At 41.8% G+C, this 71,867-nt stretch overlaps 2 protein-coding genes across 2 annotated transcripts in view; both read left to right on the forward strand.

The window, feature by feature from the left end:
* Positions 1–2,145: 2,145 nt before the first annotated feature.
* On the forward strand, positions 2,146–59,659 carry BACE2 (beta-secretase 2). Its single transcript, XM_042810264.1, has 9 exons — positions 2,146–2,457; positions 27,753–27,841; positions 35,443–35,659; positions 37,251–37,379; positions 38,570–38,704; positions 42,941–43,042; positions 46,203–46,352; positions 47,538–47,706; positions 53,555–59,659. The coding sequence occupies exons 1-9, from the start codon at positions 2,146–2,148 to the stop codon at positions 53,806–53,808; spliced, it is 1,557 nt and encodes a 518-aa protein (XP_042666198.1). The 3' UTR covers positions 53,809–59,659.
* An 8,082-nt stretch (positions 59,660–67,741) lies between these two features.
* The window catches only part of FAM3B (FAM3 metabolism regulating signaling molecule B), a 10,321-nt gene continuing 6,195 nt past the window's right edge, over positions 67,742–71,867 (forward strand). Inside the window, exons 1-2 of the mRNA XM_042810386.1 lie at positions 67,742–67,772; positions 70,667–70,810. Of these exons, the coding sequence (XP_042666320.1) occupies positions 67,754–67,772; positions 70,667–70,810 (163 nt within the window). The 5' untranslated portion in view covers positions 67,742–67,753. The remainder of the gene's footprint in view (positions 67,773–70,666; positions 70,811–71,867) is intronic.

Genomic DNA, 71,867 nt, shown 5'->3' on the forward strand with positions numbered 1-71,867 from the left:
AGGGGCACGGGCACTTCTCCAGCTCTCAGCTCACCCACAAAGAGCCTTAACCATCCTTCAGCTGCAGCACTGACGACACAGGTTGTGCAGCACTGCCTGCCCCTGCTCAGTTCCACCTACCCCCCCCAAAAGCCAATACAGAGCACCCAGGAGATAACCACTGTTGTGAGCCAAACTACCGCTCCCGCAGGTGTTTGGTTGCCAGCCTCCAAAGCCGCACTTCCCAGCTCCTCTGCCCCAGGCAGCCCAGGCTGCTCAAAGTAGGGCTGCAATCTTTCACCATTCTCTTGTCAGGAAAAGAGAAAGCTTCCTGCCACCTGGCAGGTGCAGGGTTTGCACAGTTACACCTATGCGTTTCCTACAAGTAAAATAATGTGAATGCAACCTTTATCCTTGTCTTCTACCCAAGTTCTCCATCAGGACAATCCTGCTGCTCAATTCCCACCTCCAGAAAATCATGGCTGAAAGCACAGCAAAGCGTTCCTCCTCCCCATGGATGCCAGGGACTGCACCCACTCTGTGCTGTGATGTGCGAGAAACACTGAAATGATCTAAGGGAGTGGTTACAAAGTGAGGGGAAGGGCTCGAGGATTTGAATGACAAGCCAAAGTGCTGAATACATCAATGAAAAAAAGTGAAAGCACCTCTTTTCCTTCAGCGAGAGCAGGTGGGCTTCAATTTTCTTTCAGAGTATTGTCCCCAAGCAACTCTGGCAATACCTATGATCAACAGCCTCACCTAAGCAACCTTCCAGCAAAGAGTTTGCTCAGGCTTCCTGGGAGCAAGAACAGACATTGCCTGCCTCGAAGGAAACTTTACTCAATAGCTGTGAAACACTTGGAAATCCTTTGGAGGATTCTTGCCCCTCAGGAACTCCTGCTGCTTGCTATAGCAGATCTTCATGCATGCAATATGGAGTGGGTATATATTCAAGGATAAAACAGGTGGCTGCTGAGGGTTTGCTAAGGACAGCATGTCAGAGAATCAGAGAAAATCCCATATTGGAAAGGACCCACAAAGATCACCAAATCCAAATCCTGAAATCCAAACCCTATGTCTGTGAGTTCTGTCCAAACACTTCCTGAACTCTGGCACTGAGGGCCCATGCCCACAGCCCCGTGCAGTCCATTCCATGCCCACCGCCCCCTGGTGCAGACCCTTTCCCTAGTCCCTCCACCTGTCTCCTCCATGCTCCATGCCGTTCCCTCGGGCCCTGTCGCTGTCACACAGAGCAGAGCTCAGCGCTGCCCCTCCGCTCCCTGGGAGGAGCTGCAGCCGCCATCAGGCCTCCCCTCAGCTCCTCTGCTCTGCGCTGAGCACAGCGAGGGGCCTCAGCTGTTCCTCGCACACCTTGCCTCTTCACCAACTTCATAGCCCTTCTTTGGACACTATCTAATAGCTTTATGTCCTTTTTGCACTGCGGCACTCCGAGGTACACCTGGCTGAGGCTGGGCAGGCATCACTTATTTCCTGCAGAGAAAGTGGGGCAGCTGAGGGGTGCAGAGACCAAAAAAGCAAGTCGGCTTAGATTGGCTTAATGCCACATCTAAAGGCTTCTGCAGCACCCAGCCTCACAGTGCCATTACTCCAGAGACGCAGAGGCTAATTTCATCCTAAGTGTTCTCATCCTCTGAAAGGCCACACTCGACTGCTGTTATTAATTCCGTGCATGATGAAGACATTTAGAGCCTCGCAGCCTTTTTAATAAGCGGACGCCAGTCATGCCCCGCTCTTATGACAACACGCCGTTAATGCAGCAGATGAATTTCCACACACACACGGACAGGACACGCGGTCACAGAGAGATGGCGACGGCGCGGCCCGGCGGGGCGGCGATGCCGATCCCACCGCCCCCGCTGCCGCCCCTTCGGGGCTCTCGGAAAGTTTCCTCTCCGCCGGACACACCGCGCCGACACAACTTTCTCCGCCGCCGCGGGGAGGAGCGCAACTCGTCCGGCCGAGCGCGGGCATCGGGGCCGTGCGGAGGGAACGAGGAGGAGCTCGGCGCGGGGGGAGGGGGGAGATGGAGCCGGGGCGTGGGGAAGCCGCTCCCGCCTTCCTCCTCCTCCTCCTCCTCCGCCAGCCCGGCAGCCAGGCGGCCGCTGCCTCCCGCCCGAGCCGCCGCAGCCGGGACGTGCCGCCGGGATGGCCGCTCCGGCGGCTCCCAGCCTCCTCCTGCTGCTGGCCGGCGCAGCGGGGCTCAGCCGGGCCTTCTTCTCGCTGCCGCTCCGCGTGTCCCAGCCCGCCGCTCCCCGCGCCTCGTCGGCCGCCCCGCTGCCGCTGAGACCGGGGAGCGCCGGAGGAGGGCAGCGGGACGCCCAGGACGAGGTGGGCGGCCTGGCCTTGGCCTCCGACCCCGCGGGCAGCCTCAACTTTTTGGCCATGGTGGAGAATCTGCAGGGGGACTCCGGCAGAGGATACTACCTGGAGATGCTGATCGGGACCCCGCCGCAGGCGGTAGGAGAGAGGCGGGGGGCAGCGGGGAGCGATATGGGGGAGAGCAAGCATCTCGGCAGCCGGGCTCCGCCGTGCTCGCTCCAACGCAACTTTGTCTCGATGCCGGGCACGGCGCAACTTTGCAGCCGAGCCCGGAGGGTCCGCTCAGAATCCCCCGCTGAACTGCGCCCCACCACCGCTTCAGGAGAGCCGCCGCGGCGTGCGGGGATCGGAGGGAGCCCGAAGTTTCCTCGCGCCCTCCTTCCCCTCCCCGCCCCGCAGCGCCCGAAGTTTTCTCGCGGCCGCGTCACGAGACGGCCGGGCTGCGGAGGGGCTGGAGGATGACTGTCAGCTGAGAGGGGCCGTTTCCTGGCAGCCCGCGGGGCTTCCACCCTTCCCCCCCTTCACCGACCCGGAGCTTGCTCTCTGAGGCCGAGCCCTGGCGTTCCCCGTGTACACAAAAATCTCTGTTCTTCTTTGGCTGTTCTCTGTAGCCAGGAGGCAGGGAATGCCAGAACGCCCAGCCTGCAGAGAATGTGTAGATAGCACGTTTTTGGGGGCTTCTGTGGGATTTTTGTTACACCTGGATGTAACTGTAATTGAAGTGTTTGATAGCGAGCTCGATATTTAGGAATGAGTCTCTTGTTTTACAGTCAATAAATGGGGTTAAGAAGGAGCTAACCAGGTCTGAGGTACCCAGGGGTGGCCTGTTAGCCACAGAGGACAGAAATAATCCCTCCTCCACAGTGTATGCTGTGTTTTTTATGAGCTCTGAGAGTGTGGCATTGCATGGTCTTCATTCCTCGGAGGGATGTTCAATATTGTTTTCTGCCAGCATCAAGATACCAGGTTGAATTGGACTAATAATCCAATTCTGTGTGTCTTAAATTAAAAAATAATTTCAGGCAGAAAGGGTGAATGCAAAAGATGTCATCTTGCATATCTAGGGGGATCTTGAAAGGGAAAGAAATTGGAAAAGGAAAAATGTGACAGGTTCTTGATAATGTAACTAGAGGTCTGCCCTCAGTATGCCTGGAGACTTCACTTACACTAACAGCCAAGTATTACTTGCACTGCATGCCATGCAAACGTGCCTTGCTGATTTTTCCACCTGGAAAAAAACTCCAGTTGCAAAGCTTTCATCATTTTGAACCAAGTTCTGAGTTCTTTCAAGGTTAATTATTTAAAGGATCTCTCCTGGTTTGGCTAACACATAATAAGTTGTAATCATGTGAGCAGGCCCACCATGGTTGCCATAACGTTATAGATGCACTTCTAGAATGTCAGACCCCAGGATGTAGTGATGGAGCAGAGTGCAGTTAAAATGTATTTGCTACTTTGGGTAAGAATTTGTTATCTTGTTCCCTACTTGAAAGTGGAAGACTTAAAGACCATGAATGTGCTTGTTGCTTTTCTGCTCTACAATGAGCAATAGATCTGCTGCAGTACACTTCCACTTGCGTCTCTCACAGTGCTGGCACTGAAAGCAAGTGTCTTGGTACTGCCAAATGCTGGGATCACGTCAAACTCCATGGGCAGGCAGTTGCTGGAGTCACAGGGGACCGTGATTGGGTAGGAAAGAAGAGATGTCTTAGGCTAATTTAAAGGTTCCTCCCAGCCTGACTTTGCCACACATGGCAAGCTAGAGTGTATACCTTGAACACCTCCCTTCTATGACCCCCTGACGTGGGACTTTCCCAAAGCTAATTCCCTTCCTCATTCAGTCCCCTTCTGAGCCAAGACACACACGGCATCGCTGCTCCAATGCTTTGCCATCGATGAAGAGGAATCCTGCCAGTGAGGAAGAGCTGTGTAGAAATGAGCAGAATGACCAGGGAGCAAGGCTACTCTCTGCACAGCATCTTAGTGAGGGGGGGGAATGCAAACAAGGCAGGAGCATATCAAGACCAGATAGCAGGCTGTGAAAAAAGGCACAAGATTTAATGTTGCAGTTATAAGGCTGTTGCTAGCTTTGTGTTTAGTGTTGAAAGCCTGCTGTGCCAGTATGGGGGTAAACATTAGTTTCACAGGAGACTTTAGCATTCTTGAACTTGTATTACTACTTAACTGCATTTGTAGAAATTTTTCTTTTCTAATTTCTGTTCTTGGAAGGAAGCTGCTATGAAAGAACTTATATTTTCAGGTCATTTAAGGCACACAATTTGGCTTTCGTTCCAAGTCTGATTTGTCATACAGCAGATAAACAGAACAGAACTGAGCTTCACAATGGCAGTTCTGAAATACTTGTTCTGCCAATATAAAAATAGAGCAGTTGTGTGAAGTCAATTTTTTTTTTCCAAGAGAGAAAATTTGAGTGTAGTCAGTCCAATTTTGTAAAGTATTTGCAGTGAAAGTATTTCTGACCATTTCCAATTTTACTATACATGGCAGATCTCCAGATTAGCTAGCAGATCACCAATGGTTCTCATTGCCTGCATTAATTTTCATTAGTACACACACATCTCTTCTACATCCTAATCTCTAGGATTATGTGAAAGCTGAAAAAGAAAAAAAGGTTTTATATTGTTTTGCATTGAAGAGTGTGATGTATTTGTCTCTTGCATCATGAGTGTATAGCCTCTTATTTCTGATGGCTTATGTGCTTTACACCTGTATAGGTGCACTTTTTCCAATGCTAGATTTAAATATGAAGAGGCAAGAGTCCAATATGAACTGTGTACACTGCTCTCACTTTTTATTTCTTTAAATAATCTGATGGAATTCCTCTGCTCTGCCTTTTATTATTTTGCCCGCCTTGAGATTATAAGCACTGTGCAGAACTGAATCAAAGATCATTCAGGCATTTGTTCACTATCTTCTTTGTAGTTCTGTTGATATTAATTTTGCTACTCTTAGAAGCCTTTGACCAGTGAAACAGTCAAACTCTGAAAGCACCCCATGTTCTTCACAGCTTTTTTGAAGTCCATCTGGACCATATTAAATCTTAGCAAATAGAGTACTGTTGTCTCATTCCACCTGTTATGTTAGTCTTTATTATATGAAGTAGTGGCAGTCCTGTCAGTCTTGCTGTGTTTCCAAATTGTGCTTTTGTTGAGATCATACAAATATTATACCTTCAAATTCGTTGCAAAGGGAGGCTTGACATGCACCACTTGAAAGCTCAGAGTCCTGTAGCTATGGTTTGATTAGTGGGTATTGAAACCATGGTAGGATCTGATTTGTGCTCTGAATACGCAAACCCTTTCTCAACCCTGAAATTTAGACTTCTCATTCTATGTACAAAGAGATTTTGTTTATTGTTCCTACTAATAGCAGTTTGTTCTGTGCAGGGGGTGAGCAAAAACCTCTCCTCTGAACTTTGCTGGTGAACATGTTGGGTCCAGTGGTCTTTGCTGCAAAATGCGGACTTCAATTTCCACATAATCAATGGGAGGTTGTCTTTCACTCAATTTATTCCAGTTATTAAAGAAAAGAAAGATATGTATTAAATATCTCAAGTGTATCACAGACTTTTATAATTTATAGCTTGAAACTTTGAAGGTGATGAACGCACACATTAGCAATTTCTGAACATGCAGCCATTCTTCCTTAATTGTTGATAGCTTTCATACTCGGGGTGAATATTGTGAGGAAAGATTCAGCTGCTCTTGTAATTTCATCACTTCAATAGTTTTGCTATGTTAAGTGATAAGTGCCTGATTTCTGCAACTGTGTCATTCCCCAAGAAGCTAAGCTTTGTTTTCTTCATTTTGTTTAAAAGGAGTTCACCTTCCTACTAGATACAAAGAGAAATTTTGAAAATATGATCCTACCAGGTTCAAATACTAGAAGGCAAGTTCCAGCTCAAGTCTCTCATTTCTTTCCCCTTCTTTTGTTTTGTAGCAGTTACGTGGATCTCAAAAATATATTTTTGAGCTTTTTATGGAAGATGAAAAATGGAATGAAGATGAGTGATGTGACGTATTGAGTATTTTAAGGTGGCAGCACAAAATTCTTTCAGATCCCTCTGCTGGAAGTACTGTGGAGATGCAGCGTACTGCTGTTACATGATGAGTTGGGTAGATTTTTTTGTTGCTGTTGAGTACCAGCAAAATAAAAAAGGCAAAGACCTGAAAGTTACAAGAGACAGGGCTGATACTCTGATATAATGTGCTGGGCTGTAAAATATTTTTGGTCAAAACAAAAGTAAACAAGAATACCAGATTTTAGGTGACAAAACTGTCCCTTCCTTTACAAATCTGCATTCCAGCACCTCCTTTATACAAAATCAACCCTTCCAGGTTGACTGCATGGAAATAGTTAGAGCCGGTATTATAAAAGCAGCCCAAATCATGAGTTAACGACAATGTAGTGGCCTTAGTAGAACATAGCACAGGGAGTACTTTGTAGCAAGGCTTTGCCTTGGTTTGTTTTGAGAGGCTCATCATGGCCTGTAATGTCTATGTGCAGTGTCACTGAATGGAAGAGGCTAGTTCCTCAGGATGTGCTTAAGGACGAATTCTTTAGCAGGGTGTGCTGTGACAGGACAAAAGGAAATGGTTTCAAACTGAAAAGCAAGGCAAGATTTAGACTGGATATAAGGAAAGTTTTGGGTTTTTTTTTTTCAATAAGAGTAATGAAGCGCTGGCACAAGTTGCCCAAAGAGGCAGTGGATGCCCCATCTCTGGAGACACTCAAGGTCAGGCTGGACAAGGCTCTGAGCAACCTGATGTAGCTGTAGGTGTCCTCGTTCATTGCAGGGGAGTTAGACCAGATGGCCTTTAAAGGATTCTTCCAGCTGAAATGATTCTATGTGCCAGCACAAATAGGTTGGATTAGAGCCCCACCTGCTTTTCGCAGGACGCTTTTCTGAAAGGTGCTTAACTTCAGAGCAATGCTAGAATATGTTATCCAGTGTCCCTGGTCATAGCAAACACAGTTGCTGTTCCTGGGCAGTTGGGGCAGAAGGGTGGCTGTGAAGATCAGTGACGTGGCAGAAGGTGGCAGGTTCATACTTTTTACTGCCCCAAGCATGTATTTCATCCCCTACCAGAGCAAAAGCATTAAGTTAAATTTAGAAAAAACAAACTAGAATGTGTACAAAGAACAGTGTTGCCTATTATGAAGCAGTGAAGCAGTACTTGGGATTTGGAGCAGGAGTGATACAAAATAAATAAATAAATAAATAAAAGAAGGAAAAAAGACAGGGTACAAAAGAAAACCCATGTGGAATTTGGGATTATTAAGGGAGGAATATATATATATATATATATATATATAAAGCTCTAACCAGAGGTTTCTGAGCTCCAGGGATATTATCTGGCAAGATCAATTTAAAGATGACTGTACTTTGCAGTGGTGTTTAATTTTTTAAAGGAAACTCATGACTTTGACTCTTTGTGAATGTTAACTGCTCTGTTTGGTGTCCGTGTTTCATTATCTTAGAAAATGTCTCAGTTATTGTAGGTGAAGTTGTGACCCAAAATGTTACCTGGTTGTTGTCAAGTGTAAGTACATTTGAAAAAGGAAACTGAGATAGTTACATAGCCCGGCATATATGCTTCCCCAGTCTGAATCAAACGTTCTTCTCTCCCTTTTCTAACTTGTTGTAAAATATAGAATTGATCAGAATTTATGTTAATAAGTGAAGGAACTTGTTGCTTTAATTTATGTTCAGATTAGGACTTGAAATCAGGTTTTCAAAGTAAAAGAGGTAGTACTGAGCTGCCTGAGAAAAAGGAATTTTTTTTTTCCCTACCACTGATGGAACTGTCGTACATCCTACTACTTTTTAGCCTCATTTTGCTATGTAAATGTGAGCTTGTGAAGCAAATGGTATGCATATTGTACAGATACCAGACTGCTGTAGAAATAAAGAGTTTTAAATCTGAATCTGTATCTGTTAGCTCAGCATCCTTCAAAGCACTTAAATAGCCCAGGACTAAAATCTATTTTATCTGTGGCATTTTGCACATGAAACTTCTAGTTTTAAAATTATACGTTAGCCGAATATGTCTCCTTTTTTTTTTTTCTGTGCATGTCTACATCATAGACACTCATGAGAGGAAACTTTGGCCAGTTGGACCTCTCACTGCTACTGTATGAGGAGTATTGTGGGACTGATTCATTACTTTTTTTATAAGAGACATCCTCGAATAGGTAAAGCCTGTGGAATACAGTGGAGAGGGAATCTGAGGAAAATAAGTGAGCTGGAAAAAATCTTAAACAAGTGAAAATTAGAATTCATGGAATGCAATTAATGTGTCATAATTAAGAGGCTCTTGAAGAGAATCTGTGAGGACAGTAATTGCACTCTACAATCCTGTTACTGCTTACTAGTAATTTTAAATCATGAAAAGTAAATTACTTGTAGATTTTTGTCATCTTTGCACAGCTTGTGTGTACTAAAATTAGTTGGCTTTATTTGGCTTTATGTTTGGTGTATTTTTGCACCTAGTTACTAGCAAAAACTGCTGTTAAGTTATGCTACATGCATTCAGAGAAAGTGTCTCAAAGTCATTGATAGTCCAGTTTTAATTTAAAGAGGAAGGTTATTAATGCTGCAGTAACACTTGGGAAGCTCCTATTTAAAGACACCCATTGGTTCCTAGGGATCTATTTTCTTTTTGGAAGAAAAAGCCAACTCAGGAGCCAAGAGTAACCTTTGCACTTGAGGGCCAGAACATAAACCTTTTCTCAGGAAAGGCCAACTCCTGCCATTTGACAGGGAGAAAGTAATCAGGCTGTTTTGGCAGCTCTCTCTTAGGTAATTCCTTCTGATATTTGTTTGTGGATCTGCCTTGTGAGCGGGCTGCAGGCAGTGCCTCAGGGCCTGCTGTGCAGTGAAGCCTACCTTCAGCACTGCAGCAAGGCCAAGTGAGAAGGTTTTCTTCCCACCTAGGCTCTTCTTTCTCATTCTGCTGCCACACCATACCTCACTTTGCCTCTTGCTTCATGCCAGGTCAGCCTATGGGCTATATGGGGCTTTTAAGGAAACAAAAGGGTTACCTAGAAGGCAGTCATATGGAAGGGTGGTCCCAGTCTCCCTCTGTTCCCTGAAGTCATTTTATGTGGTATTAGAAAAGAAAATGAACAGTTCAACTGCAGATTTGTTTTTCTAGATTGCAACTTCGACTGTGAAATCTTGAGGGGGAGGTTTTTATTCCTCTCTCTCTTTTTTTTTCCTACTCCATTAGAATCATAACTTTGAAAATTATCAGCCTGCTCATGCAGAATGTCTGTCAGCCTTTGCAACATAAAATATTGGTAGTTGTAACATCTTTTCAAGACAGAGCACGCTGTACCCTTTTGGAAGTTATTTAGTGCAGTGTTATCAGGCTGCTTGAGCACAGTATGGAAAGCCCCGTGTTTTCCTTCATGGAAGGTGCTAGGTGTCTGCCGCAAGTGAGAGGGAGTTGGGACATGTCAGAAACTGATTTATCAGTCCTGCTGATGTTTTCCTGTGACTAAAGAGATTTTTATTTATTCATTCATTCATTTTTCTTCTCCCACACTCTAAGGTTGCAGATATGACAGAGTAGTCCAAAAGTGGTCACACTTTGAAAAAGTCTGAGAAATGCTGTAGCAAGGTAACATCTAATGAAGTCACACTGCTTCAGTTTATCTGTCACAGAATAATCTTCTCATTACTTCACAGATGCATAGTCCTTCAGGGAATAACGCAGAACATTTCACACGATCCAGAGTGCCAGTTTTTTGCATTTAGACTGCTGAAATAAATAATGTATGGAAAACAAAATCGGAAAGTTTCTCAGCAGCCTTAGTTATAAATGCTGGAGTGTGTTACAAATTTCAGCTAAAGTTAACTTTCATTAGTACTGTTTATTGTTTAAGCTAGGCTTGTCTTGGCAAATGATCAAATACCAATAATACCATCTGCATTTTTATTCGGATTTAGGAACTTTGTTCACTTCAGGTATGCCCTACAGTGTTTTCCATTTATTAGTCATACTTTCAGTGCTCTACTGGTCTGAGCACCCCAAGCTTCAGCACGAGCAGCAGAGTGACTGCATGCTGCAAAGCTTTGAGAGAGCCATTCCAGGCAGGACATGGGCGACTGTGGTTCCTGAGGTACCATCATCACACAGTGGATATTAGCCTCTGGCTGAAGCAGAGCATAGTTTACTCCTTCATACAGGTTGATATTTGGAAGGGTAGCAGGAACCTCTCTATGTGAAGCAGCCTTTGTAAGCCTGAGAGAATAAAAAGTATTTTAACTTCCTGCCCTAAAAACTCAGCCTGGTATCTGAAAATAAAGCTGTGTTCTTGCATGCCTCTGTGTTCTCCTGTGTAATAAAGATTTTTATAGTAGAACTTAGTTAACAATTGTAACGATGTATGAGCCACAGGCAAAGCTAGTTCATTTCCCAGAGCTGCTGCCTCCACAGAATTAGCCAGAGTAAAGAGAGTAAAGTGTGCATGTTTGAGAAGGAAAGAGAGAAATAAATGAGACCAGGAGCAAGGGGAGTAATACTGCTGTTTTATTATTATTTTTTTTCAAAATAAAAAATCATATCTTATTTCACTTGAAAATCACGTCTGCTTTTCAAATTGCCCTTCTGAATTTTTAAGTTATAGTGTTAGAATAAATACGAATAAAAATATCGTAATCATTTTTAATAAATCAAACTTTGTTGTGACATGACTTATAAGCTTTTTCTTTTATTTTATTTTCAATCAAACAGTCCTTCCCAGTCTTATGACTTGGAAAGCTGCTTTTTGTGTATGCCTTTGAAGTCCACTGTATGATTCCAGTAAATACCCGTGATAACAATCAAATTCTGCTCATGATAATACCCTAAATAGGTCAGGTGGAATGGGGAGCAGAAGGCTACCATTACTTGCATTCCCTGTAATAATTACCAGGGTAGTAAAAACAATAGAGTTGAGTCACCTTGTTTGTGCTCAGAGACCTGAAGCTGCATGTGTACATTCCCCGGGCTACTTGCATACATTCCCATGGCTGATCAAGGCAGCACAGAGCAATGGTCAGCAGTTTGACCCAATAGCTTTCTCCAGAGATGTGGCACAGCTTTTGTAGCAGTGAATGCAGTCTGAATAGCCAAATTGCAGTCCTTCTGTTTGTCGCAGCTGGACCTGGTGTGATGTCTTCCCTCTTTTCTTCTTGACCGCAGCAGATGATCCAGTCCTGTCCCTTGTCATTGATATAGCAACAACCCAGTGGCTGTGTAAAATTAAGTGATGGTGGTTATCTCTCTAGGCGGAAACATCCCTATCTGGCCATACTGTAGAAGTTTTCCTAGGCTGAACAAAATGGAGCAGTGTTGGAAGTCCCATCCTGAGGAACAAGTTGTGACATTTTTATAGCATAGGTTATGACTTGAAATATAGGGAGCTGCATAGTGAGTGTTTCCAGGAGGGTGTTCATGTATGGATCTCCCTGTGTCCCATGATCCTGGCTAATTCAGGAATGCCAGTGCATGACCACCGGCTAGCCTAGTTTTCTGGCCTTCAGAAGGCAGAGGCTGCTTTCACAACCGTAAATTCCACAAGAGCAGTGAGGTGGGCATTCTCGTGTAGTCGTGTCCATTGGTTTTAGTGTTTTGGAAAGATATATTTCACTGTTGTGGTGTGAAGATGAAGATTGCTTTAAGAAAAATGATGCTTCTCTGCTATGATTTTGTTACAGTGTTTTAGGGGAATGGGTGGAATATACTGTATAGGCATTCAATGTCCTGCACTATGAAAAGCATAGAAAAGATGTGAGTGAGACCTTTCTGTAGGAGTCCTTAGGTACAGCTGGAAGAAAGTTACAGTGAGCAGCTATACTGTGTGGGTACAGCACCTGGGTGAGGGCAGCCTGCTCGGGGAGAACAACTCAGCCTGATGTGTCTGGCTTGTCCTTCCTTCACCTTTCCTTGTGCAGCTCTTCAGGCTTTGGAAAACCTTTGCTAACAAACACCCGTCTCTGAAACTAACATCTTGACAGGGAGAAAAAAAACCTGAAGAGAGTCGTGTAGCTACAGGAGTGAACTGACAGGGGGAGGAGAGGGAAAAGGGCTTTTGAGATCAGGTCGAGCATGCAGCATTCTTAAAAGATGGATTTTTCTCACTACCATCCTGCAAATGTAGAAGTATGAAAGTGAGACAGAGGCTCTCCTCTTAGGCTGCTGCTGGCTCTGCCTGCTACTGAAAGATCTTGTCTTTGACAAAAGGAAGACTTAAAGCAATATTTTTGAGTCGAGAGATACCTCCTAGTCTATACTCAGGAGTGTTAGGAATGGATTTCATAAGGTGTGTTGAAGTTTGAAATGTGACCTTTGATTAGTTATAATACTTCCAACTGTCACAGTAAACATGGGCAGTGACTCATGGTGTAGAAGCTTGTATGTGCGGCATGAGGAAGGTCAGATTAGCTGGGGAAGGCTTTCAGTTTATTTGGTGTAGCTTGGCTCTGCGTAAATGTGTAAAACTTTCAATCTTACAGATGCTGCAATGGGAGGTGGGTTTCTTTAGAGTATAGGACTTCTGAAGGTAGGCAGAAAAAAGAAATACGAATGCAATTTCTTTTTTCAGACAGCAGTTTCTCTGATTCTAATGAACAATAGAAGTAAAGAAAAGGATGGACTGACAAAATAAATTGGAAGCTAATTTTGTAGAGCAGAAAGCCTAGGAAAATTGAAATTCTAAACTGTATGCAGCTTTTGACTATAATAATTCACTGCATATAATACATTAACGTAGGCCTACTGATTTCATTTCTTTAAAAAAAAAAAAGCAAAGCAAAAACCCCTTCTTCATATTCTGAAAAGTAATATATTAGCATGATGAGTTCTTTTCTCCTTCTTCTTTTTTTTCTAAAACAAAACAAAATAACCCTCTGAAATGTTTGACATAAAACTGTGTTTTTTTGAAGTATCATGCTCTAAGAAATACTGGTAGACAGAACAGACATAGCAGATGTCTAAAGTAAGACACGTGAGGTGGATGGTTTTTTGTTGGTTTTGTTTTTTGTTTTTTTTTCAGTGAGGTATTTGTTTTACAGGGAAAGTTTAGCTTCAGGTCAACTGAAACAATTTGATAGTGTTTTTCTTTACTTCAGGAATGAATTGTGGTTAAGCACATGGATATTAGTGCGTAATGCTAAGGAGGAGCTGGCTGGGGACAGTGAAACCATTTATGGCTGGTGGGTGTTCCTGTATTTTGAAACAGCTGTGCAGTCCTTCCCAAATCTCTACTGCCCTCCTGTTTACTAAAGAGCTATAAGCTCTTTCCTCTTTCCTTTCCCTGGGTCTCTGTTCAGCGCATGTTCAGCACATACAGCCCCATGAACTCATAGCTAAATCATATGACTGGCCTTTGCTCCACAGAGCTCAGAATCCTGCCCAGCAGGGCCCAGCAAGCCTGCTCTGCTGTAACTACCCTTAGTGGTTTCAAAGCAGGAATGAGGTTCAGGTTCAGAAGGTGACTGAAATCTGTCATGGCATTCACAAGCTGCTGGTTGAAACAGTCTTCAGGCGTTTCTTCTGTTTCTTGTTAGCTATGGGTTACTGAATTAATAGCTGTCTCTCCAACACCTTGACTCTGTGTTCAGTGGGGAAGGAGTGAGCTATGGATGGGATGTTCACTAATTCAGATGTGGCACAAAGCTCAGATGCCCATTTCTCTAAACCAAGGCTGAATGGGCACTGGGATGCCTAGTGAGCCTTATAGTAAGACAGGAGTGTTAGTCTTGGTGGTACTCAGTCTATACTTCTCTTTTCTCTCAGTGCTGTACTGTAATTAGTGGAAAATTGATGAATTTAATTCCTGTATACCTACTAACAGGTAGAAACTTGCTTTTGGTCTAATGTGGGCTTTCTGCATACTTAACATGTAAATGCCTGATGTTTTCTGCTTTCATTTTTACATTTCGGGATATGTTTATGTTTTGTTGTGGTGTTGTTTTTTTTTTTTAATCTTACACTTATTTAAGCATGTCATAATCTTTGAATTCACAAACATCCTTAGCATGAATATAGAAAATATATGTTTTTTCCTCACTGAAATTTGTAAGGACATCAGACTGTTCTTAGTAACAACTAATTGTCAACTTCACATTACAAGTGAAAGATGATGCAGTGCTGCCTACAGTGGGAAAGGCTGGAGAAGGTGCAATAAGCTTACATTCTGTTAAAAGACAATCACAGTTTTCCACAATCTTGCACAGTTCAAGCCTTCCAGTGTTGGAAGGTATCCCTAGACCTATAGGTGATTTTTGTTAATGAAAGTCTTCTGAGTTGTCCAGATTTTCCTTAAAACGCAATATCTAGAACATGGCATGACTTCAGTTGAGGTATAGCTGTTTTGACGAATGAGGGAGTTGTTTTGCACACATTTTTGTCAGCTATTCGGTGTCCAAGTCAGTGATACAGGAGAGGATCTTGTATCTGGAAGAAAAGAGGGGAAAAAAGGTCAATCTTTTCTGAAAAGGCAGTGAGACAAAATTGCTACGATTCACACAGCACTAAGATAAACAAGTAATTGCTCATGTTCAACAGCGAAGCATGTTCATATAACATGAATAGGATGGATGTGTTGTATGATGAATCTAGACACAGCAAATAAATTCCAGCTTGAAAAATAAGATACCACATGAGACAGTGTGTGCAGGAAGAATGTTAATGTTGAGGAAACTGAAGGAAATGGTGGAAAGGAGGGCGCAGAAATGAAGAATAGATATTTTCTTTTGTTACCAGGATTGATTGGCTTTTTTTTTTTTTCTTTAAACCATAATAGCCTTCCCTTATTGTCAAAACGATAATATATATAAAGCACTTCCTGTAATATTTCTCTTCAAAATGACTATTCATCAGTCCCAGAGTCAGATGTTCATATTTCAAGTCACAATTTAGTTTAGCAAGTTTATACTTCAGAGTAATCAGTCATCTTTAACATTTGTGTTTTTAATACAAATCTCAACTACAGAAGCACACAGCTCTCTTAAACAGGGAAAGATTGGCTAATCCTGATAGTACTTTTCATCTTCTGGCAAAGAAAGAAATTATTACATTTCCAAGGAGAAAAAAAGGATTTTTCCCGACCCAGCAATTCAGATCATGAAAAGATTTGGGGCAGAAGACTCTGTCTTCTGTCAGCCCAATGCAGGTGTGATGGTAGCTAGTGATAGAAAAGTGTCTTGGAAGACAGGTGGTGGTAGAGTTAAGGTAAAGGTTATATAAATATGGGATCACATCTCAGGTCCTGACAATATTTGGGTATGTGATGGGGGGAAATGACAGCAAATGCTGAACAAGTTCTGGTGGACTTGATCTACGGCAGCTCTGAAGAGCCTCCATTTACAATTTGTTCTCCAGCTTATTTCATAACCTACAAACAGGCCACAGTTTCTCTGACAGACTTCTGCTCTCACCAGAGCAGGAATTGTCTTCAGTAATATGCTTGACTGTCTGGTTTGGCCACCTTTTCATGGTTCTATAGTTCACTTCCTCCTGTGTCCCAAAGCGTGACGTTGCAGTAAAACATGGGCACCACCTGCTTAACAAACTTGATTAGAAAATCCATAATTGCGTTGCCATTTTGATTTCTTGCACCATCTCTCTTATCTCAGCTGGGCAGTTAAACCTTTCTAGAGGAGAAGTAGCAAAGAATTTGTCTGTTGACTCCTGTGAGTTGGCTTTCCTCAAAGCAGCACTTGGAAATTCTCCTCCTGGATCCAACATAATTTGTGGGCTTCCCACTTCCTCATTCTCCACAAAGGTGAACTGTGATAAGGTCCAAGCCACAGAGTTGGGTAGGGAATTTCTCCAGTGTCACCAGTGGTATGCAACAGGCAGTCAAACAGCTGAGTAAAATTCTGTATTTCTCTGCTCAGTCCTGGTGAGGCCACACCTGGAGTGCTGGGTCCCCAGTACAAGAAAGGCATGGACGTATTGGAGAGAGCCCAACAGAGTGCCACCAAGATGAAGAAGAGACTGGAGAACCTCTCCTGTGAGGAGAAGCTGAGAGCTGGCGCTGCTCAGCCTGGAGGTGAGGAGGCTCAGGGAGGTCTCATCAATGTGTGTAAATACCTGAAGGGTAAATGCAAAGAACCCAGTGCTAGGACAATTGGGAATGGGCACAAACTAGGACATGGGAGGTTCCATCTGACTGTCAGGAAGCACTTCTTCACTGTGTGGATGATGGAGGACTGACTCAGGTTGCCCTGAAAGGATCTAGATTCTCCTTAGGTATATTCAAAACCTGTCTGGACTTGGACATGGGCAATCTGCTGTAGTTGGCCCTGCTTGAGTAGGGGGTTGGATTGGGTGATTTCCAGTGGTTTCTTCCCACCTCAGTCTTGTGATTCTGTGAAGTGGTGCAGTGCTGCTCAAGTCTAGGGACTGCTTAATGAGCCATGAAAAATTGCAGAATCCTGTCCCTGCTCCAGTGTTCAGCAGCAGTGTGCCAGTCTTTTGTACAGACTGACAGATACACACTTTTTTGTTTCAGTCCTGCCTGTCCAGTGAAATATTCATCATTCTACAAGCAGAAATTGTTCATCACAGAGGCTTTCAGGTTTATGTGCAACTTTGCAGGCCTTGTATCTAGACACACTTCCAAAGATTCCTCTGACTCATGTTTTAATTAGGTTTTATTTCTTTATCTCAAAAGGAAGAGATGAACAATCCGCATTAAAGCTTAGTCTTCTGAATTTATTAGAAAGTAGGCTGTAAGTGCTAATTCTGGATAACACCGAAAATAGTGTATGGTAACTGTGCCTAAAAAGCCACTGTATATTGTAACATTATTAATTTGTAGAAACAAATTGCTGAAATAAGCTGACTGACAATCTATGCTGATAATTACACATAATAACTGTGGGCAAACACAGCATATAGTTGCTAGAGTTTTCTGTTTTGTACGATGGCTCTAAGCAATTCTTGCCAGATGGGCTGATAATGTAATTAGGAATCGTTGTGTTAAATGAGGCAGTATTTAAATTGGCAACTAATTTTCCTATCTATTAACCAGCTTAAAAAAGAACTGTTACCCAAATGATTTCTAGCTGTTAATCCCATATCACTTTTTTGCACTTTTTTTTAAGCACTGCCTAGGAAATTATTTTCTGTAGCGCCTAGTATGTGTGGAACAAAAGAAGAAAGAGAGGGAGTTAAGACATGTTACAGTTTCAGGGGTTTTTGGACGGGATGGATTTCTACTAAGCCAGTGTATCATGGTATGTGGCAGCAGCTCAACGAGCCAGTAATGGGATGCTTCCAATTTAGAAGTCTCTAAATGTGGACAGAAAATGTTTTTACTTTGTGATAGCTTACTGTGCAGCATACTCCATCAAGCAGAGTAGGATTGTGAACCCTATTTTAAGCATATGTGTAGGAGAAATCATGAAAACACAGCAGGACAAGATTGTGAATGGTGTATGAACGTTAGTAGCGTGTAATGTTCACTCTTTACTGGGGGAGAGAGATAGAAGAATAGAAAGATGGGCCCTTGGGTCAAGTAGATATCCCAGGGAAGGTATGATCATTTATAGTTTTCATTGCAGTGTCTTACGAGTCCTTCTTCATTGGATCTACTGGCTTCATAGATTAGCTCAGGTTGGAAAAGGCCTTAAAGATTATCAAGTCCATCTGCAACCTAACCACACTACCCTAACTCTAACAACCCTCTGCTAAATCACGTCCCTGAGAACCATATCCGAATGGATTTTACACACATTCAGGTATGGTGACTCAACCACCTCCCTGGGGAGCCTATTCCAGAGCTTAGCAACCCTTTCTGTAAAGAAGTGTTTCCTGATATCCAACCTAAACATCCCCTGGCACAACATAGGGCCATTTCCCCTCATCTTGTCACCTGTCACCAGTGAGAAGAGACCAACCCCGCTCTTGCTGTAAGCACCTTTCAGGTATTGGAACAGAGTGATAAGGTCTCCCCTCAGCTTCCTCTTCCCCAGACTAAACAGCCCCAGTTCCTTCAGTCTCTCCTCATAGGACATTTTCTCCAAGCCCTTCACAAGCCTTGTTGCCCTTCTTTGGATCTGCTCCAGCACCTCAATGTCCTTTCTGTACTGAGGTGCCCAAAACTGAACACAGTACTTGAGGTGAGGCCTCACCAGTGCTGAGCTGAGTACACGGGCAGGATGACTTCCCTAGTCCTGCTCACCACACCATTCCTGATACAAGCCAGGATGCCATTGGCCTTCTTGGCCACCTGGGCACACTGCTGGCTCAAATTCAGCTGACTGTCCACCAGTACACCGAAGTCTCTTTCCTTCAGGCAGCTTTCCAGCCACTCCTCCCCAAGCCTGTAGGGTTGCCTGGGGTTGTTGTGGCCAAAATGACCTGACACTTGGCCCTATTGAAACCCATACAGTTAACCTTGTCCATCAATCCAGTCTATCCAGGTCCCTCTGTAGTGCCTTTCTCCCATCTGGCAGAGGGACACCATACTGACGTTCTGCTACAGGCCTCCTGACCAAGAAGGCTAAATGGATAAGGCCTTCTGTAAACAGCTATGAGCAACTTCAAGTTCACAAAACATGGTCCTCATGAGTGACTTCTTCCACCCCAATATCTACTGGAAGTACAACACAGCAGGGCACCAGCAATCAAAAGGTTCCTGGAATGTGTTGATAATAATTTCTTCTTCCAAGTGGTACAGGAACCCATGAGAATAGGTTCTGTGCTGCACCTTGTCCTCACCAATGAGGAGGGACTGGTGAGTAACGTGAAGCTCAAGGGCAGCCTTGACTGCAGTGACCATGAAATGGTAAATGTTAAGATCTTTAGGGTGTCAAGAGGGTACACAGCCAGCTTACAACCCTGGATTTGAGGAGAGCAGACTTGGAACTCTTTGGGGAACTTCTTGGCAGGATGACATGGGATAAAGTCCTGGAGGGAAGAGGAGCCCAAGAAAGCTGATAAGTATTCAAGGACCATCTCCTCCAAGCCTAGAAGCAGTGCATCCCAAGAAAAATGAAGGCAGGCAAGAATGTCAGGAGGCCTCTGTGGATCGACGAGGAACTCCTGGACTTACTTAAGTGCAAAAAGAAAGTTTATAAGGAGTGGAAGCAAGGAACAGGTTACATGGTAGAACTACAAAGAAGTTGTCTGAGCAGCCAGGTCAGGGAAGAGGTGGTCCGAGAGCGCCTAGGCAACACCAATGTTCACAAATCCATGGGACCCGATGGGATTCATCCACGGGTGCTGAGGGAGCTGGCAGAGGTGATTGCTGAACCGCTTTCTGTCATCTTTGAGAAGTCTTGGAGGACGGGGGAGGTGCCTGAAGACTGGAAGATAGCCAACGTCACCCCGGTCTTCAAAATAGGCAAGAAGGAAGACCCAGGCAATTATAGGCCAGTCAGCCTCACCTCTGTCCCTGGAAAGGTGATGGAACAGCTTGTATTGGATGTCATCTCCAGACAACTGGAAGAAGAGGAGGTTATCAGGAGTAGTCAGCACGGGTTCACAAGGGGGAGGTGGTGCTTGACCAACCTGGTAGCCTTCTATGATGTTGTCTCTGGCTGGGTGGATAGGGGGAAAGCAGTGGATGTAGTCTACCTTGATTTCAGCAAGGCATTTGATACCGTCCCCCACGACATCCTTATAACAAAGCTGAGGAAATGTGGGATAGATGAGTGGACAGTGAGGTGGGTTGAGAACTGGCTGACTGGCAGAGCACAGAGGGTCGTTGTTGGTGGTGCAGAGTCCGGTTGGAGACCTGTAAGCAGTGGTGTTCCTCAGGGGTCTGTACTGGGTCCGGTCTTGTTCAACATCTTCATCAATGACCTTGAGGAGGGGATAATGGCCACCCTCAGCAAGTTTGCTGATGATACGAAGTTGGGAGGATTGGCTGACACGCCTGAAGGCTGTGTTGCCATTCAGCAAGACCTGGATAGGCTGGAGAGCTGGGCAGAAAAAAACCGGATGAGGTTTAACAAAAGCAAGTGTAGAGTCTTGCATCTGGGGAGGAATAATTCCATGCACCAGTACAGGTTGGGGGATGACCTGCTGGAGGGGAGCTCTGCGGAGAGGGACCTGGGTGTCCTGGTGGACGACAGGTTGGCCATGAGCCAGCAGTGTGCCCTTGTGGCCAAAAAGGCCAATGGCTTACTAGGGTGCATTAAAAAGAGCGTGTCCAGCAGGTCGAAGGAGGTGATCCTCCCCCTCTACTCTGCCCTGGTAAGACCTCATCTGGAGTACTGTGTCCAGTTCTGGGCTCCCCAGTACAAAAAAGACAAGGATCTCTTGGAAAGAGTCCAGCGGAGGGCCACGAAGATGGTGAAGGGCCTGGAGCATCTCTCCTACGAGGAAAGGCTGAGTGAACTGGGTCTGTTCAGCCTTGAGAAAAGGAGACTGAGAGGGGACCTGATCCAGGTCTATAAATATCTAAGGTGTGGGGGGCAGAATGGCGAGGCCAGACTGTTTTCAGTGGTGAGTGGAGACAGGACAAGGGGAAACGGCTGGAAACTGCAGCATAGGAAGTTCCGCACAAATGTGCGCAAGAACTTCTTTACAGTGAGGTGACGGAGCACTGGAACAGGCTGCCCAGGGAGGTGGTGGAGTCTCCTTCTCTGGAGATGTTCAAGACCTGCCTGGATGCCTACCTGTGCGACCTGTTGTAGGGAACCTGCTTTGGCAAGGGGGTTGGACTTGATGATCTCTGGAGGTCCCTTCCAACCCCTACAATTCTGTGATTCTGTGATTCTGTGAATCGGATGAGAAAAGCTAAAACCCAGATAGAATTATATCAGCCAGGGACATAAAGGGGAAAGAGAAGAAATTCTACAGGTTTATCAGTAATAAAAGTAAGGCCAGGGAAGACATGGGTCCTCTCTGGAAGAAAACTGAAGACCTGATCATGAGAGAGAAAAAAAAAGCTGAGGTACTTATGATTTTTTTTGCCTCAGTCTTCACCAGGAAGGGCTCTGGCTACACCATCCAAGCTGCAGAAAGCAAAGGTAAGAACCTGGAGAAGGAAAATCTGCCTCCTGTAAGTGAAGATCAGGTTCAAGATTATCTAAAGAACCTGAAGGTGCACATGTCCATGGGACCCAATGAGATCCTTCCACGGGTTGCGAGGGAACTAGCAGTTGAAGTTGCCAAGCTGCTATCCATCATATTTGAAAGGTCATGGCAGTGATGTGAAGTTCCCATTGACTGGAAAAGGGGAAACATAACCCTCATTTTCAAGAAGGAAAAAAAAAAAGAAGATCCAGGAAACTACTACTAGTCTCATCTCTGTGTCTGGCAAGATCACGGAGCAGATCCTTCTGAAGGCCATGCTAAGGCACACAGAAAATAGAGTTGAGGTGATTGATGGTAACCAACATGGTTTCACCAAGGGCAAGTCATGCCTAACAAACTTGGTGGCCTTTTATAATGGAGTTATAGTGTCACTGGATAAAGAAAGAGCAACTGACATCATCTACCTGGACTTGTGCAAAGTGTTAAACACTGTTCCACATGACATCCTTGTCACCAAACTGGGGAAAAAGAGATTTGATGGACAGACCACTCACTGGATAAGGAATTGGCTGGATCTCAGAGAGGTGCGGTCACTGGTCAGTGTCCAGGTGGAGACCAGTAATGAGTGGCATCTCTTGGGGATCAGTGCCGGTACTGGTAATATTTAGCATCTTTGTAGGCGACATGGACGGTGGGGTCGAGTGCACTCTCAGCAAGTTTGCAGACAACTCCAAGCTGAGTGGTGCAGTTGACACACTGGAAGAAAGGGATGCCATCCAGAGGGATCTGGACAGGCTTGAGAGGTGAGTCCGTGCCAACCTCCTGAAGTTCAACAAGGACAAGTGCAAGGTCCTGCACCTGGGTCAGGGTAACCCCAAGCACAGATTGGACAGAGGTTGGACTGAGAATGGCTTGAGAGCAGCCCTGGGGAGAAGGATTTTTGGGTGTTGATTGATGAAAGATTCCACATGAGCTGGCGATGTGTGCTTGCAGTCCAGGAGGCCAACCATATCCTGGGTTGCATCAAGAGAAGTGTAACCAGCAGCAGGTTAAGGGAGGTGATTCTGCCCCCCTACTCTGCTCTTGTGAGACCCCACATGGAGTACTGCATCCAGTTCTGAGGCTCCCAACACAAGAAGGATATGGAGCTATTGGAGTAGGTCCAAAGGAGGGTCACAAAGGTGATCAGAGGGCTGGAGCACCTCCCTTATGAGTGCAGGCTAAGAGACCTGGGACTCTTCCATCTGGAGAAGAGAAGGCTCTTGGGTACCTCGTAGTGGCCTTCCAGTACCTGAAGGGGGCCTACAGGAAAGCTGGGGAGGGACTTTTTATAAGGGCAGGTAGTGGCAGGACAAGGGGAAATGGTTTAAACTGGAAGAGGGTAGATTTAGAGTAGATACTAGAAAGAAACTCTTTACTGTGAAGGTGATGAGACACTGGAACAGGTTGCCCTTGAGGTTGTGGATGCCACCTCCCTGGAAGCATTCAAGGCCAGGCTGGATGGGGGTTTGAGAAACCTGGTCTAGATGGAGATGTCCCTGCCTATTGTGGAGGAGGTGGAACTAGGTTACCCTAAAGGTATCTTCAAACCCAAACCATTCTATGATTCTATGAAGAATCTACATTGTTTAATCTGAAAGTATCAGGTCTGTTAACTTGAAAATCTATACTGGGCTTTTCCACAGGCCAGTCTTTTATGGGGATGAAGATGATGGCGGTGTCAGTGTGGGTTACCCAGAGAAACAACAGTGCAACAAGGTTGCATGCAAGCCCTAGGATTCCACACCTGGCAAAGACTGTGGATGCTAAACCCCCACGGAGAACGGTTTCAAAGAAATGAGTTATGCACCTTGCAGCCCGTGGGGTTGGTTTTGTGTGTTTTTCTGAACATGACCAAAAACTTCTGACCTCAAGCTAAAACAGGAAAGAAACACTTCCCTAAGTCTGAATATAGTGTAGTTCAGAACAGAGGCAAGGTTTGTCCCTACTCAGGGATAGTGAAGTCACTTTCTGAATGCACTGTGCCTTTTGCAAACTGCACTTCTCACCAGTTAAATTAGACATAGATAATGCCTAGTGCTGATGATGTTGTATTAACAGCACTTGCAGTAGCAGGCAGGGCATGAGCCTGAATCAAGACAGAGGAAGCTTTGCTGAATGAAAAAAGATACCAAAGTACAACAATATTCGGCAATGGAAAACTTAAAAACAAAAAAACCTAAAGGCATAGTGATGAGTTAAATTACTGAAGCAGTTGAGTGAGTATACAGTAAATGTTATTTGATGCTGGTACTGAATCAAGCATTGGAAAGTTTGAGAGATCCTTGAAGTATTGACAATGCAATTGACTTCCACTTGAAATGAATCATTACAACTGTGGTTTTTTTTTCAGCTTCTCCACCCGTTCAGAGTAAAAAACAATGTATGAGATATATGGCCTAAGGAGACTTCTGCCTCTCTGTTGATGCATTTCAGTGTTCTTGACTTTCAGTAAATAGGTTTTGAGTTGTTTGGGCTTTTTTAACTGGAACTCAATGGCATGTAGATAGGGTGCCAGATTTCAGCTGTAAGTTTTTCATGGCAGAAGTAGATGTTCCTGTCTTGCTCGGTCTATACCCAGGCACCTCTGTGAATCTTTTATTTATAATCATACTGGTTCTGCTTCTGTATGAAACATACTATTCACAAAATACTAATCTCCAGGTATGATATGAGGTACCGATTTCATGTCCAACAGCTGTAGTACAGGTGACCTTTGGGGCAAAAAAAAAAAAGGCTTTTAAGTTTGCTGTATAGGTCTAAAGCTGAACTTGGAAATGGAAAAAAAAAAAAAAGAAAAAAAAAACCAACCCACAATGGTAGGCTTTCCTTTTGTGCTTCAGGAAGTGAAAGGAAAAGAGTTTTACATGGTTTCTAATGCTAGGCATGTGATAACTCAGCAGCATGTGGGAGTTTTCTGCTTTGTAGCCTTATTCAACCTGAGAGAATGGCATGGAGCTGTGTCAGGGGAGAGGCAGCTGGGGCTTAGGGAAAGGGTCTGCACCACAGGGCATTGGGCACAACCCCCAGAGCCAGAGTTCAGGAAGTGTTTGGACAGTGCTGTCAGACACTGAGTGCTGTGTGAAGCCCAGAATTGGACCCAGCAATCCTTGTGGGTCTCTTCCAACTCAGGATTATTCTATGATTCAGTCATGCCTCTCTGATCTTGGCTATCACCTAACAGTTTCTGAAAAAACATGGCAATGGCTAAATAGTCAGTTGTAAGAGATAGGACATGATTCTTTCAAGGTGGCTGCCATGAATCCAGTGGATTTGCTTTGCCAGCCAAGGAGAGCTTTGATTCTTGGTGTCTGGTGCTTTGCCAGGAGGCCATTGAGGAGAATGTTTCCACCACTGTTGGATCTCCCTCAGCATCAGTGCCTTCTTTTTCTGCTGCAGATAGGTGAAGGGACAAGCTGAGGAGCTGTGGAGTTCAGGCTTCACTGGCAAGCAAGATGGTGAAATGTGACAGCTGTCACTTCCATCTGCTGTGATATGGGCCCAGATGACCTCTGCAGATGGAACAGGGCAGGCCCTGGGCCTCAAGAACTCTGTCTGCTGCCCTGTGACTCACCAGAGCTGGTCTGGAAGCTGCCCAGCATCCCTGTTACACTGGCAGAGAATTGGCACAGAATAACACAGGCTCTGGCAGCAACAACATGAAAGTGGCTCTTAATGAGATGGGGAGGCACTAAAGAAAGTTCAGAGCCAAAGGGCAGTGGGAAGAGAAGGAGTGCTCAGTCAGTTATACCCACCCCAAAATGATCTGTTAATCACTGCTGCCATTGTGAGGTTCACAATAAATCTGTGTCTGCCCTGGCCGCCCGCGTCTCATTATGCACAAACATGCAGATCAGGAATGTCAGCCTCAATAGTGATTTGTCGTGTGAGCTCGGCTGCAGCCGAGTGGGCTGGGACCTGCATGGTTAGCTGTCTTTGTGTTTTCTTTTTTGCTTTTTTTCTTCTTTTTTGTTTTTTTTTGTTTTGTTTTTCTTTCTTGTGAGGGTATCAGTTTGCTTTTGGAAATGTTGGTTCGCTCTGTCCTGTGGGCAGTAAACTTGCCCTTTTTCTCAGCGATTTGCAAATTCTGTGATGTTAACATTTTATACAAGGTGGGGAGGAAAGAAATATCTTTCATATGTGCCATTAGTTAATGATTGAGTTTTTGTTCACGTGGTTTTTTTTCCAGTCCTCCTCCATGTACAGCGTCATGCATATTACTGAGGCTAGGGCAACACCTACATGTATTTATGCAGCTGATATACAGTGCCCATTATTCAAACATTCCGGACTGCCTTGATAATGCTAATTAATTTAAGCCCTGCAGCACCCCTTTGAGGCAACTTTTGTTGGTCCTGATAGATGCATGCATTGTAACTGCTCTTTGTTATTTATTTTTGATATGATTTCTATCCCAGAGGGGGAAGGGGAAAAAAAAAAAAAAGGAATAACTCTTACTTTCATAGGTAGTTGGCAGAATGTTAGATTTTAATCTCAGCAAAACAATGTATGAAGTAAACTGTGGATTTTATTGCAAGTCATGCCTCAGAGGTTCTCATTTTCTTTCAGAGCCTCAGTTCCTGAAGCCAGGTGAACTTAAACTCCTTTTGTTTTTAACTCCTTTTGTTTTTAAAAGTCTGTCTAGCTTGTGTGTGATTACAAAATAAATTTGATGTATTGTCTCCACTTAGACTAAAATCTAAGATGCAGTGAGGTAGGTAAATAACTTGACTAAGGTTGTGGTTTTATTTATATTTATTCTTAACGTTTTTGCATGATTAGGACTGGGAATGCCAATGACAAGTGCATGTAGTTCAAAAGAGAGCCCCACACATTACTAGTTGGTTTTGAGTTTGTTTTCTTCAGATCTCTGCAGTCCTATATTGCATTAGCTAGGTCAAACAAGGGCAACCCGCTGTTTCCTTTCTCTCCATGTGCAAACCAAAAATGTTTTCAAACATCAGCTCACACTTTTTTTTGGTCTATGCTCATTGTAAAATCTATTAAAGAAGTATTCAGCGTGTCTTCTCCAAATGCTTTATCCTCCTTTCTCTTTATGCTCCTTTCTGAACTCGATCCTTTTTCTCCACCTCTTTTGTCAACACTGAGCTCATTTACTGTATCTTTCTTACCCTTCCCACATCTGCTTTTGGTGCTCAGTCTTAAGTACTGACAATGGCTACAGAAGCAGTGAGCTCAAGTTTTATTCAAAGCACAGGCAAACCAGTACTGATTTCTCCCTCCTACTGGAAAATTCTTAGTTCCTTAACATTGTTATAGGTGCAGGTGTCTGCTGTGGCCTGGAGCATGATTTCACAATCTTTTTGGGGCCAATCTGAGACCACACTGACACCAAAGGACGCAATCACCATTTTCTAGTATCTGCTCCTACCATCTCCTGTCAAGTAGCTGTCTGAGTTCATAGATGACTAATTTTTTGTAACTGTAGGTGAGGAAACTGATCTGATCTGCAGCACAGCCACGTGGTTACTAGTGCTTGTGCCAAGAAGCCGTGGGAAACATACAGCCAAGAGCAGGCAAAAGCATGACCACCAGTTTTGGTAGTGGTGCAGTCTCTGGCTTAAATTACCATCTAATGGCACTCCAAGCTGTAGTTTCAAGGTGATCCCACATCTCAACAAATTCACAGCTGTGACCTTCTGCTTTTTGCTAGTACAAACATTTTCCCACAGCTGTGGTGAACCAGACTGGTCACCTGAGCCAAATGGAGAAAGAGAGAATTTCATTTTTTTCTGTGTTTATTAGTCAATTTTTGGCATAAATTATCCTCCCAATTAACTGAACAAGTGGCCCACTCTAAGGCTGCCTTCCAGTCAGTGCTTTTCACTGTGTTATAAATCTGGCCTCCTGTTCCCAGGCAGTGAAGATTGTGGTAGGGTATACTGCTGCTTAGAAGGAGTTATACTTTCTTCTTATGCTTTCCAAACTTCATGTTTATGCTTATTTCTGCCCTGACTGGCACTCAGCCCCCCACCTAGAAACCTCATCAGCCCTACAGCAAGCAGTGCTTTAAACAGGTCACAAAGCAGTATGTGTCCTAGACAAGGCAGGTTGCTGACACACATGGATTGGGCCAAAAAGAAGTTTGAGGTGTTCATAAATTCATTTGCTATGCAAATACGGGCTTGGTGGGTGTTCTCCCTTCCACAACCATGGCTATTTTAAAGCATTGCATTATAATCAGCTGGTCTGGAGGGTCCACAAGCAACGTGTCTTCCCCAGAGGTTAACACTTTGTATTTATTTTTTCAGAGCAACTTCCATCTTCATTTTTAAACTGAAGGTAGTTTAGACAAAAAAGCTTTGATGATTTTTTGTTTGTTTAGTTGAATATGAAAACCACCTCTCCTTTCTTCTGTTTCGGCAGTTAAATATTCTGGTTGACACTGGGAGCAGTAATTTTGCTGTAGCAGGTGTGCCTGATCCTGATGTCACCTCCTACTTCAATACAGAGCTGTAAGTACCTGTTCTGCACGCAGTGGTGGGATAGGATGTCTTTGAGATTCTGACTACTCGATGCATAAGAAGATGATCAGGAAGTTCATGGGGCTTCTCTGACATCCCGTTGAGAGTGGGTTTCTTCCTGAGAGGGTTTTCTTCCTGAACCAGAAGGTCAGCTGTCCCCAGTGCAGAGTCCACCATTTGACACCACAAATGTTCCCACTGACAGCAAAATGATCTGGTGATGAAATAATGACAGCAAAACAGATCTGGGCCCTGTGCTAATTAGAGCTGAGGAAAAAGGAAGATTATAGTGTAAAAATTATTTGCAAGATCACACCAACTTCAACCAGTTTCTTGTCCAAACGGTCTTGGAAGGAATTACAAGTTTAAAATTGCTTTCCTTTTGTTTAAAAACAATAACTAACACTAACTTTATCTACTGCTTGACATTTTATCTAAAACCAAAATTAATCAGTCAAAAACTCATTTGTTGTTTAATTTGGACGAGGTCTTCAGTCACTGTTTGGGATAGGCCCAGCTGGGATGTTAATAAGATACGACTTGGAGATTTTAGTGCCTGTTACACACAAAATTTGCTGTTTAACAAGAGCTGACATTAGTCACAGCCAAACACAGCATTGTATGAATAATTCATCCTCCTTTCATCTTTCCTTTCAGCCCTTCTCTTGTTTCAATTACTTCAGGTACATTTCTACAAATCAGAGTGCTTATCTTTAGCTGACCATGTAGATAAAATTACTTGAAGGTCTGATGGTGAGGAGAACATCAACATTTTCTTTACCTCTTCATGTGTTTTACCACAGGGTGTTGCTTTTTTTTTCTAATAAGATGCACTGGTGACGGAGGCAAAGCCAGTATTTCCATGCTGCCCAGTAGAATAACCATACCTCCTGTCACATATTCAGCTGTTGGTAGAGATGTTTCACATAGGTCTGAAAAGTCCAGAATTAGCACTTGAATACTATTTCTGTGCTACTGCAGAATTTTACTTGCTAGCTATCCCTTTCCATAGGTGGCGGCTGTAATTACAAGAAAACTGAATTGTCAGGAACTAAAAGCTGAAGTATTCCTCCTCACTTTTCTTTTCAGTGATGTTACTTTGTCTGGACAGGCAAGGCCTCTCTTAGAAGAACCACACAACATTGCAAACAGCAACAACAACAGAGACTGTGTATTGAGAATGCTATGAAATCACTAGAAGGTTACAGCCTCTTATCAGTGTTCTCTGTGTACATTGTGTTTTTAGAACTTTGATACAAAATTAATGATGAAACCTTGAAAATTAGGCCCTGCAGAGTTAAGGGTACTTTACCAAGTGATTTGAATTCAGTAATAGCAGCAAGCAATTGTGATAGCAGTTCCTAGCTTGGGTCGGATTGATGCAGAACTGGAATTTGCTCAGAATGAAGTGCAGCCATTAGCACGCTTGAACCCAGCTACATCAAGCTTCTTTCCTTTCAGGTAGTTAAGGCATAAATGTCAGCTGGAGCACATCTTGGCCCCATTGTAATCAGTAAGGCATTTAAATACTGATTGAAAGAAAACTCTGTAGGTCACCTGTTATGTATTCCCACTGAGGCAAGGGCTGTCACTAGAATGGATCAACCATGGCTGATTCTTGCCAAGTCCTGTAAGCCTCTGAGGGTGGAGAATTCATGAACTCTGGGCAGTGTGCTTCACTCATGTGCCATGCTCTCTTGTAGAGGAAATGCTTCGTAATATCCCAACTGTACTTAACAAAAGGATGTTAACCCTGACAAAGAAAGTTGTCTATGTCATTTCTGTAGCCATCTTTTAAGTGGTTGTAAGCTGCTATGAATTCTCCTTTTAGCTTCATTTGCAAAACAAGCCAAGATCCACTTAACTTTTCATAGGTCCTTTCTTGAGGTCCCTGACCTATTTGGCAGCCCTCTACCAGTCCATTTCTCCACATGCCTGTTTAACTGGCTTCATACAGCTGGCTACAATATTCCAGTTGTGGTCTCACCAGTGCTGGCCAGAAAAGGATAATAAACTTGCTTAGATATATTGACTGTTGCTCTCCAAATGCAGTCTGTTGTAGTTGCTAAATGCACAGTGCAAGCATACTGCTGGCTCTTATTCTGGTGTCCACCATCACCTGAGATCCCTTTCTGTTGCTTCTCAGCCTATCCCAGTGTGTGGAGTTGTTTCACCTGAGCTGCAAAACTTTATGCTTCTCCTTGTTGAATGAATGAAGTTTCTGTTGGTCCACTCTTCCCATTTTTCAAAGTTGCTCTGGATTCAAGCTCTGCCATTCAGCACGCTCTTTAAGGTAGTGTCCTGTGGTAATCTGCTTGAGGGTGCAGTCTGTCCATCATGTCGGTTCTTCACAAAAATTTTCTCCCCACTGATGTCATGCACTCTATATGTCATGAGCTTGACACTGAGCCATTGATCACTGACTCTTTTAGGCCTGGAGGTATAGCCCATTTTCAGACACCCATTGGTCTGTTCATTCAGCTCTACATCCTCAGCTTCTAAATGGGAATGCTGTGGGAGGTGGTGTCAGCAGTCTGACTAAATCCAGCAAGCGATTCTCTGTGACTCTTCCTGAGCTGAGGTGAAATCACTGGGCCTATAGGCTCATTGCTCATCTATTTTTGAGACTAGACTTTTCCTGGCAATCAGATCACTTTCCCTAATTTTCAGTGATTTTGCATAAATGGTAGGCAGGGGCCTTGCTTTTATGTCAGCCAGGTCTCTAAAACGACTCCAGTGTGATCTTTACCCATGTGCAAGTGAAGCAAATAGTTTGTGTGCACTTTTCTTCCATTCCATGTAGCACACTTTAAAATTAAATAAAGACATTGTCTCTCATCTAATACTTATTTCTGTAGTTTTTCCCTTTCTCATCATAAAGTGCTTTCATATCAAAGTCATAAACTGGAAATTGAAGGCAAGAGAAAAGAAGGGTTAGTAATTTGTTATATTAGTAAAATTACTGGGACTGAGTTAGAAGTAAACACTTATTAGAATATTGTGTTGGAGAAACATTATGATGAGTATGAATTTCCTGATTGCCAACATCTTATTTTAATTTTTTTCAAATGATCAAAATATTAAATTAAATGCATGATTGATTTTGAACAGAAACTGGGGAGAGTGCATAGGAAAGGTATCACCTTTGTTTCAAGAGTCTTGAGGAACTTGGCATGTGTTTTGTTCAGAACAGCCTTCCTTGAGCAATTTTGTAACCAATTTGTTTACTCATATTATGTTTTCTTGTCATATGGTTGCATTGTTTAATTATCTCAGGTTTTCCATACAAAACAAGCAGAGCTATTCTCATGAATTCGTTAACAACTTGGGTTTTTGAGTGGCTCTTAGCAAATTCTGCTGTGAAAAGTTCTGGCATTGATGTTCATACTTCATAAGTCACCAAGATATATAATGTTGTGAGAAGTGGCCTCATAAACTGGAAAGAAAAGAAAGTCATGGCATTTGTTTCTCATGCTATTCAAAATAATAAGTAGTTTTTGTTGAATATGCTAGTTGTGATAAAAAGAGCTACTTAAACAAATTTATAAAGTGCTTTTCAGACTTAAAACTAAATCAGCCTTAGCGTTGTAACAGCGCATAAGAGAATGACATACATGGGCTGTCAGAACTCAGCACTGGTATCCAGTTTTATTTCAGTGTAAGTACCACTGCCTCACAGTCTAAAGTTTAAAGAAAAAACTGCTCAAGAGTTAGGTGGGGTAAGAAAATTACAAGGAAAAAAAAATTGAGATTATGCAATAAATTATATTATTATATTATTATTATATATATTATATACCTGCTTGCAAAAGTAAGCTTCTGCTTCACATTGTGGTCCTGCAAATTTGGCTGTGTACCCTGCGTATTTTATGGTTCAGGGTGAATTAGAAACTTGTTCTGGAACCCCTTCAAATTAGATGGGCTCCTTGGTTAAAAATTAGTAATTTATGTTGTGGAATAGCCTGTAGACAACTAGGTTGGTTGCTCAGTATTCTTTTTCACTTTGTCTTAAAGTCATTGGCTCTGAATCACTTGTCTTGTGCCATCTATCTATCACTGGAGGGAATGAAAACATCTGTTCAGATCTTTTGGTCAGTTGCCATTTTCCATCTCTTCTTCGCCATTGCTGGTTGTAAAGATTATTTGCTTCTTCAGAAAAAAAAGGGGGGGAAAAAAAGGGCAGACAGGAAATCTAAAGGCTTTTTTTATGCAGAGTGGCAATGGGAGTGCATGAAATGAAGGAGGAGTTGCATGTTTGGTGAGGTCAAAATTAAACAGTGCTTTATGCACAGTGGTTTTGTTGTAGCTCTGTTGAGCTTCCTTTAAGTGTAGAATGACCACAGAAATGTTTTGACTATGTTTTGTTCAGTGCTGTAGGCTGGTATTGAAGATTAACTACATATGGTAATGAACCCATTACTAGAGTTCTAAGCTGAGGCTGGAGAGCCATTCAAGGTCTGAGAATTTTCTGTTGGCTGCTCTGGAGAGAAAACAGTTAACTGCTGAGGAAAGGGTGAGAGGAGTGGTAGTACCACAGGACCTTCTGGTAGGCCTTTTTCATGCAAAGAAACACCCTTGTGGTATAACCCCGCAAGCAGCCATACAAACAAGTGATGTATAAAGCAATTGCTCACCACCTGCCAACCAGTGTCCAGCCAGTCCCCTGGCAGCAGAAGTCCCCTGGCATACTCCCCTCACTTTTATAGCTTTTTCATGTGATATCATATGGTATGGAAATACCCTTTATACCCTTTGACCAGTTTAAATCAGCTGTCCTGGTTCTGACCACTCCCAGCTCCTTGTGGCCACCTCCATCCCCTTCACTGGCAGAACAGTGTGTGAAGCTGAAAAACTGAAGTGTTCTTGACTCTCTTTAGCAACAGCTAAAACATCGATGCATTATCAACATTGTTTTTCTCCTAAAGCCAGAGCCTAGCGTCATACCATATACTATGAAGAAAATCAACTCTGTCCTATCTGAAACCAGGACAACTCCATCCCACTGAAAAAGCTGGATTTCTTATATTTGTTTCATAGTCAAAATGGCTTGTTTGGAATTGATGTGCTGTGCATTTATTTTAAAACTTTCTGCATGTGAATTAGAGCAACTCTCTAGTTTTGACCTCTAAAGCCATTTTCTTCTTTTGGATCAGTGAGTTGGAAAAGCATGGGCTGATTACAGTCAATAAGATGTAGCAGGAAATGTTTTTGCAGAACAGAATATAATTACTGCCACAAGGACGATGTCAGATCCCTCCCACATTAGGAATTTTTCTCCTTGAAATAATTAATAAGGCTTCCTCTTCAGTGTGACATTTGTGTGCTTTGCCAGTGTGATGAACATCCTCATACACATTTCTACAGGAGGGGAAGCGCAGAGGGGAGGAAGTGACTTGTCTGCCTTTGTGCAGAAGAATTCATCAACAGTACTGGGTGATGAGCCCAGTCCTTTTGTATCCTGTTCCAGAGCTCAATCCATGAGCCTATTAGTGCTCATGGAAGAACAGATATGTGCTGCTATTGTTGCTGGTCATGCAGAGTCTGTACTTGCAGACTGCCTTTGTGTTACTGTTCCAGTACTCACCTATCTTTCTAGTTTCAGATGATTCTTCTGTTGCACAGCCAGACACTTTTCAACATGACCAGCCCTGTATTTTCCCTTCCTTTTCCATGTTCTCCCACAGGTTTCTCTTATGTTGCTAATTATTCAGACTCTGTTTTGATTTATAAAATGTACTGCCAGTATCACAGTAATGCTCTGAAGACCCTGACTGAGCAGAGATGTCCCTTTGTTTAAATGTCACGGAAAAGCAAAATTACAAAGCACACTAAAACAGCAGTAGAAATGACCAGATACAGATAGTAAGTGCCAGTAACTCTGGAATTTGTGCATTTTGAAATGTAATTAGTGCAGCCTATTTTCTCATTTATTTCTACTGTCTTGGATGTTACAAGCCACCGAGTCCTGAAGCTCCCTGAAGGGCTAGGCACTGGGAATATCAAGAGCTACTCAGGATGGGGGAATGGTTTTAAACTAAGACAGGGGAGGTTTAGGTTAGATATTAGGAAGAAGTTTTTCACTCAGAGGCTGGTGATTCGCTGGAACAGATTGCTCTGAGAGGTTGTGAATGCCCCATCCCTGGATGCATTCAAGGCCAGGCTGGATGTGGCTCTGAGCAGCCTGGTCCTGTGGTTGGTGGCCCTGCTCTCTGCAGGGGTGTTGAAACTACATGATTTTTCAGGTTCTTTTCAACCCAGGCCATTCTATCATTCTATGATTATAGCTTGGCCTCTTATTCCTCCATTAACTTGGAAGGAGGATCACTTGTATGGGCATTTGGTGAAATTGCCCAACAAGGTGTGTGTGCTCAAAAAGGTGGGAGTATGTGTGTACCCATCTGAATGGTGTTCCCCATGGCAGGAAAAATTCTCCAGTCTTTTTTCTGGCTGGCTCAGGTAAAGGTGGCTGAGGAGACTTCTGTGGCAGCTCACAGGCCAGAAGAAGCAGCTCTCCAGGTCAGCTCTTGTCAGTGAGGTCTCATCTCTTGCACTGCAGTCAAGGACTTCAAGGCTTCACGGCAGCTTCTGTCAGAGCAGCTGTTAGATTAAGGCTGGGCAGATAAAGCTGTCCGCACTTGATAAATGACTTCTACTTTCTATTGTGTTACATGCATGTAATTTTTTTTAGATTTACTTTTAAAAAGGCTGTCAAGCTGAAAGTCTGCTCCGATGAAGTAAGCGTGGTCATTTTTCTCTTTAGGACAAGAAACTGCATGCCAAGGAATGGGACCAAAAATAGATTGTAAGGGATCTATCTAGGTGTTCTGTTGCTCCTTATTTGTGATGCAGATCGAGGGTAGTTGCTGTGTTTATACTGCAGGTTTTTAAAATGAAAATTTCATGTTTTTTTGTAATGTTTTTGCTAAGCTTTCTACCCAGGGTTTATTTTCTTTGCTCCTTTGCTTTTGTTATCTTGGTCTAGAAGGAAATCCTCCCTTTCATTCTCCAAGTTAGTGAATCATTTGTTAGTGAAATCTAGATCTATTAACTTCTTTATGGACAGGCCAGACTGCAGATTTCGGTGTGTATCTTACTGCTTAACTCACAGTAATATTCTCGTTTATCCAAAATGGAATTTTAATAATATTAATGAGATGTTAGTCTACAGCTATCCGGTTATCTTGGTATTTCAATTTTAGATTTGAATTCACAAGGTTTTTATTTCTTACCACTACTTAGTACGTTCCATCTCCAATTAAAAATTATTGCTCCTATTTTGATGGACAAGTTTGAGTCAGAGACACATTGCTCTAGATGGCACAAAACCTTACATTAAATTTTAAAAAATGGGAGAGGAAATTTGAGTCATTTAAGGCTTCAGGTAGGGGCTCAAGGGTTTGCTTTTAATTATTATTATAATTGACTGTTACTTCCTTTAAAGTCCATCCCCCTTCTTCTGTATGCATACGTGATTGACTTTACAGATTTTACTTTCTTTTTCCTATCTGTGAAAAATGAAGATTGGGCAGTGCTTTGGTGTCTTAGATTGTAAATAAGCAGCTCACACGTAATTGTATCTTTTCCTTTTAAAGGTCAAGTACATACAAATCACAAGGGATCGAAGTCACAGTTAAGTATAGCCAAGGAAGCTGGACTGGAGTGCTGGGTACAGATGTCATTACCATCCCAAAGGGGATTGATGGCAGCTACACCATCAACATCGCTACCATTCTTGAATCGGAGAATTTCTTCTTACCAGGGGTTAAATGGCATGGAATCCTTGGTCTTGCTTATGACACCTTAGCCAAGGTAAGTCATCTTTTCCCCAGCTTTTATCTTTCACGATGACAATAAATAGAAATGTAAATATTAAAGAGGACAGATGATGATCTGTCAGCATGAGATTCATCCCTTCCAATGACTCTATCCTAAGGATCCTTCAGATTTGTTAAAATATTGAAAGAATAAATTGGGTTGTGATGGTATCCCAGTTTCATATGTGGATTTAGGCTTTTCTGATAATGAAGGTTCTAATTTTAACACATCTGGAATAAATAAACTTTTTAAGAGTTTGTAATACAAGGAGGATAGGAGTAACAGTTATAAGGCTTCTGGTGTATGTGCAGAAAGCACTTATTAGTGCTCTAGTAATCTCCTTCAAGACTTGTCAGCAGACTGCTGAATCTTTTGTAAAAGCCCTTGGCAGTTCATTCTAAGACATTCCCCATTCATCAAGTAGAAGTTGAGATAGAAGGTATATATGGGTAGTTTCAGTACAAACGTTAGCTACCATGTTTTCATGAACATGTAACCAAATAGATCTTGTTCTTATGAGGTAAGAAATTCAGATAGAAGTTTAAATTAAAACCTAAAATGTGTAAGCTTGTAATCTAAAACTGACATTGTAATTGTTGCGCTACACAGTCGTAGCTTTCAACCTACACAGAACTGTCTGAGAAATTCACAAACTGAGATGTATCCATTTAGAACAGATGATTCAGAACTGTCTGCCAACTCTGGAATTAAAATGCTTTATTCAAGAGCTGTGTGATCATTCTGTTGACTTTACCTCAGCTGCTGTCATACATTGTCATCAGACAGACAAAGAGGAGCTGCTTCTAAGACTCTGCTTTTGGGCAAATAGCGTGTTCAGGATATTTAGTTCTCTCCTCTTCTGAAGACTTCAGTGTTGTTGGCTTCTGAGGCTGCACTATGCTTTGTGTAGTAAGAGCAGTTGGCACCTCACAAGCTAATCAGTGGACCTGCCTGTCATCAGATGTAACTGCACAGAAATCTGAATTACAGTGAAATTGTAGTACTTCAAGGCAAAGGCAAGTATGGCATAGAGCGTAGCAAAGAACTAGCTAGTCATTAACCAGTTGAACTTGAATATAAAGTTCTTAAGAAGAAAGAAGAGGAAATAAAGCCATCAAATTCAAAGTTCATTAGAATTAAATTACGTTTAAAAGCTGCAATTCCACACCTCAAAGTCTGTCTTTTTAACCATAGGAGATGGAAAGAGAAAGTCACATTTGAGCATTCTAATAACTAAAATCCTTTTCCAGACAGAAAGTATTGATGAGAGCTTTTACCTGAAACTGAAATAAGTATTTGAGTTCCAAAACTGCAGTTGGAAAATAATCTCATGCTTTAGAGATTTCTTTGACAGTGGTACAGATTAAAACTGCTTTAAAAAAAAAAAAAAAAAGAGAGAGAGAAATGACAGGTGTTGTTTTTTTTTTTTTTAATGATACATAATATCTAGGATTTTCATCACTTGCTTGTCAGAAATTCAGTTTACTTGTGAAAAGTAATCTTGTTTAAATGACTTGCTTATTACTATAAGGAAACTTTGTAATTAATACTTCTGCAATTCTTTCTGTTTTTCTACACCTTCAAGCCTTCAAGTTCTGTGGAGACGTTCTTTGATTCTCTTGTGAGGCAGGCAAAGATCCCCAACATTTTCTCCTTGCAGATGTGTGGTGCTGGACTGCCTGTTTCTGGAAGTGGTACCAACGGAGGTAGTCTTGTGGGTATCTGTCAATCTGAGAGGGAAGATGCATCTTTGTTAAACTCTCTCCCTTTTTTCTATGATTATCCTACTATCAAATTTAGTGGTTAAATGTACAAAATGTTTTATAATTTTTTGAGGTGAAGTTAAGCACTTAGGCAAAACTTAAGCATCTTGTTATTTTCATTCTCTATTCTCTTTTAATCTCTTGAGTTTGAATAAACTTTTGCATTTGAAGTTTTAATTTTAACACAGAAAAAAAAAATTTGTGGTGTCCCTCCTCACCAATTCTATTTCCTCAGGGAAGATTGTGCTACCTTTCTCAAGCTGAGTGGTCCTCTATTCAGCTATCAAAATGTGAAAATACTTTTTTATATGATGTGAAAAGGGGGAGAGGAATCAAGGCTCTTTGTCTTTTTTGTAGACAGCATAGCAAAGGATAAAATCTGAGAACTGGATCTTCCCCTCGTTAATCAGGGAAGTTTTTGCATCCATTTTACTGGTTCAAAGTACTGGATATTGTTTATTTGAGGTAATGATTTGGAATAACTCTTATGCTGAAATAAGCATATCAGCACAGGAGTTAATTGCAAATAATCTGCTGTAAATTCACGTGCTACTGTAAATGTTAACACATTTGAGATAGATAATGCCTATGAGAACTTACGTTAGTAGAGTTCAAAGCATGATGGTCTAGTACGCTGTCACAAGCTTCAAAGTAAGTCTTGACAGAAGCTAATGATGATAGCAATTACATGATGATCATATTCCCTCTTTTGTGTGAGTGAATTGTTGTTAAGCAGTATTAAAGCTATTTTGATCTGATAAAGTGAATTTACGATATACAGGTTTTACTATTTCATCCCGGTTTTGTACATTGCCTAGATTAAACAACTGAAAGCGTGGTTTTGATCTGAAACATAGATCTTTTGTAAGAAAATCAGTGTGAATTTGTAGAAGGTGCTGGAAATTTGCCCCATGGTAGGATTTTTTTGGTGTACTGAAGCAGTATCTTCTTAATTTCTAAATGTTTCAAATTTCTTTATTATTGGTAAAGAATTTGTTAGCAAAATGACTTGAAAAGGTGCTAAATTAAAATTTTGATGCCCTCTGTATCACAGTGAAGTGTTCCCCTTTTTCCTGTACTTACCCCAAAGGTAAACACCTGTCATTCTTAAGCATGTGAATTTCTTTCCATTTTCACTCAGGTTCTAGGTGGCATTGAACCAAGTCTCTACAAGGGTAATATATGGTACACACCTATCAAAGAGGAGTGGTATTATCAGGTTGAAATTCTCAAGCTGGAGGTTGGAGGACAGAATCTTGAATTGGATTGCAGAGAGGTATTTGCAGTAATCTGTTTCTGTCTATATAAAACATATTTTTTTTAAAAAAAGCATCCAGCTGATCGTTTTTGACCTTGCAAGCTCCTCTTAGAATTAAGACTGCATAGTAACTTTGAAAGGAAATGAACGAACCATGTGAAATGTACGTCCATGCTAAAATATATATTTGGCATGTACATGATAAAAGTGCTTGAAAGAGAAGTTCAGAGTTGTTGATAGTACTTGCAGTAAATAAAGAACCAAGTTATAATTATTTTGTCAACAGTTCGCTGAAAATAAAGCTGCTGTGGTTTGGAAGGGCTGAACCCCTTAACTAGTTTCAGAGGTACTGCAGATGTCTAAAAACTGAAGATACTGCACTGATTTAAGAAGATTTTCTATAACACTCTGTAAAATCAAACCAAAGGATTTTTAAAACAGTTCTGGTCAAATAGAGGAAAGAGAATATTTTGCAATGAACTCTGGAGATATCTAAGCACATAATTCATGATGGCAGTAGGCAGGTATTTTCTGTGGAAGCTTCCCAGACTGTCTAGGCTCATGCTTCTTTTTTATTTTTGAAGTTCACTTTTCACAGAATCACAGAATGGTTAAGGTTGAAAGTGATCTCTGGAGGTCATCTGCTCCAACCTCCTGCTCAAGCAGTGTCACCTCCATCAGGTGTTCAGATGGCTTTTGAACATCACAGAATCTTGGATTATCCTGAGTTGGGAGGGAGCCACAAGGACCACTGGGTCCAACTCCTGTCTCCACACAGGACAATCCAAAAATCAAATCATTATTTCTGAGAGCACTGTCCAGATGTTTCTTGAACTCTGAGAAGGGCAATCTTCAGGAAGGAAATTCCACTCTAGGCAACCTGTTCTTTTGCTCCACCACATGCTCAGTAAAGAAGCTTGATGTTCAGATTGAACTTTTTGTATTCCAGTTTGTGTCCATTGCCCATCTTCCCTTTATGGCTTTATCCTGTGGTATTTTGCTGAGCAGACCCCTGAAGAGGCTAGAATATTCTCTCCTGAAGTCCAGGTTTGTGAGTTTGCTGGGTGCCCTACCCACAATCCTAAGGATGGTGAACTCCATCATCTCATGCCCACAGTGGCCAAGATTGCCCTTGAGCTTCACATTCCTTGCCAGTCCCTCCTTGTTGGTGAAAACGAGGTCCAGTGGAGCACCTCTCTCAAAAAGCTCCTCTATCATTTGGAGAATAAAGTTTTCACCAGTGCAGTCCAGGAAACTCCTAGATTGTTTATGCACTGCTTTGTTGTCCGTCCAGCAGATTCTGGGGTAATAGATGTTCACAATCAGAACTAGGGCTTGCAAATGAAAGGCTGTTCCTATCTGGGCGTAGAGAACCTCATCCACTTATTCTCGATCAGATGGCCTGTAGCAGACCCTCATTATAATGTCACCTCTGCTTGCCTTTCCTTTAATCCTGACCCATCTGTTCTCAGTCAGTTCCTCATCTATCCTCCAGGCCAAGTTTAATGCACTCCTATTGGTCACTGACTTAGAGGGTAGCATATTTTCCTCATCTCCCCTACCTGTCCTTCCTAAAGAGCCTGCATTCTTCCATTGCAGCACTGCAGTCCTGAGAGCCATCCTACCACATCCCCCTGATGCCAATAAGATCAAAGCCCTGCAAGGATAAACACATCTCTAACTCATCTTTTTTACTCCCATATTTTTTATGTTAGTGTACAGGCACTTAAGAGGGGCACCCACACATTTTAAGTCCCTAGAAAATGTTTTTGATAATTTCTCCATAATGTTGCCATGTTGGCATTTCCTTATTTTGCCTGCAAGTGCTGGATGTGACCTCTCTCAAGACCCGTATCGTTGACTTTGTGATCCCACCCTATCACATCACTCCATGTCACTTGTTCAGCAGGCCTATGCATCACTCCTTTACTGGGTTTCTGGTTGCTTCCCCCCTATCGTAGTCCTTCCTAATTTAAAGCCCTCTTTACAAGGTCAGCCTGGCAAAAATGTGTTTGCCCTGCTAGGGTGCATCCTATCTCTCCCGCACAGATGCTGATTCTCAGAGTCCCATGGTCAAAGAAATGAAAACTAAATTTTGTTCACTTCAGCCTTGCTATTTATTATTCCTCATGGTTATGTTTTGTGTTCTTATTAGAAAAAATTTTCTACTGTCTCTGGATCAGTCTAATAAAACTGTGCTGCTGGATTTTTTTGTTCCAAAGCTGTTTTATGTTTTTCTGGAGGATATGTGTGTATGTGCGTGTTTCATTTGGTTCTTGCTGTTGCCTGTTGCTATTCATGTTTTGATTTTAGTTTGGTGATTTTCATGCCCTCTTTTCATTAGACACCCTGTCTTAGCTGTCACTTGTCCTCTTCATTGGAAATCAGTAGAATGTGATAATTCTGAAGTTTTTATAGTTCATACATATTAAATAAAATTAACAATAAAAAGACTATGAGCATAAACGTATTGCCACACAAAATACGAGTCATATTTCTGTAGAAAGTATTTTAAATGAATCATGCCATCTTCAATCTACTTAATAAGCAGAACAAGGTCTATTCAAATGCCTCCCTATTATATTGCTCGCAATGCAGAACTGCTGAGCCTCTAGCAAGAATGTTTGTATTTGCTTTTCTTTCCAGTCCTAAAAAACAGTCGACGTGTTTTGAAGAGGAGGCCTTGTACCGCCTGTTTTATACATGCTGTTTCCAAAAAACAACTCACTTAAAAATCTAGTAGTGTTATGAAAGTTTCCTGTTATTGTCACTCTTCTGAGCCGTGGTTTGCTTTCACCTTGGACGTATCAGCATAGTGTGCCAGTCAATACTGCAAAAGGCATCATGTCTTTCTTGATTTAAAGAAATCTCCCAGCAAAACTTTAGGAGAAGAGTAGTAGGTGAAGGCTAGAATGATAAAAAGCTAACTAATTATGGGTTTGCTGAGAACACATAATTCTTTGTATGTGTTGATGAACTATGTGCCCTCTCGTCTCCTAATTGTTTTCTAGGAAGCAGAACATTTCTTGTAACAGTCACTAGGGACTACTCCTTTCCTTGAAAGGAAAAAGCTGTCCCTCTCACTTGAGCGCTCAGAATCTGTCCAGTATTGCATTGCAGCTGTGTCCGTGCTGCTGGCAGAACAGGACTGAGAAGGCAAGGAGCTGCCACTGGTACTCTGTTCAATATTAACCAGCAAGACTGAGAAGGCAAGAAGTTACTGCATGCTGAGTGTACACTGCACACCACATGGAAATCCATAAGAAAGGAATTCTACATGTTTTTATGCTACTGCTTGGCCCTCTTAGTTGTGCCTCCCACCTACTTACTTTCAAGGGTAGCTCTCAGGGTTGCTGACCGTTGCATATTTATGGTGCAAGTATGCTAAAAAGTGTTTCCAAATGCCTTAACATTTTTCTCCCCTCTTCAGAAATTCCTGAGAAGTTCCTGAGTGTAGGATAAATGGCAGGTGTTGCCTACCAGTGCTCTTCCTGTTTGCTTTTTTTTCAGCACTGTTTGGCAGCAATTTGTATTTGGAAGCCAATGTATTTGGAATTTAATTCCCGTATGATCTTTTCCTGAAAAGATTATAGTGTGTGTTTCCTTGTGTCTTTTGGTTATGCCATAGACACATCACTCTTCAGGTATATTAATCCTGCTGCCTTAGCTAGTACTTTCCATAGCTGGGAAGTAATTAATGCCAATGACTGCCATTGTTGCATGCCTTTCTTTTTGCAATTAATCATAGTTTTTAAAGGATCTACAGATTTTGAAGGGCAAAGATTGAAATTTTCAGACTTCTTTGTAGCTGCTTTTGTGTGTGTTCTTGTGGTTTTCCTAAGATGAGAAAGAAAGGTGTGCATTTGGCTTCCGTACTCTTGAGTCAGTACCAAACATGATGTGTAAAGAGGACTCATGTTCTCTGATCATTTTCAAGTGAGAAACAACAGTCATTAAAAGCAAGCTCCTATATGACATTTGAACTAGAGTGAGTGAGTACTTTGCATTATTGCAGAGACCTCAGTGCAGGGCTTAGGCATACATGCAGGTGCTTCAGTGTGCTTACCCTTTGTCAGTGCTAAACATGAAGGCACTTTAGCCATTCTATGATTCTATGACTGCTGAAAGGTATGACATACCAGCTGATGAAGTCAGCTATCAAAAAAGGAACAACCTTGTCATTGCTATGAGACAGTTTAATCTGCATTACATCAACTAAAGTGTGTAATTTGTCTCCTTTTTCCTCCTTTCTAGTACAATGCTGATAAGGCAATAGTAGACAGTGGGACCACCCTCCTCCGTCTGCCCCAGAAAGTCTTCAGTGCTGTCGTGCAAGCAATAGCTCGCACATCCCTGGTAAGCTAATGCCATTAATTTTGCTTTAAATGTTAAATTCATGTTAAATAACTGTTTGAACGTTGAAAGGACTGTCATCTTCTTTGTCTGCCTTGTAAGTCATAGGGTCTTTGACTTGAGGGGATCAGAATCTTTCCTGGTGTACTTCTGTTAAGAAATTATGGATGGATTCGATGGAAACAGAAAAGGGAAAGGAAGACGAGAGAACAGGAAGGGAGGTGGGAAAAATGAGGTCTAAATCCAGACAGAAGGTGCGTATGTGAAAATGCACCAGAAATAGTGTGGAGACTGAGTATTTTGCTCTAAGCAATTCAGAAATACAGACTTAATTCAATATTTTTCTATTGAAGGTATTAAGAGTCCAAAAATCAGTCCTTCCATTCAAAACAGAGTGTTTGTAAAGCAGAAGAGCCTGCGACTACAAGCAGTTACTTTCCAAATATAGGCTTGATTGCTGCATAGAATGGATGCAATTCATCAGGATTATTCATATCAAAAAAGATACTTTTGAATGTCATTATTTAATTATGTTTTAAAGCATCTTTCTTTAGAAATAGAGTAGGCTTTAGAAGTAGGGCAGGGACATGGTGGATTTATCTGAGTGTAGAGTAACTGAAGCGACATTTTCTAGTGAACAAAAGCTATTCATAAGTTTTGAATACAGTGAACAACACTGGGGAGGTTAAAGCAAAGGAATAAATTTCAGATATTTTGATGTGAACAAATTGAATATTTCTGTCGTGGCTTCAGGAAGAGATAGTGGTAGGAAGTGCAAATCACAGGAAATGTAGTAAGTTAGCTATTGGCCAGCTGTCCGACAGGCAACATACTTACCTGTATGCTTGTAGTTCAAGACTGATACCCTTTTCCTGACTGAAAGCAGAGATTTGGCATGAAGAGTTTATTCACTGCCTATAGTTGTCTGGTGTGTAAAATAAGTATACAAATTGTCTTACAGAGGTCAGTTTCCCTGGTTAAAAGTTCTGCTCTTTGTAAAGTGCTTAAGTATTGATTTGTAACAATTGCAGCTGATGAGGGGGGAGGGAATTGAAGGAAGCCTACCGTAGAGCTAGTGTAACGTGGGCATGGCATCCTCCTGGGGAGTGGGTCATAGCACTCCATACTCTTCCCTGATGTGAGTCAGGAGGATGTTCAAACACGGGCTTTCCACATGCCAAGTAAGCAGCCAGATCAATAAGATATTAGAGGGGAACCACTCTCTCACTTTGCCTAATGATTTTTGTTCTTCCTATTAAAAATGCATAAGCAAACTCTTCCAGACAGGGTTTCTTTTTAATTTCAAGGGCCTTGTTGTTGTATCCCTTTGTCTCCACACACACCAGAAGTTATTTGCACAGCTCTAAACAAAGGAGATAGTCTACTAAATAAGAAAGTAGTTAACAAGATGTAAGGATTAGTTTCTTGGGTTGTCAGAGTTATTTTAGTAAAATGGGAACTTGCAGCAGTTGTACCAATGGCATGACAACTTTGCTTTGGGGTCTGTGCTTCTGGCAAGCTATTTATCACAGAAATGTAAAACCAACTGCTGTAGTCAGATACCTCTGACCATAGGTGCAGTAGGTTAACAAGTTCCTGCTCCTAGCTGCTTGTTACCTGCTTCCCAGCATGACATTATTGCCCGCTCAGGTTTATTGGCATAACTGCTTATGTACCATTCCTTTATTCAACTGCATTAAAAAAAAAAAAAAAATCAAGTCTGTAGCTTTCTATTCTTTAATGGTGTAGAGAGTTTTTTAAAATGCCCTGGTCTGAAGTCTTTTAGGGGGCAGTTATAGATGCGGTTTGATGTTGGAAGGTCTGAAGAGTGGTGGGTTTGGCAGATGAGCAGAGATGAGTTGCAGGGAAGGCGCAGCGACTGTACCTCATGGAGCTGAAGTCAGAACAGCATGTCTTCTCACATCATCAAAGTAATGCAAAGTCAGTAAGCTGGAGAAGGGAAAGCTCAAGTTAACCTGAAATCTTTATTTTAATAACCTTTTAGGTATCATAAAGCCAAATGCCTCCCGATGCATTTGTTCAGCATACAGAAGTAAGGCAAAGGAAATACAATGTAATAAGCAGCCTCACTGGAAAATCAAAGTAGGCACTTAAAATAGAGCACTTGATGGATTTTGTCTGTCCAGTCTGGGTGCTGCCTGGGAGCTCTTCTCACATAACAAGCTCTGCTTTGCAATGCAAAATGGAGAGAGTGCTATGTTTTCAGCAGGTCTGACATGGGACTGCTGTGAGAGGTAGAGCATTTTGGTTCCATACCAAAAGATGCATGCATTGAGAGTTAAGTGTAAAAGCTGGCTGTGAAAGTCTCATGCTGTGTTTGTATGAACGTACATTTGCTGGCCCAAGAACAGAGATGAGCACTTGGAAATATAACGTCTCTAATACAACCTTAATTATTTCATTGGCAAGAAGGTGGGTGTGTGTGAATACTTGTCACCTGTAAAATGCCATATAAATAATGCATGAACTGATATTTGCAAAATAATCGATATCGCAGATAATTATAAATGAGTGGGGTAGAGAGGCTGGATTCCATCTTTTGCACCTGTATGAGATAATTTGGCTGTACAGCAGCGTAATAAGATATGAGCTTGTATGCTGCTTCATTGTGGAGTCAGAGCCAACACAAAGCACTGCATGCAAATAATGTTTTCCTCTGATCTGGCAGCACATCAAATTTGTTTGCTTTGGGGAGCAAGAACTCCAGGCAAGATTGTTATCTTAGGTGAAGAAGCTCTGGAAGGGTTTAATTTTCACTTTGTTTATGTCATGGCTATATTAAGAAGCACTGCTAATCAACTTTTATTTCAAAAGCACATCAAGTCATACTGGTGGTGAGTGACAGAGCAGCAAGAGAGATAGAGATGTGTTTCTTTTCATTGAGTAGCAGACCTTGAGTCTCTTGGATGCTGGGAGATTTTGGCATACCTTTTGGCTTCAAAACCCTGAAGCTGAGTAAAAAACTGTGTGTGTGAAAGAGAAGCAATCCCATCAAATATTCATGTTGCTTGTATTTACTTTGTGTTTTCAAAAACTATTTATTTAATTGTTAGCATTCAGTCATAGCTATCAAAATCTATCAAAATGCATGTAATCTTGTATGTATCACGTTTTTGTTTTGTTTTGTTTTGTTTTTCCATAGATACAGGAATTCTCTTCTGGCTTCTGGTCTGGTTCACAACTTGCATGCTGGGATAAAACTGAAAGACCTTGGTCCTTATTTCCCAAACTCTCTATTTACATGAGGGATGAGAACTCCAGCAGGTCATTTCGGATCTCTATCCTACCGCAGGTCTGTTTTCTTTGTTTATTCAGTGTTGCTTGTATTTTTACTATTATAAGGCATGTGCTCTTTAAAAATGGTAATAGAAAATTGGCTTATCACATGCAAGGGAATTTTCTTTAATGACGTTTTTAAAGATCAGTTTTTAAGTAGGAAAAATAACAAAGAAACTTGTGTATTAGAAGAAACTCCAACTCCCAAAGCCAAATACAAAAGTTTCCTTCAGAGTGCAGCCCATGTAGTTGGAAATGATTCTTTCAAACTGTTAGGAAAAATAAGTAGGTTTTGATTTGTTTTCTTGAGCATTAGCCTTATTATATATCAATACAGTGTTCCTATTCATTTTGATCTTCTAATTTTGGGAGAAGGAAATTGATTTGTTTTTCACGGCATTCTGAATTGGAGCACTTCTCCTGAAAATGATACTCTTGGCAAGGAGCCTGTGTAATCTCTTCACCAGTTCATATAACTTGGTTGGTTTATCTTTTATTCATATTTCATTCTAGCTTTTAGAAAATAGCGTTGTGCCACTTTTATTTCTGCTCTCTGGCTTTTTTTTCCCCCAGTACAGATTGCAATATAGGCCAGTATCTTCTAACATTACTAATACAATCTTTTACCTCAGGGAACGGTCAGAAGTGTATAAGAGAATGAATTTTTAAGTACATTTTAACTGGAAATATAGTGAAGTCTCATGATAAGCTTTTTCTTTATTGATCATGTAGAATGTCAATCTTTCATCTTCCCCCAGGAGAAAAGAGGTAAAATGTGGCTTGAATTTATGAATCTAGAACTTTGAGCTAACACTGAATGCTTTCTGGATCAATTTTATCCTGATATTTTTGTTTTAAATATTATTTTTTTTTCTATAATTTGGATTCATGTTCCAAATTGTTTCTTACGTATCCTCCCCGTGTGGAACATACAGTAAGAAGTAGGTTTTGTGAACTTGTAGGTTCTCTGCACGTAGTGAATGATTGTGTTCAAATTTAAGCTTGGGCTCCCAAGAGCTTTTACATGCATGTAAGCTTTGATCAGATTTAAATGTACAGAAGTCTGTTTGCTGCTATTCACTTTTGACTTCCAGTGGAATTTGAGTGTTTGATTATAAAAATCTGAAAAAATTCTTGTAAGTACTCTGTGGTGTTCCTTCTTACACTCTGTCTTTCTTTTCTTTCTTTGTTATTTTAATAGCTTTACATTCAACCCATCCTTGGGATAGGAGAGAACCTGCAGTGCTACCGATTTGGGATCTCTTCCTCCACAAATGCTTTGGTTATTGGTGCTACGGTCATGGAAGGCTTCTATGTAATCTTTGACAGAGCTCAGAGGAGAGTGGGCTTTGCAGTGAGTCCATGTGCAGGTAAGAAGGATATTTTGTGCAGGACTGGTGAGTGAGGAAACAATTGCTACTCTCAAAATAGACCTTTGTCCTTTACATAATGGGGAAAGGTATGAAAGTGTGGTTAGCAGTAAAGTATGTTTTTTAGCAATCCCAAAGTATTCAGATTTCAGGAAGGGTAAAAAAAGAAGGTCTTTTGGTATGAAGTAAATCAGCATTGATTTGGATATCTTAGCTGCATTCTTCCAGCTGAGATAGGATCTTCTTACTGAGACACCCGTCTGTGCATGCAGCTTCCCCAACACAGATCAGTCCCTGTTTTTAATGCAGCTTCATGTGTGCAGTCCTGTTTCAATTTGCAGATAAATTGATTCTTTACTTGACTGGGCAGTGAAGTACCTTACTCATGTTTTTCTCTAAATACAAATTGTGCCTTTACAGCCTTTCAGAAATAGTCAGAGCAAAGATGAAAATGGTACTCAAATTAAGATTTGTGATGTCTGTGTTGGTTCTAAACACGTTGTTTGCTCAGTGTGAGTAGGAAGCCATTGAAGTTTTCATTAGCTGCTGAGTAAATGGGAAGAAAAGAGCTGATCGTTTTTGGCAGATTTTGCAGTTATCTGGTTAACATTCTTGTTGTTTTGTGTTATTTTATCTTACCAAAGGTAGCTAAAAACAATTACAATTTTGGCGTTTCCTCCCACTGCTGATGAGACATTGCTTTGGCACCACGTGAACATAAAAGTGGGAGAAAAAGAAAAGGCTGTGTACATATATGCAAATGTCTGTCCGAAATACAAGTGGTATATGCCTTGAAAAACATAGCATCTGTGGTTTGCATGGGAAAAGGAGTATTGACTGACACTGCCACTTTAATCCCCGTTATTTATGTTAGAGATGTAAGGGCAGTAAGTACTTGAGTGCTTAGTACGACCAGGTAATTGAGGGAAAAAAGAGACTAGCTGAGTTGTAGATTCAGAGCATTCTAAAAGCTTTATAAAATTATTTATTTATTTTAATTTCTATATTGTTAGTGGGTTCAAAATTGTTGTCTTTGAGCTTGCAAAGAAAAAAATGCTGGACATTTGATGCAGGCTGCTTAGTGAAGAACTCTATGAGATACCCTACTGATGAAAGACACATTTTGAATGCGTCTGGAAGGAGAGTGTAACTACACAAATATTGCTGGGCAGGTTTTTCTGCCTGTCATTCCTCCATTTTCTTCCTAACTGCAATTTATCAAGCCTAGAAGTGCCTCAGTCCCTGCTATGCTGCAGCCATTAATGGAAAGAGGAAGGGGCATTTTGACTCAATGCTGTGACCAACATCAGGTTGGCAGGGCGAGCCAGCTGGTGTTCATAAGGGTTGCTTTAACAGCCATGTCTGTGTGGAGAAAAAAAGAATCTGGGAACCATAGTAACACTTTCACTATTCACTTTCATAATTAATGTTGCTACACAGAAGCATTGAGTTTGGTCAGTGCAGTTAATTCTGCTAACCTCTCTAGAGTAGAACTGAGCTTTCTGACTAGAAATGAAATCCAGATCTGCATGAGCATGGACACACGATGATCCCCAGGTGGTGTTAGAGTGCATTTAATTCTTGTTTCTTTGTCCATGTTTCATGCATAAGTCTAACATAACATCATGGGAACCTGATGCTTCTTGAAGAATCAGATGATGCAAACCAGTGACTGAGACAAGATATACTGATTTGTCAGACTTTATTCATGGGGGGCAGATGACATTTTGCTAGATGTGCCAGTTATTCTGAATTCACTTCTTCACAGCTTGTGCTTTCCATATTTAACACTACTTTCATCAGAAAACCACAACTATGAGTGGTTAGCAGTCAGTGCAGTGTGAGAGATTAAGCTGCCTAACTGGCTTCCTGTGGAGGCCAGCCACGTCCTCCATAGCAACTATATTAATGTAATTTATTTGGAGCTTTTTAGTCTGTTCATGGCATAAATTAAATTGAATTACCGATGGCATAAAACCTCAGAAGTAGAGAAATAGAAAAGACTGTTCAGTGTTGCTGTGCTTCTTTATAATCAGCTGTGCTTTCTTGTTTACAGTAGTGCATTAACACTAAATTTAAACCCATGCTTTTGTGAGATATTAAACAGATATATGCTGAATTTAAAAAACAAACAAACAAACAAAAAAACCAGTGGGAACAAAAGCTAAGACTAAAGCCCTCAACTTCACTAAGCTCCACGTTTCTGTTGGCTAGAATGGCTAGCAATGAGAAATGACTTATCCCACAGTCCTCCTTGCCCTGTTTTCATTCTCCAGGATCTACCAAGAACTGAAGAATGAGAAGAGCTTAGAAAGCAAGAAGCTAATCCATTGTGGCAAGAAAGGAAATATTCTTTTTCCTTTAAGTCTTATTCGGCCTGTTACTAATTTCAAGTTGTTTCAAACTGTCTATTGTTAACTTCAGAGATAAGTAGTATTTATAGGATGACTAGGAAGGGGTTTGGATTGAGCTCCATCTTGAGACCAAATGTTTGAATCACTTAGATAGTATTAGTGATGCAACCTGATGGTACCTCAGCATTGAGTAGAATTACACCTCTTGTTATTTTGTAGTAAGTGAGAAAATCATAGCAACAAGCCTTAGATGTTTTTAAGAGCAGAAATGCACCAAGCACCACAATCATAAATAACTTCCACACTAAAATGTGATGAGACAGAATGCAGTCTCACCACTTTTTCATTCACTAAACTTGAGGGAATGGCTGATATGGTGATACAGTGGCTAACAGAGCTTCAAGTGAAAATGACCATGCTAAGATGGAGGACTGAGCACCAGGAACCTCATGAGGTTCAGTGAACAGAACTGTGGAGTTTTGCATCGTCAGCCTGAGAGGGGCCTGGCTGAAGAGCCGTCCTCTGGAAAAAAGAAGTGGAGATTATGGTGGGCATCAAATGTAAGTCAAGGGAGAATGCAAGTGAAAACACACAATGAAGGGCAACACCTACCAGTTATATCCTGAGATGTTTACTTTGACAGTAGGAAACCTTCAGCAGGAGAGGAGTATAGCAGGTTCTCCAGAGAGATCATGAGTTCTCCATCCTTAGAGTTTTCCAAGGCTTAGATGGACAAAGAAAGCTGCACCTGACTTGATCTATTGATGGTGACAGTCCTGCTCTGAGTAGGAAGCTGCACTAGGTGACCTCCAAAGGTCCCTACCAGGCAGCAATTCACAGTTCTGTGATATATTTGGTCTCACTTCAGGTTGCTTCCTTTCCAGAAAATCCAAAACAGTGAAAAAGATTGTTAGACCTTCATAACTTTGAGTTCTATAGGGATATTATAAGATAGCATTTTTGTCCTGTGATCATCAATATCGTAGGAAATCCCATTTGTTCAAGGTCAAGAAATGAGTGTAGGTAGCTATCACCAGGTATTCTAACAACAACAACAACAAAAAAAAGCCAAAATATCACAATTCAGCTAACGTATAATAGGTTGTGTGACTGTTGATTTATGTTAGGGGTATATTTGAACAATTTAGGCAAATTTCTCCCTTTTTATTTCCTTGCAATTTCAGAGTAGAAGAGGGTAAAGGAAAAGTTTTCTTTTCAGAAGGAAAAAAGCAGAGTCTATGCTGCTATCAAACATTCTCAAAATGTAATTTCAAATGTCAGCCACTGCAGCAATAATTTTGTATTGCTTTTTTTTTGTAAGGAGTAGTTATTGTATTCGAATCAAATAATAAGTAATTAGGGACTGCTTATTTTCAGAGCTAGCTATCTCCAAGGTGGAAAATTGTGATCTTTTTTTTTTTTTTTCGTGTTTTCACTTTTCAAAATGCTGAATTCCTAAATAGTAATCCTTATGCCTTACATTTCACATTAATATTATATGTGGTTTAGTTTGGTTTTGCTGCAGGGCTTCACAGAGACATACAAAATGTGGGGCTGAGAAGAACAGTGAGATATGTATGAGAAATAACTGCATGGCAGGGCAAGTACAATATGTGGTCTCTGAACAACGTAGATTTCACAGGCCTTCCAGGTAGACTTTTGCAATTCTGTCCACTCTTGTGCAGCTTCCATACAGTGTCTGTGCAACAGCAGTGTCTTGGCAAAGATTGCTGATGATAGAGGGCTGCTTTATCTTGGTCTGATGAGTTGAGAGAGCACGTTTGGCTATTACTGGTGTCAGAAAGCTTGTGAATGCAGCTTCAGGTTTCATGCAGCTCTCTCTAATACTGTTTTGCCACCAAAGAAGTCTTCCCACATCTGCAGATGGAGAAAGGGTTGGTTCAGCGAGTGATCCCTGAGAAAATTCCTGGGTTTGACATTTCTTATGGGAGGAATGTTTTCCATCAGATGAGTGAGCTGTCCAGACTCTCCTGGAAGCTTACCTGTCACCAGGGACGAGATTGTGAGTGAGCAGAACAGCCTTCTGCTTTAGTGCCCTACCATAAGTTGAATTAATTCTAGTGAGAATTGAACCTTTAAATAATATGAGATTATGAGAGGCTGGGAACTGAATACTAAATCCCCCATCTTTCTTCCCAAGGATGTTTTATGCCAATCTCTCCAAATGTGCTTTCATGAGACTTGTCAAAGCTGTGTGTAAAGGAGATGCAATGTTTACAGTAGGCAGGGCCACTTAAGGTCTGGTAAGTGTGTTTCTGTATGTAAAATGAACAAGAAATGAGGCGAGAACCTTAGAACTGAGGTCTTTACGAGAAATATGCAGATGAGTCTTGGAATATTTCAGTAGAAAAGCAGATGATGTCTGTTTGGAAAGTTTGTTAAAATGCACAGAGAACACTGACTGCAGGCTCCTAGTTGCCCTAAGCATGCTGGAAGGTGCGTCCTTCCCCAGCTACAGGCCTGCAGGTACAAAACGCCCTGAATATTTTGTTGCCCCAGGCAACTCCCTTGCTCTGCCTTTACAACACACATAGCCCCATCCACAGCTCAGGGGAGCTTTGCTGGCTTGCCATGGTTACTGTGACAACTATGGACAGCATAACCCTTTCCAGCAAATACTGGTTTAAGAAGTACCGGCTTGTGGTGGTAATGAAACAAATCAGGAACCTGTGCTGTACCAAGATGGATGGCTGCTCAAAAACAGCTGCAGAGGCACTCCACGATTTTTGCTTTAGTTTTGTCCTGTCCATTTTTGATCTGCTTCTTAGCTTCTTCCTCATTGCCCAACATATCACGTCCAAACTCCTCACTATTGGCACTGACCATCCTCTTCACTCTTTCCCTGTGCTGGGCAGATGTTCCCAAGCTCTCCTGCTTTACCTCCCCTTCCTTCTTGATTTTCATCTCAGCAGTATCGCTCCCAAGGCTATTGGTGCTGCTTTCTGCCTAGAATATGGTCTTCTAAAGTATCTGTGAAGCTAATGAACCTGCATATAACTCTCTAAAACCTTAGGAGGCAGCTAATACAGAAGATGTAAGAATCCTCTGACTCTGTCCCACTTGTTGCAAATGCCAGAAACACACAAAAACTCTCCAGGCCCTGAACAGTGTACTGGTACTGTAGGATTTTTTAAGCCTCATTAGACTGACATTTCTGAAAGGTTAGTTCAGAAGGAAAACGTGATCCACTGGCTGGGGCTTTAAGCTGGCAATGGGAGACCTGAGTTAATGTTCTGCTCTCTCATTGATAGCCTATGTAGATGTGGGAGTAATATAGTCTCCATTTGCCTCAGATTCCCATTTTATATCTGTGGAATACCAGCATTCTAATTTGCAATAAGAAAAGCATTTAAAAATGACTGAGCTGAGATACATGATGATGGAGAGGGTTGTATAGGTTTTTAGGCTAGATCTTGTTACTTGCTTTTAAATGGTCTTATAGACTTAATGCTTCTCTTTCTGTAATTTCTCAGAGGTTGATGGCTCTCCAGTGTCTGAGATTGAAGGCCCTTTCACAACCACAGATGTTGCAAGCAACTGCGTTTCTAGCATAACTTTCCATGAACCAGTGTTGTGGATTGCCTCCTATGCTCTCATGAGCCTGTGTGGGATTATCCTCCTCATACTGATCATCCTGCTGCTTATTCCACCACGGTGCCAGCATCGCTACACCGACAATGACGTGGTCAACGATGAATCCTCCTTGGTGCGACATCGATGGAAATGAGAAACTTGATGGTGAAACCTGGGACTTCAACAGAATGAAGGACAAAGTACTTTGCCAAGGGGAAGAAGCCAATGCCTCAGTCCTTTCTACATCCATTACAAATCGTTGTGGAAAGCCCTCCAAATACTCTGCATCATAACTTTTTAAGCTTTATTTTCTAACACTGATTCTGAACCAAAGCACTGTTAACCACCTCTCTTAAGTGCTACGGTACTGGATTTGCTACTACAGTACAATGAGCCTTTATGCTCACAATAGTACCTTTTTTTTTTTTTAAGAAGAAGAACCTTACACCATGATGTTCTTCCACTATCTGAACAAAACTGTCCATCCCTCTTTCATAAAAAAAAAAAAAAAAACAAGCTATCAGAATTTTCTAAGTGATCTGACTGTAGAAAAAGAGAAAAAAAATTAATAATCTTTCTTACTAATCACATTAAATGAATACTGCATTGTGTTTACATCAGTTCATTTTGAAGCTGTACTTATGGTGTGGGGGAAGGAGAAAGGTCAAACACATGCAGCAGTTAAAGCAAGTGAGGTCAAGAAAAATGGTGGTTTGGGTTTTTGTTCCTCAAGATGTCTGCTGCCACTTGAGGGGTCACCATTCCTAGGTGTCATTGCAAAATAGTTTGAGGAGGTAAAAACTGAAAAACAAACTTGTTCAGCCTTAGCGTAAAACAAGACTACCTCTCTTAATTCACAAGGATGATGCCACTGGTAAACATGTAACTTAGAACTGGTCTTAAAACACAAGACATCCCATACAACCAAATGTAACTCCTGCACTTCTTAGTAGTTGATATTAGAGAAATTAATACTTAACAACTTTCCATTTCGGCGCATAAAAAAGCTTTTCAGTTTCCCCCCGATTGTGGGGTTTTGTGTGGTTGTTTGTTTGTTTGTCTGTTTAATTCAGGATGACTGATATATAGAAAAGGCTGGGTTGCATATGTGTAGATAGATCCTATAAATCTACGGTCCGTGTTCTCTAGTGTCCTTTCCTATTTCTAGTTAGTGTGTAAAAAAGGAAGCAACAAAACAAAAAAGACAACCCATTTTTTGCTGAGCTCAGCAATGTAGAAAATCAAGAAAGAAGTCTTTCCTCATGGACAGACTGTGAAGTGAAGATCTTAATGCCGGCTTGTTTTTAAACATGAGCAGCAGTTGGGGGTTTTAGTTTAGCTTCATTGGTGTGACAGGCAAATGAAAAATTTCTGGACTGACTATCTGAATACAAACATGCAGTAAGACTGAAAACAATAGTGGGAGAGATCAGGAAGGAGTGTATTTGACCAGACCTCCACTGTGCAAGCACACATCTTAATGCTGAGGTCACAACACAGTATTTTCTTTGCAGACAGAACAATTTTTCACGTATTTTGTCAGACAAACAACACAAGGTTGAACATTCCAATGATAACAAGTTATCTCTTTGAAAAATAACAGAAAAAAAATCCTTTGCGTTTCAATAGCAGAGCAGTTTACAAATCTACGAGTAAAAAGAAAGTGGTAAAAAAGGAAGCTTAGCTCAGAATCTCCCAATCTCTCGTCCAGAAATTTTTCTGCCTGTAATCCCTTCCTGCAGTTTTCTGATTCACACTGCCTTTGCTTCTGACTCTGCAGGGAATAAGTGAATATTTCTTTTTTTTTCAGGATGGTGCTTTTACAGAGGTGCACATACTATGTGTGAAAATAAAGCACCGTTGTTTTTTAAACTAATGTGTATATCACTTCATAACTAAAAGTGCTAAAAACTTTCCCTTTTAATTCCTGCATTTTCGAACTGCTTGACTGCATAAGGTAAAATGATTCGTGTTTTAATCTAACATCTGAAAATGAGTTAATTTAGAATTAAGAGTTGCAAGTGGGAGGAAGTTTTGAATTTGCCTCATTCCTCCTCTGCCTCTCAGCTTTTAAATGGAGAAAAACAATTGCAAGGAACATAAGAAATAGAGTTTAGGTGTTTTCTGCCTCATATACTTTCCATATGTCTCTTTCTTCATGTCTTTTTACTTCATGTCTTAAATTTTAATCAGGTCTTTTAGTACACTTTATAACAAAACATTTCTTTGGGTTTTCCTTACAGCAAAAGACTTTGCTTCATTTCCAGTTCTGTGATTCAGTTCCACATAGTCCTCCTGGGTTTGGTTTGACGCGTTAACGAACCTTTTCAAACTTGTATTCCTTGTATGGTACAGTAATACAAGTAATGCTTTTGTCACCTGTTTCAAACAGAAATGTGTTGTGCACGTTTGGATTGATACGGCTGTAAACAGTGAGCCCTTTTTCACTTCAGAAAGCACCAACTGTTGTATGTTCTCTGAATACGTTAACTTCTGTTTCCTTCTCCCCTCCTGCCTCCTCATCACAAGGAGTTTTAGGAAGGAATTCATTGGGAAAGGTTTCTGGTATGCTTCTGATGACAAGCTAGAGTTGTTCTGAGTTGTTTAACAATGTGTAGAAAATTTGATGTAAAAGCCTTTCAGTTTTACCCTTTTGTTTTGAATGTCATTGGTCAAGACATTTTAATAGAAATGCTTGAATTACATGAGCAATAATCAAGTAGGACAAATGAAATAGTAATATATTCTTGAGTTTTCATGGCATCCCTTGCCACTAAAATTTAGTTTAGTTTATAGTAAAATGCTGTTAGTGGCATCTGCTAGCGGCAGAAAATTCATCTTAGCTTGTAAATTGATACTTACATTGGCAGATATTCAGGTGAGTATTGCTTTGTTGCTCTGGCAACAAGAAGAGCAATAGAAACCCTTGAGGGTTGATTTTTTAGCTTACAGCGCATTAAGAAAAATAATGCTCTTGAGCATTTTTCCATGAAAGCTGAAACACAAAGATAGACTACAGCGTTACCAGGTATGTCTTACCAGTGATCGCTTCCCCTGGTGTATTTTTTTAAAGGAGAGTGCTGTGAGGTATTTTATACTCTCGTTAACTAACTTCAGAAATCAGATTAAATCATACCTGAAGAAAAAAGAAAAAAAGAAAAAGAAAAAAGAAAGAAAGAAAACAACCACCAAAGCCAAAAAGCAGAGCTTCGGATAAAGATGGTGCTGGGATATATTCTCTATTTATTATGGAAGACAGGGTACTCTAAATCACAGCACTCTAAATCACTCCTTGTATACATATCAATATTTGTTGCAGAACCAGCATTCTCCTAATGTGAATGTAATATCGTGTACCATGAAAATGTCAGAAAGCCATGTTTTATTGGATACAGCCTTTTAGATAATTGATGCTATCAGTTCAGTCATTAGGGATTTGAAGATGCGTGATTTGAGTACAATAGTTAAACCTGAGTTCAGGCATGGGAATATATTATTTATATCCCACTGCCTTGCATGTTTTAGAAATTTTATCATAGGCTTTTTTGGCTCAATTTAAGAGCTGAAGAAAACATGAAGAATTTTTATAAGCTTTTTTTTTTTTTCAGATTCAGTAAAAGGAGTTAGGTACAGGGGATTGTTCTGTTTTAAGGATTTGTAAGTTGGACCAACTTAAATGCAATATATCAAGGCAGGGTGCAATTCCAGTTCTCAGCTTTGATGTTCTGCAAGTTAATGTGTGGCAATCACAGTACTACTGGCTTTGCTATCTCTTGTTAACAGATCAGTTTCTTAACACTTAATTCTTTATCATCTGATATCAAAAGATTCTGCTCAGTGACTTGCAGCATATGAATTTCTATTTCACTGAAGGATTAGTCATTTGTATACTAACCTTTTCCAGTCTTTTTTTTTTTTTTTCCTCTTAACATAGCATTTTGTTAAAAGACAGAGTAGTTTTTTTCGTTGTCTAATAATCCAGAATGCCTGAAACGTTGAAACGTTCTTTCGGTTCCATAGAGGTTTCTCAACAACTCTATTGGTTGGTTGCCATATTCTGACCTCCAACATGAGCCTCATATACATGAGCAGTAGTAGTTCCTCATCAAGAAGGAAGCTGGTGTGACTGAAGGGAAAGCAAAGAAAATAAAGGAAAGAGAAATTAGTAGGATACCCATTACTCCACTTCATTAAAAATTTTAAGAGCACAACTGATTAATCCTTTTAGGAAAGGTCTGTGCAATCTACAAAGACAATAGTTGCTGTCAAACTTGACTCTGATTGACAAATCGTTCATTTCTGAGTGGTGAAATTCCTGCTGCTGTTCAGCGAAGGGAAAGCAGATGGCAATGGGATGTGAGCACTCTTCAGAGGCGGTCAGATCTTCTGGCTTCTGGAGTCCAATTAGATTTTAGGTCAGTCTTGTGAATAATCTGGAGTCCTGGTAATTTCTTCTCAGGAACATTACCTGAAATAAAATTGTTGCCTTCAGCCAAACCCCTGAATGGAGTGAACCTGTAGTGCAAAATCTACTGCTAAGAATTGCACTGACAAAGGGGTAAGGTGAACTGAGGCTGGCTGGTTGTGTGAAAGGATGAGATGCTAAATCACAGAGTCTTCTGCCAGACTTTCAGATCAAGGCTGAGGTTCCTCGGTAGAGAAGAATAGGAAAGCAACTGCAGTTGCTGAAAAGCTGCTGTAAATGCAACCACGCCAGCTAATCATCTGGCTTTTGGTAAGAGAACATGTGCTTGAATATTTTAGAAAGGGCACTCTGTGGTGCTTATTGCTATTACTGGGAATTATCCACCCATAAATGAAAAAAGGGTGCAGTCATCTTTAAGTGAGATCACTGGCCTGCTACTGAATAGTCCCCTCTCCAGATAACAAAGCACTTAGTGGTATTTCTCACCCATTTGTAAGTAACAAAATGGGTTACTTTAAAACATGTTGACATCAGCCACTGTACAGTCAGTTTGCTTTTTTATTCTGTTTGCTACATTTAGGTTTTGCTGGATCTTAGTGGCCATATAGCTTTTGAAATGTTGGAAATTTTAGATTAACTGTAAAATACATATGCATAAAACATAGAAGGTAATTCTCAGCATTTAAGTAAGAGCATTCAGTAACACTGAGTGTTCTCTCATGCTTTAAGCCAGTGATAATCATTTCAAATCAGTGTATTTAACTTCTGTCCTGTTAATTCACTGTCTGTGAATCTTCTGATTTTCTGAAAGTCTCTGACCACCACACCTACTTCCCCAAAAAGAAGTTCCAAAAAAGCCTCGTATCCAAAATTCAACCTACTAACAAAAGATACCATTTTCTTGGTCATCATTCACAGATCTGTTTTAAAGCAGTTTGTGAAGCTTTAAAAGTTAACTCTGGATTGAAAATAGTTGCAGTCAGGTGGTGGGCCTGGAAGGAGAGAATTAGAGCCAAAACTCCACCTGTGAAAGGGATCCCAGAACTTGACAGAGTGCAAAGAACCCCTTTACACTTCTGAGTACAGCTCCTGGACTCTTCCACTTCTCACTTGGACAAAGTTTAGCGCTGCTGTTCCTCTCTGTTTGTACTTACTGGCCCCAGATTGCTTGGAAAGCATTTGGTGTAGCATTCTCCTCCCCTCCTGGACTTACCTCCCAACATATTGAACTGAGTGTAGCTCAAGGAATACTGCATAACCCATGGCAGACCTCTGGGTAATATACACTGGAAACTGCTGACATGTATGCATATTTTTCCTTGTTCTCTGCCTTATGAAATACAGGGGTGGAGGGAGGACTACAAGGAGCTGTGAGAGTGCCATTCTTTAAGCAGGTGATGGCCCCCAATGGAAGGCCTGGCTGGTTTTGTATTGCCATGAACTACAGTCAATCCCTTAGTGACTTCTGGCTCTTCCTTCTGAATGAGAAACTTCTACTTTTTCAAGTTGAGCGACTCAACTTGATTTTACAGTGATGTGTAGTTAGGTAAAATACTTGAATAAACTGCATTGTTTGTAACCATTGTATTCTTGTTTGAAGTGTACCTTCTCTCATAGCTATGTCAAACCCTGAAGGGTATGTTTATCCTGTGTTGTGAGAGGCTAATCATGTAACAGTGTTTAAATGGCTGTGTTTGCAACACAGGTGTCCCCTGGAAAATCCTGGGCAAAATAAAACAGGTTCAAGTGAGGCATACTGAAATGACAAATGGCAATTTCTTGATAGCACCCAGGCATGGATTACTGCAATACATCCTGGGAAAACTGCCTCGCTAGCCAATACTCTGTGTGTGCATAAAACTACACAAGGTTGAGTTTAGATATGATTTATCTGAACCAACTCCCATTTTTTATTAAAAAATAAAAAATAAATGGAGATACAGAAATCTTTGACAGCTATCACTACATCAGCTGTTATTTGATGGTTCCTCAGAAGCATGGAAAGGTCTTCACCATCAAGGAAATGATTCCATGTAGTAGAGGCAAATCTTCACCTCATCAGATGATGAGAGGCAACACTGACTGAATGGAAAACAGGATCAATACTTTGAAAAAGGGAGTACAGTCTCTTTTATTATTATTATTTCCATTCAGGTTATATTAGGATATCTATCCCAATTACTAGCAAGCCTCATTACTGGATTTTCCAAAAGTCGGTATTTGGCACTTTCAGGCCTTGCCATTTCCAGATAAACACTATGTAAAAGTCAAATTTTCCGCTGCTTAAAATAAATGATTAATTCTTTCAACTCATCCACTGTGTCTTTTTAAATCCTGTTAAGATGAACTTCAAAGCCAATAAATCGTATCCATCCAAATTCTTTGAGTACTTTGAGACGTTCAATTCTAACCTCTGCTCTAGCTCTAAAAAGAAAGCAGAACTGCTTCAGAACTCACCTGAAACCAGCAGGGAGGGGAGGAGGTAGGCATGTCTAGCTCCAATGAGATTTTTCCTGCTTACATTCAAACAACTTGAGATGTTCTTGATCCAAATTTTCATCAGTATGTTTCCATATTGGGCAAAAGGAAACAATTAACTAGAAAAGATGAAGCTTCTGATCACCTGCAATGGATTGAAATAATATCTGGGACAGCTGCCCTGAACTCTGAAAAAAGAAGGCATAGGATCTGAATGTCCCATCGCTCAGACGGCAGCACTGTTTCCTCGCCTCTGCAGAGTGAAGAGCAGCAGAGTTTTTGTGCTCTGTATCCGGTACCCCAGGAGGTGGCGCCCACGTTTTGTTTTTCAAATACAAGTTTTGAGCCTCTTCACAGCAAATTCCATTTGGTTGAATTCTAGTAGATGTGCTTTCGTTTTTTTCTTCTTACCTTATCCTTAGCGTCCTGATCATTTAGTGCTATCCCCCTTACCCTGAAGTCTTATTTTAAAATCCACTATTTTTAAGCCCAAAGTCATTTTTAAAGGTATAATGCTGTACACATGTTAATAAATTTAGGAGATTGGTCAAGCAAGACAGATTAGTGCAAACTGCTTAACGTGGTGTTTTGTTTCACAAATTGGAAAGCTGTCTGGTTTTGCTCATTACTGTCCTGATGTTTACTGCAGCCAACCTATTATCACGCAGCTCTGCTCACAGCAGTACTATACAAGTTTGCATCTTTTCCTTGTTTAAACTTCTCCTGTGCATCTGAAATCACCATCATCTTCAGAACACTCTCTGTGCTTCAGGCTACTGAATCCAAATCTGTAAAGCCATCTGACTCATATTAATAACCATCAATCATTCACACTTCTCTTGTTCTTTTTTTCCCCACTGAAGGTGACCCATCTAAACAAAACACCTTCTATGTTTGTGTGCAACGTGAGAGTAAGAATTTATTGCAAGAACAGGGAGTTTTTAATCAGTGCACTCCATTACAGACACATATGTGAAGGTTTACCATTCAAGAACTCAATCTAATTCTTTGGGACAACATGCAATTCTTATGAATGTTTAATATGTAATGTCTTTCTGCACCAAAACAAACTCTTTTTAAAAACAAATAAATGCCTTTTTTTCCTTCTAGAAGTTTAGAGATGACTACTGCCTACGCCTTGGATTCATCTCTTGTTTTTCTAGGATACTCAGGGGCATTTCCTAAGAAACGCAGGTTACTGTAAAGACTACAGGAATTTGTGTTGACAGTTCATGCATAAATACTAGCACAATTAATTTTACAGTCGGCAGGTAGATGAAACTATTTCTTATAAATAAACAAGGTATTGCATTCCTTCAACTGCTTTATTTTTAGGTACCCAGAAGAGTTCTGAAGTGCACTGCACAAGTACATCTTTTCCTTTGGTGGAGGCATTTTTTAAAGGTGCACTAAAGGGTAATACTAACTTCAGCTAGCTTCGTAAATTCCTATTACATATTGGGCTACAGCTTGATACATCCTCACTAGATAAAGAGGAGGGGAAGGGGAGGCAGCGGCTGCTCCCATCTCCTCACGTTTTATGGTGTGATTATTTTTGCTATTCAGAGGGACCTCAATAGACTTAAGAGTGGGCCTGGGTGAATCTAATAGGTTCAACACAGCAAAGTGCAAGGTTTTGCACTTGGGATGGAGGAATTCCAGGCATCCATACAGACTGGAAGGAGCGGTCCTTGAGAGCAGAGAAGGACCTGCTGGTCCTGATGGATGAAAAACTTCACATGAGCCAGCAGTGTGCTCTTGCAGCTCGGAAAGCAAATGGTATCCTGGGCTCCAACAGAAGAAGAGTGGCCAGCTGGGACAGGGAAGTGATTGTCCCTCTCTATTCTACTCTTGTAAGGCCTCATCTGGAGTTCTGTGTCCAGGCCTGGAGCCCCCAGTACAAGAAAGACAGAGAGCTGTTGGAGAGGGTCCAGAGGAGAGCCACAAAGATGATCAGAGGGCTGGAGCACCTCCCATAAGAAGACAGGCTGAGGGAGCTGGGCTTGCTCAGCCTGAAGTAAAAAACACTGCAAGGTGACTTCATTGCAACCTTTCAGTACCTAAAGGGAACCTATAAACAGGAGGAGAGTCAACTCTTTGAAAGGGTAGATAACAGCAGAACAAGGGGAAATGGTTTTAAGTTGAGGGAGGGAACATTTAGGTTGGATGTCAGGGGGAAGTTGTTTACTATGAGAGTGGTGAGGTGCTGGCACAGGCTGCCCAGAGAGGTTGTGGATGCCCCGTCCCTGGAGGTGTTCAAGGCCAGGTTGGATGGGGCCCTGGGCAGCCTGGTCTAGTATTAAATGGGGAGGTTGTTGGCCCTGCCTGTGGCAGGGGGGTTGGAGATTCACGATCCTTGAGGTCCCTTCCAACCCGGGCCATTCTGTGATTCTGTAATTTTTAAGTGCTGATATATTTTTACAGCCTTCAGTTTGCTCATGTATGCCCTTCTATTTTGTACCCACCAATTTCCCACTGTCCTGCAGCATCAACCCTTCTGTGACCATCCACATCTGTTGCCATCCTGTCCCAAAGGTAAGGTGATATCCCTTTTCTCTCTTCCTCCTTTCCACAAGACAGATCTGAAAGAAATCCAGCTCTCCCTCTGTGTGTGCGAGGACTTGGCTTTACTGTGGAATTTTTGCTCCTGCAGACCTCCAGCCTTGCCTTCAGGTGACCAAAGCCTGGCACAGCAGATCAGCCTGGACCTCTGTTGAGAAACTTCGCAGAGAGAATGGATTGAGGACATACTCCAGGATGAGCCACAGGATGTCTTCAAGCTACAAGTGCTTTGGGATTGCTGATAGCAGGGACCAGCTGCCTATGGTAAGTATTTGCTGGACTGAGCGGGCTTACACACTTGTTTACTTGCATGGGACTGCACGAAAGGGACCTGTAGGCCTCATGACTGCCCTGACACCAGCATTTCCAGAGAACAGATCACAGAGACCCTGTGCAAAGCCATATCAAAACATCCATCTTCAAGGGAGGGATTTTCCTTTTCCTCTAATTTTGCCCTTCTCCTTCCTCTCCTGTAACATGGAATCTAGGTGACTATTAAAGATAACTAGATTTGGGCCCACAAAGTATTGAGGCTTTCCCATCTACTTGGATTGAAGAACACATCTACTTGGATCTACTTTTGATTCCCATCTACTCAGATGTAGAGTTTTGAGTCTATTTTCCTTGTGAATCTCTGGATTAACAAGGTATGGGAAAACAGAGAAAAAATGCCCCACCTTAAACAACATAAGGTATAAAGCAAACCTTTAAATAGATTCAGCAACATTCTGGAACTAGATTTACTAGTTGTACAGGTTTTGTAGCTTATAAACTGGAATTGATCATTGCTCACTTTTTGCCATCTGTTACTGGAACAGGCTTTGCATTTCTGGGAATGTTTACATTGCAATATATCCACACAATATCTGAAAGCTTCCGTTTCCTGCAGACCTTCCAGGTCTACTAGAAATAAACATTCTTATATTAAAATACATACCAAAGTTGCTGTTTCTCCACGTTGCTCTTCATGTTACCACAATTTCAGATACTGAGATTCCATCTGAATTATGGGCACAGACACACGGTGAAATACAGCTGAGTTATGGCAGCTTAAAGAACTGCTCTTCTGCTTTGCACTTTGTACCTCATCCTAGGAGGATTAAAAATACACCGCTGGCCATTTGTGGATGAGCAGAGAACTTTGAAATTAAATAGCTGTGAGAACAGGGATGACACATACAGCAGATTGGCCAAGTGAGATTGGTGCAGAAAGCAACTCTGGAGGTACCACCACTCAAAGAGCAGGCAGGAACTTGTTCTGTTGCCATTTCACACCATTACCAAATGCCCATAAACATTCTCCACTAACTGTGGCCTCACGTATAGGCATTCTGCCCATACACACATCTGTTTCATTTACTGTCTGCTGGAGTGGTTTGTTTCATGAATAGATTTCCTGCGCTGCTGCTTATCATCGAAGGGTCTCACTTCCTCACAAACATCTAAAGCAAAGATTCATGTTTTGAATTTTTTTTTCTAAGCTTTCAAATTACAGGATGAGTGGCAGAAGAGTGAATACCAACAATTATATTTCTGAAGTGTTCTGCATTCCTTATCTTTGAATACTTACGTTAGAGAGAAAAGTATCACATTGCTTTCACAGACACAGTATTGAAACACCTGAAGTAAAACTTCTTGAAGCTTCCCAGCTGTCTGGCATTTAAAATTCTCCCCTCAGACAGAGACCGCTGTATCCCTAGGCTTTGGCAACCAGAACAATGAAAGTGTTGCCCTGTTTTGTAGCAAACACCCGGGTATAGTTTGGTGTAGTTTAGGCAGTAATGAAAAAGCAATAAACTGACACATTTTTTTTCCGGTTAAAAGCAGGTAAACTGGCTGTCACCCAATTTACACCAACTGCTAATGATGTTTTGTCACAGTGGTGACAAAGCGCCTCAAGGCTTGAATTTTTTATTAGTGAAATTTGCGACCAACTGCTGGTCATACAATAAATGTATTGCAAAGTTAAACTATCCCAAATCCTAGCGAATTTTCACTGTTTTAATAAAATCTGCAGAATTTTTCATTTTGATGCCACCATTAACTGCAGCATTTGGGGCTTAAGGCTTCCTTATTTTCACCTTAAAAACAAGAAATATCCCCTGTAATAGTTTTAGTCATTTATTAACAGATGTTATTTTCTCATGTGCCATCTTAGAGTAACACTTCCTACAGAAATAACTGTATATTATATATTTGGAAAACTAATTCAGAACAGTGTTGTCTCTAACTCCTTCTTGCCCACTCATAGCTCCTTGTCCTTTTTGCTCTATGCTTTCCATTTCTTAAATTTATTTGTTCCATGCTACCACTTAAATTATTTACACACCTACGTTTTAATGTTGCTTTTCATTTGCTAACAACAAGCAGCAACTACTCCTTCAGATTTTACCTTTATAGGACTTGCAGATGAAGACAAAAAATGCCTCTTCTTTGGTGACTGGAACCATTGTTTTCACAGATGTCCTAGCAGAAAGGCCAAAATCAGAACTGACAGGTGCTGATGAGGTTCCCTGCCCACCCAGACCTGCAAACACCCATTAACAAAGCCTGCTGGAAAACGGAATATTAAAAACCCAGCAAGCCCATGATGTGCGGCTCCAGCTGGGCAACGCTCCTAACTAGAAAGCAAGCATCACCAGCACTGTGCTATAGTTCCACACTCCTGCTGTTGCCCTACACTGGAAGTAGAAGAGCTGTCCATTTTCTCAGCAAGGTGATGAGAGCCAGGCACTGACCAAGTTACCCATCAGGAAGGGAATATCCAGGCAGTGGTGTGCGATGCCTTACCTTCAGCACCAGCACAGCTCACAGCAGGAAAAGGTGAACCAAGAGCTCACTCTGGTGGCCTGGTGCCCATGGTAGGGCCATCTGGTGCTACACTGGAGGGGCAAGGAGGCCTCAGTGAGGTCCTACTCATGGTTTTGGCTAAAGCACAGGTCCCGTCAGCTAACAAACCATGTAGAGCCACGCCATTGTTGAAGACAGGCTCTAAAAACTTAGCTAGCTGAAGATGTTCTTTGTATATGTTAAACTGACAAGCAAAGGGCAATTAAACATCCCTAAACAGATTAACATCCTTCAACCAAGGACATCCTGGAGCAAGTAGGCCTTGAGGAAGACATTACTCAGGATGTTTTAGGAGCATTGCCAATTCAGCAAGAAAACTGGAAAACTAAGAGACTTTTAATTGAAATACCATCATTACAATCACTCCCACAGACCCTTTTATTTTGTTATTTGCCCCTTGACATGCATAGTTGCAAAAGGATTGTTAGCGATATTATAACTGTATGTAACTTACTGACCAGTCATCATGAAGAAGATGGAAAAACTAGTGACTTTTCAAGCTTCGTGTATAAATACAGCATGGATAGTCCTGTTTGATTTGTAGGGAACTACTCAGCACCCAAATCAGCACAAATCTGAACTAAATAAGCAGTGTCTCTCCTGAGTGTGTGATTACTGACTTATTGTTATGCATCTGCTTCTTGGATAACACTATCACCAGGTAAAACCCCTTACTTGTATATTGTTTTCTGAGTTGGGTTCAACCAAGAAAAAAAAAAAGGTTTTGAGATTTGGGGCGAAATTGTTTCTCAGATGGACTTCTGTATGGCACAAGCCTTGCCTTCAATCCTGCAAGCAAGTTATTTTCTTTCTCCAGATAATAACTTCTAGCACCCTGTCTAATGCAGTATGACTGAATTACAGAACCACAGAATCACAGAGGTTGGAAAAGACCTCTAAGATCACCTAGATCAACCACTGACCCACCCCCACCATGCCCACTGCCCACATCCCTCAGTGCCACATCCACACGGCTCCTGAACACCTCCAGGGACGGTGACTGCACCACCTCCCAGGGCAGCCTGTGCCACTGCCTCACTGCTACTCCTGAGAACAAATATTTCCTAATATCAACCTGAATCTCCCCAGCAAAACCTGAGGTCACTCCCTCTTGTCCTGTTCCTGCTACCTGGCAGGCCAACCCCACCTCATCACAGCCTCCTTTCAGGTGGTTGTGGGGAGTGATGAGGTTCCCCTCAGCCTCCTCTTGCCCAGACTGAACAGTTGAGCTGTTGGAGGCTTTTCTAGATTAGAGGTACAGCTGTATTTTACAAGCTCAAAAGGAAGTTTGTTTCATAGTCCTCTCCTGCCCTCAAGAGCAGACGTGGCCCTCAGAGCATCGGGCCCTCTGCTGCCCCTGCCAAGGACACATGAGACTTCCATATCGCCAGGACCGAGCCCCATTGCCAGCAGGACCCCACAGCCCCCTCAGAAAATGGTGGCGGCAACTGTCACCATCCACGGGAACGCCTGATGACCGGGGCAAGGCTAGCTTAAGGTCAGATTGTCAGCCCAGGAAAACCACCTACACTTTCCCCCATGTGTGAACGAATAGCCCGGAGCAGCAGGGCGCGGCGCAGGGCCGTGCCAAGGCGGGGCATCGCGGACAGCTGGCCTCTCCCCTGCCCGTTCCGGCACTCTGCTGACGGCCCGGTGAGACGGGGATCAGTGCCTGCGGTCAGAGGAGAACGGAGGAGAGGGGAGGAGGAGGAGGAGGAGGAACAGCAGCAGCAGCGGAGGACGGCGGCGGGCAGGGGGTGGGCGGCCCATCCCCGTGCCAGCGATGTGGCAGAGGCGGCACTGTGAGTAGCAGTCCCTCAGCGTTCCTCTGTCTGGTTCTCCCAGAGCGCAGCTTTCCCCGGCTGTCAGCCGCCTGCGGTACGAGCCTCTGGGAAGCATCATACTGCGAATCCACGCCGGATTAGTTGTTTGTTTTTTTTTTTCTTTCGATCAGCAGAATTTAATCCAAGCCTCCAGGTGCCTTTTTTTTTTCTCCCCTTGAATGCCGGCCTTGGAGCAGCGGGTATGTGTTGTCGAGGCGTGGCAGTGCGAGTGTTTCAAGTCAGCTAAGCACAAACAGAGGTGTGCTGTGCTTACGCTGCTGCCAAGGTACGAGTGAGCACCTGAGCAGAAAGGAACCGGAGATGTTGGAAAATGGGACAGGTGTTTTCCGAGGTCTTCCCGACGTGCCCTTCTCCACCACCACTTCATCTTTCCACGTGTTTTCATCCTCCTATGCCTCTCTGCCCCTTCAGCTCAGTATCTGCCTGTCACAGGCCAAGCGCCTCTCTGTGGCATGCGGTTCCCTCACACCTCTGAGTGCTGCAGCCATGCTGAACCACAACCTTTCAGCTCAGCGTGAGCGCAGCCTTGCTTCTGTGAATGTAGACCCAGCTTCTCATTTTATGAGTGCTGCTTGTAGCAAGTCTTAAGTTCTCTTCAGTTTGAGTGTATGGTTTAGCTGCTATGGGTTTTTATGCATTTCTGTGTGGGGAATTTATAATATGCGTGGTATATGTGTCTTCAGTAAGTGAAGACCCAGTGGACTCCACTGATGCCTTCAGTGCAGTCCCCCACTGGCTTCTGAATCCCCAGAGGCAAAGCCAGAAGTTCACTGGCAATGTTCTACAACAGTTTTCTGGACTCCATCCCTCCATCACTCAAGGCCAGGGCAGCCTGAGCTGGTGGGAGGCAGCCCTGCCCATGGCAGGGGTTGGGGCGGGTGGGCTTTGAGCTCCCTGCCAGCCCAAACCATTCTGTGATTCTGTGAATTCCCTTTGCCTAAGATTGCAAATGTTGCAAATGGCAAAATGTGTTCTCTCTCTGAAGATTCCCTTTATATAACTTTCCCTGTCATAATCCTTTAACTCTTAAATACAGTGGCACAGAACATCTTAAGAGCTTGAAAAGATGATGTACTGTCCTTATTGTTTGTTTTTATTTATAAAAAAGATGAGAAACTGTATAAATAAAACTTCAAATGTTCATAATGATCTGCATTGCCCCTCACTGAGATACGAAGGTTGAAGTACAACTGTAGCTCAGATGTTAAGCTGACACCTCTGACTCAGAGGATTTCCTAGTTCTGTTGCTGTTATGGAGAATAGGGTGTGTTTGTGATTCTTCTTCGTAATATTCGGAGTTAGTGTTACAACTATTTTCTGTTGAGTTTTGTTATTTTTGTGTGTGTGTTTTGGTGGAGTTTTTTTAGGTACAATACAAGAACAGTGTCATGCAGTAGTTGATACAGAGGCTAGAGAAGTCAAAGCTTTGTACGAGAGAAGATCTCTTTGTGTAGTATTATAAACTGAACTTGAGGCAGTAAATTCTACTCTTAAGATAAATGTCAAAACTTCCTTTTGGCGTGAATAAACGTAAGCAGAGCCTCCAGAATGGGCACATTGTACTATCATGTCCATTCTGCACTAACAGATGCAGACAAGTCAGGCAGTCAGTGTGAAAGAGGTAAGACTTGCAAAGCAAGACTTGAGGAGAACGAGTGAAGAATATGACCTTATTCTACAGAGGGGATAAGCAGAGAAGGGACAGAAGTCTTAACGGTTGTAAAAGCCAGGGTTTCCCAATTCCACTGTGATATTTCACTGTTTAACATCATAACTCAGGTAATGTATCCCTTCTAAATAAGGAATGTGTCTTCAGTGTGCTCATCCTGATGGACCCTGCCTCCTGGGATTGGCAGGTTCACTAGCCCGGCTCAGGGATCACCAAGACCCATCAGTGATGTCTGTCACTTGGTCTCTGCACAGCTGAGCCTGCAAAGGGGAGTTTTTGAGCCCTCCTTGGCTGTGCCAGTCAGTGTGAGGGGAAAGCATGGTGAAAATGGATGATTGTGCTGCAACAGCATAGCCCAGCCTGCGCTGCAGCCGGCCACTGCCCCATGTGACATGGTGGTGGCTTTGCCCCACTGAGAGGCCCAGCCTGGCCCCAGACACACATCCATCACTCAAAACAGCCTCACAGCAATGTGCGATCCACACTGCTGGGGCCAAAACCAGGGCATGGGGAGGGTGCAATCTGTGCTAACAGATTATGGGAAATAATTATATGCATTTTGATACGTTGGCTAAACACAGTCCTGTGAAAAGTGAAAAATACACAGCTTTGCTGTCCATTTCAATAAATTTGAGAACAGATTTTAAGACTGCCAAGAACCAGACTGATGTGTTATTTTCACTAAAGGTCATTAGTTTAGAATTAGTTTTATTACTTATATATATTATGTATTTTATATGTGGCCCAAGACAATTCCTCTTCACTTGGTGTGATGCAAGTAGTCCGAAAAGGTTGCACACCTGTGGTTTAAACCATTATTTTAGTGTCTGCGCATAACACAAAAACAGCAGTAATTGTATGCAACCTATGTAGTCATGTATGATATCTGGTACTAATTTTTGAATTGAATTTCATGTCTCCTTGCAGTATCATAACTATGGGTTGAGGGGATGTGGTGCAGAGCAGGGGGTGAGTTTTCTTCTCAAAGATGAAGTTTTCAAGATGAAAGAAATTGTGAGAGATGAGTGTGCAACCAGTGCTCTGTCACCATATCACCAAAGGCAAGGTTAACACAGTGGTAGAAAAAAATAGCCGTTTTTGTAGCAGTGCCAGAGAAAATACTTTTGTGTGTGTGTGTGTTGCTATGGGTACATCTTTATATCTGTGTTTTTCTTCTTGGCAGATTTTGTGAAGTTATCAGGGCTCTTGTTGGCATCATCGTTTGCTTGGTACTTGGGATACTTATTTGCTGCTCATTTATCACAAGAGACACTGTCGACATCTATAGCTTATCTTCAAGACATTGGAAAGAAACCAGTGTTGAGGGGTATGTAGTTGTATTTTTTTTTCCTTTTATCTGATGTTCTCTATTTACTTGTTAAATTAAAAAGGGCTTACAATCATAAAATCACTAAGATCACCCAGTCCAACCACCAGCCCACCCCCACCATGCCCACGTCCCTCAGTGCCACATCCACACAGCTCTTGAACACCTCCAGGGACAGTGACTGCACCACCACCCTGAGCAGCCTGTGCCACTGCAGCACTCCTCCTTCTAAGAATAAATTTTTCCAAATATCTGACCTAAACGTGCCCTGGTGTAACTTAAGGCCATTACCTTTTGTCCTCTTGTTACCTAACAAGCTATTATAAGAATGATGTTGTTTGGATGTTGTTAGGACCAGAGGGAATGGTTTCAAGCTACGGCAGGGGAGATTCAGGCTGGACATGAGGAAGTATTACTTTTCAGAAAGGGTGGTCAGGCACTGGAATGGACTGCCCAGGGAGGTGGTGGAGTCACCGAGCCTGGGGGTGTTCAAGGAAAGGCTGGATGTTGTGTTGAGGGACATGGTTTAGTGGGAGCTATTGGGAATAGGTGAACGGTTGGACTGGGTGATCTTTTAGGTCTTTTCCAACCTTGGTGATTCTATGATTCTATGGATAAAGTGAATTCATTTAATTGGTGTAAATCTGGACGACTACTTATGCACTATTCTGAAGAAACATAATGTCATTTGACATTTGCCAGAATGCAAATATTAATAATTGACTAGTAATCTAATAACACCTTATTTGTTTGTTAGCATGTAAGCATAAGCAATCTGCAAAGCTGCTGCTGAAGCTTTGACTATATCTTAGGTGTTTTTTAGAGTTTCCATAACTGGTGGAATCGCTAGCCAAAGTTTGTGATGTGGTTCTCTTTTTTTTTTTTTTCTTCTGATCTGATGGACTTAATGTTTTTTTCATTCTGTGACTGTTATTGTGTGAAAAATGTTTAGAATTGTGACAGTCAGCTTCAAGCTATCTGTAGGAATTCTTTATCCATATAGCCTTTGTTTACCTTTAATAGAAATAGTACAAAATAGCATGATCTGATTTGAATC

The sequence above is a fragment of the Centrocercus urophasianus genome, unplaced genomic scaffold, assembly GCF_019232065.1.
Source record: "Centrocercus urophasianus isolate 14NV4802_14NV808 unplaced genomic scaffold, USGS_Curo_1.0 seq_12, whole genome shotgun sequence".
Lineage (NCBI taxonomy): Eukaryota > Metazoa > Chordata > Aves > Galliformes > Phasianidae > Centrocercus > Centrocercus urophasianus.

What these genes read in the sequence shown, in the direction of transcription:
- BACE2 (XM_042810264.1), top strand. Translation starts at nt 2,146, where the DNA reads ATGGCCGCTCCGGCGGCTCCCAGCCTCCTCCTGCTGCTGGCCGGCGCA. An exon ending in CTTATGACACCTTAGCCAAG is followed by an intron (nt 35,660 to 37,250) that starts GTAAGTCATCTT and finishes TACACCTTCAAG; the next exon opens with CCTTCAAGTTCTGTGGAGAC. An exon ending in TTGAATTGGATTGCAGAGAG is followed by an intron (nt 38,705 to 42,940) that starts GTATTTGCAGTA and finishes CCTCCTTTCTAG; the next exon opens with TACAATGCTGATAAGGCAAT.